The sequence below is a fragment of the Nothoprocta perdicaria genome, unplaced genomic scaffold (assembly GCF_003342845.1).
Source record: "Nothoprocta perdicaria isolate Ctin4 unplaced genomic scaffold, notPer1 scaffold_67, whole genome shotgun sequence".
Classification (NCBI taxonomy): Eukaryota; Metazoa; Chordata; class Aves; order Tinamiformes; family Tinamidae; genus Nothoprocta; species Nothoprocta perdicaria.
The window spans coordinates 269024-341112 of NW_020455943.1; the positions used below are offsets into that span (position 1 = coordinate 269024).

Consider the following 72089-nt stretch of genomic DNA (forward strand, 5'->3'; position numbering starts at 1 on the left):
TTCTCCTCATGCAGTTTACTGTTCAAACAGCTTTTCTCTCAAAACTCTGAAATGTACATACTTTGTTGCTAATGCTCTTATAAATTTACAAGATTTTTAACATTGTTTGGTGTTCCTGAACATAATTACTTGAAATGTAGACATGCTGCTTCCCAAAGAGTGCTAAGGTAATGAAAAGATTCAATATTGTATGGAAGTTCATAGGTAATAACCAGCAAAAGAAAGGCAAGCGCTAGCTAATATATATATATANAAAAAAAAAAAAAAAAAAAAAAAAAGTTGAATACTACCAATAGGATATGGCTTTCTTAAAAGTACTCACATACCTGCTATAGTTCACAATTTAATATTTTTCCTTTTGATATTGGCACTCCATAATGTATTTAACAAAGCCTCACTCTAAATATTTGCACTTTGAGATTTAGAAAAGGGCTCAAAATAGATATTCCTTTTCCTGAACTGAATGTGTGTGTATCCTGCATAAACACTGCAAAAATATTTTATGAATCAGGTCCTTAATTTTCACAATTTCAGAGGCATTTACATGCATTTCTCCAAAAGGAATAGCACCTATCTTCACTTACAAATAAAACAGAAATATTTTAACACTTTCAGAAGCTTTAACTTTGGGCTTTCAAGTGCAATGCTTTTTTTTTTTTTTTTTTTTTTTTGGTACAATAAAATTGTATATGTTTTTTTTGCCTAGAGGATGAAAAACAGCAGTGTGCATTTTAATTGATATTTAATATAAGTATATGTGTAAGACTGTGGACACAAGATCAAATATTCTGCTCAAAAATGATATGTCAATACAAGTCTCCCAGATTGGCATTTTTGACATGCCTTGTAGTTGAACCAGTTGAACCAAAAAAAAAAAAAAGTGGATTTTCACTAAGTTGATTAGAAAGACAGATGAGAATTGATATGAAGTTACCTGTCTGCAAGGACCTGAAGTTAGACCTTAAATCTCCCATCTGTAGACTGTCAAAGAACTCATAACATCGTGTCAATAAACCCAAACATCTGATTTGAAGTAATTGCCATGAAAGTGATTCAGGCCACAAAAGTCAATGGTAAATATCTTTTTAACATCAGTGGCTCCTGAATCAAGTCCCCAGAGAAAGAAAGCTTCACAGACAAATGTAGTTCTCTCAACTATACAGGAATACAAAACTGAACAAAATGATCGCCACTCTTCTTAGCAATGTAAATCTTGGTTTAAAATTCATATTAGAACAGGCAGATTTAGCTTAGTTTCAGTTAGTGAGATCTAACATAGTTTGAGTTCAAATGTGTGCATGTTGAAGTATAATGTAGTCAACTATCACTGGAGGTAAAAACCTCTGAAATATTTTAATTCATCTATTTGCTGTATTTTAGATATAGAGTCCACCAATTATTTTCCTTCCTACATAAACTTTTACATCCATATTGTAAATGTTTATACACACATAATTAGTATTTTTAATTTAATAGGCATACAAAAAGAAAAAAAAATCCAATATGCTTCCTTCAGTTGTTCTGTCTCTTTAGAAAAAATCCTTCAGCTAATTTTGTTAAATATTAGTTATAAATATAGTGTAGGGAGATTATTTCAGCAGATTTTACTAATGCATTGAACATGAACTTGACGTGTCTTCTCTAAAAAAGTTTAAGAGATGCATTTATGTCAGAAATTATTTTGAAAAAAGACTTTTTGTTACTAGAAGGCTTATCTGTCTTATTTGACTCTGGTTGTCCAGATTTTGAATGAACTCATTTACATATAATTGCTACCTATGTAACTGAAATAAATGAACGGTAAATAGTAATTTAACTTGGGAGCCTTGTCAAGGAGCAAAAATCTGTTCCCATCCAATATTGTGACTGATCACTGTTACTACAAAACCTGGCCTGTGTTTTGAAAAAAAAATAATAATGGAAGTCATAAATATTGACTTCTGAGCTATACTGCAGGTTAAATATTGGTTTCCCTTTCTGAAGGATCTTCTAGAGCTTTGTTGGACCTGCTGGAAGCATCGTCATTCTCATTATTTGTTAATGGTTCAGCTTCTTTTGGGTCCGCGTTCTTCTGTGCTTTCTGCTTCTCATCTTCTAACTTCTTTTCTCTTGCCAAAAGCCTGTAGTTAATGGCATTGCCAATGAACAACCAGATACTGGCCACAATCACGATCACTCCACAGACAAAATACATGTATTGATATTCCCCAGTAACATCCACTAACCAACCTGAAAGACCAAGAGAAGAAAAAAAAAAAAAAAAAAAGGTCAGATTTGAGAACAGAATATACATTGCATTCCACAACTTCCCCCAGGAGAAATATCTGTAAGTTTTGAAACTGAAACAGAAAAGTATTTTCAACAAGTTCTATTTATCTAAAATATGTACCAGACCTGTAACAAATCTTGTATTAATCAAACTAGCAATTGCCATTGGAATTACTGACAGCAATAAAATCTTGAAGAATAAAGTAAGTAAAGCCTAATGAACAATGATATACAGTTGTTAGTTCTTTCTTTTCATTCCTTTGTTTTTTTGTGGGTTTTTTTTTTTTTTTTTCCACTTCCTAATTTTTTTTCCTATTGTTTGGAACTGACTGGCACTCACAGACAACAGGATGCCTACAGACAAGAGGATGAAAAGGTATGTGCCTTCCCTGGCTGCTGCCACTGTGTATCAAGTGTTTGCCTTTCATTTTTACTTTCCTGTGCCTGATAAAGAAATAGAAAGGCTCATCCCTTCAGCCGTCATTTTCAACTGATGAATTTTGAACTCTGAAGTCTTTTCCTCAGAATTAAACGCACACTTCTGAAGGTAATTTTCTTATTGCAAGGAAAATAAAATATAACTGTTCTCTTACTTTATGAGCCATTCTTTATGGATTTCTGTGCTCCCAAATCAACATATCCAAGTACTTAGCTCTGAACTCAGCTACACTATCATTGAAATTCATAGGATAACTTGCACACTTCAATTTAGTGTGTGTATTTAGATGCTTTTACTGAGTCGGAGCCGTAATGCCAGATTATTTACCTGATGCACATTTACAAGCCATCAAATTATTTTACTCTTTGCTTTATTTCACAAGCCTTGTATTAGGAAGAATTCAAATGATATTACTATAACACTGAAAGTGTATAATTCACCCATTAATAAAAAGAATAAAATTTACTGGATTTTATATACAGGCAATCTGGTAAAACTGATTAAAAATGAAATTCTCCATTAACATTATTTCAGCATAACATTTAAAAGATATGAACTAGTCAAAACTGTAATTTAGCCACTTTTGTGTGTTGATCCCCTTTGTTGTCTCGATTTAACTAGAGAAGTCAATTATTCACACAGTCATAGCACAAACACACTTTTCTAAATTTCTGAATAACTAACACAGACTCTATTGCTCCATTAATATTAGATTAAATTTCTTTGGAATTAATATTAAGATCTATTTCAGAACCTGATTGAGAATGCTAGATTCAGTCGCCAGTCTAGCCCCCCACTAGGTGGCACAGAAAGAGCCTATATTAGGATAATATATTTTGGTCTGCCGTCACCAAAATGAATTCATACGCTAAAAGATCATGGAAATATGGAATATCTTGAAAACTATTAAACCATTTATTTGTAAAAACATTGTCATATTGTAATGAGTAGAATTATTTTGCTTTATCTAAATTTTTATTCAATGCTATTTTGACACAGATTCTGACCATAATGCCAAAAATTCATGGACATAAGTGAGTACTTTAATCTTGGTGTTTTCTGTGTCTCTGCTTGTTTGAATCCAGGGGAACAAGTGAATGTTGACAGGACTGGTCATTTTCTCATTATTTTTACCAAGAAACTTTATCAGTATTTTTACATTTTAGGGCTCTCCTTGCACACACAGACACATGCTTAGCTTACACTTTTCAATAAGATTTGAATATGCATTTTCTTTTGTCTCATATCCAGAAAACTTTAGCACTCTAAATCTTAACAACAGCATTACTAAATACTTATTTAAAAATAGCAGAAAATCCTTCAAGAATATTTTCATCATTTTTGACTCGAGGAGACCAAAGATTATGAATATAGTCCAAACTATTCACCCAGGCTCCCTTTAAGCTCTTCTCATACTCAGAAGAGAGAATTAGGCAACATCATCACATTTCAATCTATGTAGGATGATTTACTCTCTAAATTACCTTACACCTATTTACTGGCTAAAAACAGGCTAAACAGATGGCGGAGATGTAGCATGAAATGTGTGGCAGGGCATAGCACTCCATGGCAGAGGCTGCTGAGAGCCTCTCTCTTTTCTGGCACATTCTTGTAGCTAGACAAGCAAATCCTCTGCATTTGGACAAAATCACATTCAATTTTTGTTTTAAGTGTGTGTCTCTTTAATTGCCATTAATTTAGAAAAATTATAAGCCTTTCTAAGAGATCTTCATGAAAATGGACTTAATGGATTCAGTCTATTTAGGGGAGTAAGAGCTGTGTTGGCAAAAAGCAAAGAGAAGTGAGTACAGGCAGATTAAGATTGCAGCGTTAGTACCAAGTGTTACTAGGAAAATATCCATTTATCATTTGGACTTATTGGCGCAGGTGAGATTTGCTGTAAATCTCTCTATTACACCTGCATACAATGTGCACCTGCAGAGCTTCATGTGAATCTGTAAAGTGCGAAGATAGTCAGAGCAGTGCAGTGCTAAGGTATATGAAAAATCACAGGTAAAACGTTAAATAACATTAAGAACAATTTTTACACTAATTCAATACTAAATTGCATATTTACACTGTGATGTCATTAAAAAAAAAAAAAAGAAAAAAAAAGAAAGAAAGTAAGAAGAAAAGACAAGCATTTCTTACCTCCTAGAGGAGGACCTATGAGAACAGGACAACATTCCACTATAGTGACAAGTCCAACAGCACTGGAAAATCTGGCAGCACCAACGAGGTCCATCAATGTCTCAAAAAGTACACTGCTAACCATTCCAAATGCAAATCCAAAAAATACAGAATATATCACCAAGCCAGTGTAATTTGTTGCCAGAGGGCACAAAATATGGCAGACACCATTGTAAAAGACAGCAAAACTAAAAAAGTACTGGATCTTTGGCCGGATAAATTTGGAGTTTGCTACAAGTCCCATTGAAGGTCTAGCAAACATGTCTACAAAGGCTAAGATAGAGAGCAAAAAAGCAGCAGAATATTCATCAATTCCCTTGTGCTTGGCATAAGGAGCCAAGAATACGATTGGAGCGAAGAAACCAACAAACATAATAACATTTCCTGATAAATAAATCAGAAAACCTCTGTGTTTGAAGAGGGACAAATCTAGGTACTTATTCATAGTTTGCCAAAAAGATTTCTTGTTGTTTTTGTGCAAGGTAGAGTCGCCTTTCTCAACATCTTTTTTTGCAGGAGGGACTGTTTTTGGTCCAACAGGTCTCATCAGTGACCCTGCCACACAGCAGTTCAAGAGAAGTCCTCCCAGGATGAGAAAGCTTCCTTTCCAGCCAAACGCATTAAAGAGGAATTGATTGAGAGGCGCCAATGTACTTAGAAACACTGGACTTCCAGCCATGGCCAATCCATTAGCAATGGGACGCTTCTTATAAAAATACTTGCCAATCATGGTCAAGGCAGGCTGCAAGTTGAATGCTAAACCCAGACCTAAACAACACAAGGAACACAGTATGTCATTACTGCATGTCATGCACTAAAAAATATTCCCCACAATAGCCCAATTATTTTTCCAATGATCAGTATACAATCCAGCAATTTTTTAATGAGGATGAAAAGCAACCAGCATTAGAGAATAAAACACAATTTCACTGCTTTCTATGGGAGTTAATGCAAAGCCTGTGTCATGGTGGCGTTGTCATTTCCCTCTGCAGCATTACAATAAAAGCCAAAATTCATTGCTCTGTTTCAGCAATGACAGGAATGATGATATCAAAAAACTTGACTACACCATTTTTGTTTTTACTAAGCTGTAACACAATTCTCTCTTGGCTCATTTCACAAAAGTTATTAAATGTCACCTCAGTTACAAAGATTGCAGAGTGTATTTAAACGTAAAAATCTCCTCACTTTTTATATTGAGACCAATCGAAGAGATATTTAAATCTCAAAAGTGAAGATTAAAATGTCTAATAATTTTGGAGCATATCTAGTCCCACTTCTCAAGTTGCGGAAGTCACCATTATAGGTGGCAATGTTGTGGAAGAGGAGGACATACGTGGGAGCAAAATAATCCTCATTTCAGTATGGGATACTCCACAGTTTTTCTGCATCCTTAAACCTCCTGTCTGTAGTAAGATATCTAGGTAATACAGGATAAGTAGCTATGAATCTGCATAGAAAGAGGTCTTCTTCTCTGATGACCCCATTCTTCAGCCCTAATCTTATTTTCGGGTGTTAAAAAAAAAAAAAAAAAAAAAATGGAGCTTTAACAAATACATCCTGAACTAGGAGACTTCTATATTCACTTCTACATGGTGCTTGCATACAGGAGAAAGTATTATCTCACTTATGTATTATCTCTCATTATTTGACCTCTAATCTCACTTGCCTTCTTTTTATTCAGAGAAGATGGTTCAAAAAACAATGGTGAAGTGAAATTTAATTTACTGGCTTTATTATCACATTAGTTCATTTCCTTAGTAATTTTCAGGCCTTTGATGAACAATTTTATTTTGGATTGACTTGAATTTTAAGCAGAAAGTTATTAAATTGAAAATTGTCATAATTTTCTATGAGATTATATGCCTGCACAAGCATCCAGAAAGGTGCCACTAGGTTTAGTATTTTTACTAGAATTTTTTTTAGCCTCTGCTACCCCATTGGAAGAAGAGCATGACTGAAAGCTAAAACAATGAATGTGAAATTCTATACAAATAACTGTAATAAGTGCTGTCACCAGCCAATCAATTTTTATACCATAATTACAGTGCAGGGTCGAATGGTACATACACATAGCATTTACTGAATAAAATAATCATCTGTTCCTAAAATAGAAAAGACATAATTTAACATCATTTAAAAGATTAGATAGTTCAAGCAGCTGAAATGAACTGATCTTGCTACCCTCCTGTTTTCCAATGCATTGCACAGGGAGGGTCCTGTTCACTAAAGCTCATTGGCAAAACAGTAGTAGAAATAACATAAGCAACACTTTTTAAACAGCACCCTTACCTCCAACAACACCAATGCATAGATAAAGTTCCAGGACACTGTTGCAGAAAGAGGAAGCAATCATCCCAAATGAACACAAGATACCTCCTGCTATCATCACAGGCCGGCTGCCATACTTATTCACTAAAATGCTGCTTATGGGACCTGTTGGTAGAGAAAAAATACATTAACAGGCATTCCGCTAGATATGCACTTGTATTTAGGACTATTTAAAATCTGATAATATTCAGTCCTTGAAAAAGATTAAATGTTTCCATACTGATTTGTCTAACAAATGTACTCTGTGAACTAGCAGAGATATAAATCTGGCTGTAGGTATTTTGCCTCTTTGACTATGTTTTCATGTACATGCACATATATATGTGTACATATGTATATGCACATATCCATACACAGATTTAATCATGAGATAGATCAACAGATTAAAGACATGAGACAAGCAAGAAGAATTAGTACAGTTACCAAGAATCAATACTGTGATCAGTCAATGGAAGTGGAAGCACTGATGAATTTCAAGTATCAGGAAGAAATCAAAATTCTAGCTAACAATGTAAGAGGAACCTTCAGGTAGGCTAAATAATAACTAAATTTTTCTTAACACTGCAGCACCCCCAGGATCCTGATTTCAACCTCAGTCAAGCTAGAGTACAAATCTCTGGCGTATAAGACTCATTTTCCCTTATTTGACCTAAAAAGAAGTGTTAATGGGCAATAAGATGACTGTAAGTTTTCTGGGAAAATCTAAGATGTGGTTTAGCAAAAAGAACTATAAACTGGATATATTGCTAAATTCTGATTTTCAGTTTCAGCTGCAGTTCAGTTTACGGTATAATCATGTCCATACTAAACAAATAAGTAGCTTGCAATTTAGCATGACATGCATTATATATATATATATTTTTTAATGACCATGGCTAGAATAGATGGTGTGTTGCATATCAAGATTAAGAGGTAGTCAAAGCTCTTTAGGTGAACTTGCATGCCATCTGATTATACTATATTTGCTCCAACCCATTAAGGTCTTACTTTTGCAATAACTAAACCCATCCAATGCAAATATAAAAATACTCAGAATAAAAAGTAGTGAATTTCAAACTGAAGATAAAACAGGCACCTGATATAAAATGAAACATCAAGGACTGCATTTAATTTCACTGCAAATCATTCATTGTATTCATTATAGTTCAAGTCTCTTGCATTAAATATCTACAGGAATTAATGCCAGAATTTTCATGAAGAGAAAAAAAATCCAACCAAATTCAGTAATGTGTGTTTCATAGATGTGGTGCAATTTAGGCTGCATCGTTTAAATTGTCTTAAAGGTACTAAAGTATTAGTATAGATTTGTTGTAATTGTTAAATTATTACTTGCATATCAACAGCAAGTCTTAAATGTATCCAAAAAAAACATCGTTAGCCTACTTCCTTAGAGAAATAAGCCTATATGCTTATGACTGTGTTGCCCTCTGCCTCCCACCTTCCCTATAATTTTAGAATCCAAAGGTTTGTTCCAAATGAAATGGTTTTAAAATCAGAGATTTCAGCAATATATCTTGCAGCTTATGTTTTTATTAAGTAGCTTGGATCCCCAAACAGTGCAGAAAATTCTATGTTAAAAAAAAAATAAAATAAAGGAGACTCCCTGGCTGCTGATCACAGAGCTTGGGACTAGTAAAAGCTTCTTTCAGCTTCTGGTCCATGTAGCTGTGCAGTCTGAAGTATATAGAGGACTTAAAGGGTAGCTAACAGGGTAGCTGTCATCCTACAGGTAAAGAAGGTAAAGGCTCAGCTGGAAACACATAAACAGAAGAAACCAGGCTCTATTAGTTCTGCTGCAGTTCAAGTATAACTGTCTATTGAAACAAGGGAACTTCCTTAAAGATTTATGGCCTGGGATGTCCAACTAATTATACAAAAAGGGAGAGACTTATTAAAAGACTTTAAATCAAATATAAGACATGAAAACATTTAGCTGACAGCCTGTATTAGGAGATACCTAACACATCTTTATTCCTGTTTGGGTGGAACCACTGAGTAGAAAAACAACGATAAGGTGGAGCCTTCTTTGAAGCCACAGGAGAAGGCAATGAGATGAAAAAGACTGACAAGTTATGCTCAAAGGTCCAAACCTATCATGCCTTCAGTCTTAACAAACTTGTGTCAAAGCATAGTTTCAGGCATGACTTTTCTTAGATAAATATTTTTGAACAATCAATAGTTTGGCTCCTGTTTGAAACAAAGACATTTTTGAAATGTGTGAACTAGATAAAATATTTCCTGTGGATCAAAACACAAAAGAAAAAGGGAAAGGGAAAGGGAAAGGGAAAGGGAAAGGGAAAGGGAAAGGGAAAGGGAAAGGGAAAGGGAAAAGGAAAGGGAAAGGGAAAAGAAAAAGGCTGCCACCTAACTCAGAGCAAAAAAATAGTTAACCTTTCTAAAAAAAATCCATAACAGCAACATTTCACTTCCAAAATGCTACAATGTGATAAGATGGAAGTATTTGCAAAAGTGATCTGATCTGAATTCAAGAGTTTTTTCAGCATTTGTTAATATTTTGATCAAAAAACTTCTTGGAGTCATAAGTGTTGATTTTGAAAAAAATTCTTTTGATGAACCTTAGGAAAAAATCTAGGAAAGAGGAATCATAATAAAGGAAAATTTGTCTGAAAATCTGAAAAAGATTTATTCAGTAGAGACAGCACTTGGAATTGTGCTCTTATGTGAAGACTTATGTAATAATCCAGATATTGAAAGATCTGCTAAGTTTCTTTTCTCGTTAAGTAAAGACAGGGTGGAAAAGTCAGAAGTACATGTGTGAGACTGTATGAAAAAGATTAGGATAAAGCCAAACATTGCAGCTTCAAAAAAGAGAAGAGAGGAAAACCATTATAAAAGATTACTGTGCAATATTGCTATATTGTTGACTTATTTTAAATAAAACTAAGAATAAAAAAAAAAAAAAAAAAAAAAACCAGCATTGTACAGCACTGGCAAACATTTCAAATGATAACCAAGCTCAGTGGTAAGCTCTGTGGTAATAATCCCCCAAAGGGATACTAACTATAATGAAAATTTCCTCATTCTTGAATAGTTTCATCAAACCTTACTTCGTTCTCCTAGAAAGTAAAGAAGTCAGTAAAATTATCCAATTGTTTTGTCTGCAAACAGTTCTTTCTCAGTAACAAAGAAATTGCTCTACCAATCTAATTCTTGCAGTTAGGTCACGTCCATAAGTTACAGCTTTACAGTTCCAAACATATAACTTCACCTATATAACAATCAGTTACATAGAGGTCATATATAGACATAATGATGCAATTACAGAGTGGTTGAAGACACCAGTGGAAAGTCAAAGCTGTCTGATGAGTCCAACTCTGTATTTTCTGATGAACTAAACCTTGAATGAATCACAGAATCAAGGCTGAACGTGGAAGAGACCTATAGCACACTGCATGGGGTCGCAGCCAAGCAGGTTTTGAATATTTCCAGAGAAGGAGACTCCAAAACTTCTCTGAGCAAAAATAGACATAAACTGAAAATGAATTGAATATTCTTTCACTCTTGCTTTGAGAAACTTTTTTCAAGTTAGTGATCTTAGATGATTTACCATCGTATCTCCATTTCCCTCTCTTCCCCTCCTCCTTTCTTTCTATTAAATATATTGTGGTATTTTGATTTAAATTTCATGTATTTTGAGAATACTGTTATATAAACCATAAAACTTGATTAAGCCAATTCTATAAGGAGTTGGAACCCCTACCTAGGAACCCTTCAGAGAGCTGATGATTGTGTGAATCATTTTCCTGTGACATCCGTGTATATTCTTGGGTTTGGAGTTTCCTAAAATGATACACATCCAGACTTCAATGCATATATGAATCTACATAAATTGCAGGTAATCATAGCCTTTATAGCCATGCACAATTTTATTTTGGCTTTGGAGGGCATTATTTCTTTTGACATTATTTAAGCCATGCTCACATGCTATCATGTATCTATACTCCTTGTATTTTTTCTTATTTTTGGATAAAGCAAAATTGGGCTATTTAAGTAATGTATCACTGGCAAAATCGTGCTATGCATTAATTCAAGTTAATGCACTAAAGGCCTGCTGGACATGTGTGTCTACTCTCATGAAGCCTAAAGTAACTACATAACAGATGTTAAGTCAGAAAGTGCCCACAAGAATATTTACTCTGATTTCTCCCTTAGCACCTACAAACCTCCAGCCACAAAAACTTCTGACTCCCTAAAACAAATTTAAGACCATTACCATAATATGCTAACAGTCTTCTGGCTGTATTTTTATTGCATATCTTTCAGCTTGAGGTAATTATCAGACTCGCAGAAATAGAATGAGATTGCAGCTATAAAAGGGCCACTGAGGAAGAGTTTCAGGAGGGGCTATATAGTGCAATGCAAAGCTTGGAGACAAGCAACAGAAAATAGAAACTTAGTGTTCTTAATCACACTCCAAAGTGAAAGAAGGCCAAAGCCATTTCAAATATGTGAGCAGGCAGTGCTTCATTCATTTGGACTATTATAATGCTTTATAAAAACCCTATAATAACACCAAATGACACTTTTTTTAATGAAATAACACCAAACAACACCAATTTTAATGAAATTCTGTTTTGATGACTATGCAAAACACTTATTTTCATTTATGTACTCTGGAAAATATAACGATAAGGCTGCTCTGACTAGATTTTGGCAAAATATATTTCTTAAAAATGAAATTTATTTTATTTTAAAAGAACAAAGGTAGCAATAATCTATGTTCTCCTCTCACAAGTTTAATTTTATGATCAACATTTAAATCTTCCTTCTGCTAAGTCTTTCTCCATTGTTGTTGCAAATGAAAAGTAATAAAAAGACTACATAACTGAATAATAAGTAGGCTTATTTTGAAGAATTAATCACTTTTTTCCACTTAAAAAAGGCTTCATGTACTAATATTGTCTAAATGGAATTTGAAGTACATTCTTGCTAAATGTTCTTGTTAAAGAAAGGTATGGGTTGCTATTTTTGTGGAAACAGATGCAGAGCTCAAACTAAGTACTACAAATACAGTGTATTTAATATATTTAATATTCTTTCTCATGTAGTTCCATTCTCAGAGACAAAAACACACTTGTGTATACATATATATATATATTTATCTATTTTTTCCGCCCTAAGAAAATGTAAACTTTAAAAAAAAAAAAAAAAAAGAAACCTGCTCTGACTCTAGAGACAATGCAACAACTCTAATGTCTCCGAAAGCTTAAGGGATGCAAACCAGATAACAATATTTCCATTTCATAATACCTAGAGGTATTAGTACTGGCAGATCAGTTTTAAGGCCACAGAACAGAATAAAGGAAGATTTATGTGGCATAAAATCCATATCTTGCTCAGCTCTCAGGTAAAATAACGTTTATCCGTCCAAATGTATTAGATACACTCCACTAATTTACACGAGGAAGAGAATCTGGGACACTAGAATTCTTGTTCGCTTCTTTCTTTTCCATCTTTTATTTTTTTTATATGAACACTGAAGAAAATATTTCTCTTAGTTCTTGTCTAAACAGGGAGTGTTTTGTATAACAGATGAAAAATGTCCTGTGACTTAAATGTATAACAACTAGTCAGAATGACTATAACAGTACGGATTGTTTTGTAGAAGCATCAAGCTGCAACAAGATGTCTTTCATTTCTATAATGAGGTCATCTTTGAGTCCTTTTTACATTTATATTCGCTGAAGGAGCTACAGTTTCTTTAAGAAGTACCTAAATTAACACACATATTTAATGTATTCTTAAAAATAGGAAAAAGGATGAAAATAAATGCAGTAATAGTATTTGAAGTTGCATTTATGCATGCTATGCTAATGAAGTTCTAGATTGCATCCTGCAAATCAAGTGATTTAAGAACAAGTACAGTTTTGCAATTTTGGCCATCTGCTCAGCAGTCAGTGCAGCTATCCATCCTGACTTGCTTTATTTTTATTTCTGTTTCTTACCAGACTGTAAAATCCAGAGGAACTCTAAGCACTAAAATTACAAGAAATGACTTTCTAATAATGATATTCTTTTTTCTTTTCCAAAATGCAAAATTAGACAAGCAAATCAAAATGTAAATCAAAAATGATTTACATTTTTGTCAGAGGCCTCATAAATTTGCTGAAGTAGATCCGTATTTTTTCACTTTTAAATTACCCATTCTACAACAGATGATTTATACCTCAAGTACCTCAAACTATTATTAGAATGTCATTTCTGGCACACAGATAAAAAGAAAATCAAAATGATTCTGATAATGTTTAAATCAATTCATAAAAATATCCTGTTTTTCTTAAGCAGGACTAAGTAAAAACATTGAGTATTCTCTGACTGTTTTACCTCTCATTCAGAAACCTTTAGATAAATAGCATTAATAGCTTTGTATGTACATTTAAAGCAGGCAGCTAGGGACAGAAAATAAATAAATGATAAAGAAGTAAGTATGAATTGGTAAATATTAAAATGTCATACATCTATTTTTGCATTATATTTTTCATAACATTTGTAGGCATGTCCGCATCTCTGACACATTCTCTGTGTTTGTATAACAGCAACTAAAATGATATGGTTCAACAGTGAGTGTAAAGAATTCTCTATTTTCTCTGTATATTTGGCAGTATTCCCTCTCAGCCCTCCTTTTCATATAACATTTACAACTGTGTGCAATGATTTCATAAAATCAAATAGTACAGTAACCTTGACAGAAATCAAGGAGAAAAAAAATTAATATTTCTGCAATAAATACTACCCCAAGGAGATAGCTAACACACTATGTGTGTGTGTGACAGCCCACCAAAGACTGGGTGCTGGAAGATTGCCTCCACACACTGGTCACAGCCCCAAAGTTTCTTCTTCGAGAAGGTTACAGTTTATAATTTTAAACTGATGCCAGCAGATAGCCGAGTCACTACAATAAATGCCACTCTGCAAGGATGAGCATAGCAATGCGTTTTTTTTTTTTTTCCTGAAACACTAGAAATAAATAAAATTAAAGGATAAGTAATGTTGACTCTGGCTCTAAATGTATTGTTTTTATGTAGATGTTACAGATGTTCAATATGGACTTTTTCTGTATTGACACACCAAAGACATGAAGCAAGGGCAATATCAAGGGCAATATGTACTTTATCTCACAGCTTTTTTTTTTTTTTTTTTGCTATTCTGTAAATACATATGGAGTTATGTATGGACTCCATAATTTAGAAAACCTCAGGTTGGCAATTTCCTGTGTATATACTCATTTTTAAAAGCATAAAAATAGCCCAGTTTTCAATCCAGGTGTATTCATGCTGATTGTTATTTGCAATGTTATTTGTACATGTCGATGCTGGATATGACTTAAGTATTGCATGCTCCACTATGGAAGCTTTTTTTCATGAAAAGCTAAAACAAGTTAGTCACAAAGCTGAAAATTTTAAGCTGATTTATAACCTTTCTTTACAAGCTAGCAATGCAGAACTTCATAGTATTTAAGAATACTTAATGTTAATTCTGTAGCTCAGCAGTTCTCTGAGTGAGGTTCCACTTATGATCAACAAGGTTATTGATTTAAAAAAAAAAAAAAAAAAAAAAGAAGAAGAAAATAGAAAAAGATTTCTGCATCAAAATTCGTGGTTCAACTCTGGTATTGCCACATTTAATGTGAGTGCAGTCAGATGATGCAACACAACACAGCAATCACAGCCTTTTTTGAATCTCACGTTTGTATTCTAGTAATTTCAATATCCTTCAGTAAAGCAAGGTTCATGAATAGCTATTTGTAAAACCTAACTTTTACACTTAGAAAGGAAAGAAAGAAAGAAAGAAAGAAAGAAAGAAAGAAAGAAAGAAAGAAAGAAAGAAAGAAAGAAAGAAAGAAAGAAAAGAAAGAAAGAAAGGAGGACAAGAGAGAACAAGTTAATGATGAGGTGGAGCACCTATAAAAGAGATGTGTATAAATAGACACAATGTAACATCAGGACATATTTTTCACAAAGTGGCCTACATGCTTCTGTAATGGAGAGAGACAGAAATAGAATCAGCACATGATATGTGAATCACAAATGCTCTTCTTGGAAAACTGTTGTTCTCTTCTGAGAAAACTGGTGTAATAAGCTTGTAATTTAAGCAATAAATGTATTAGTATCATTGGAAAATACAGTGGCAAATAGAAGTATTTTGAAGAATTAATGTTCTGCAGAAGAAAATACATTTTTTGAGCTGATTATTTATCAGTAACTAATATATCTCCTTTAGAGTTTATGAGCTTGTGTGAATATCAATTTAACAGAGCATTTTCCAAAGCCCTAAACATACTGGAGATTTCACCTAAATATTGCTATTGGCGACATGCGCAATGAACCTCTATCACAAAAGATTACTTCTCCTTTAAGTGAAAAATCAAAAAAGATATACTCTGGTTTCATCCCTATGCAGCCTAAAATACAGGAAGGTTATATTAAAAACTAAACTTCATTCATTAAATTTATATGCTTTAAGGATACCACCAGGTCATTCAGGAGCCTAACTCTATGTATGGAAATGTCTAAATAAAAACATTTAGCATTTTATTGCAGACAGAGGTCTCATCCAGAAATATTATTCATTCTAGTGGATGCTCCCAGATGAAAAATTTAATTCAGAGTGGTAATATCTGTGTCTGGGCATTTTTACTGAAACAAGAATCCTATTTCTGAAAAGGTTAAGATTAATCCTAATTAATGGGAATGAACCAAAATTAATACTAACTTGAAACTATAGGGTAATTTATAGATCTCAAGAATTTGTCATAGTTATTTTATCTCCAAAACAATCTTGCTAAGAACCTGCTAGTCCCTTATGTAGATACTGCACATTTATGCATTAGAAAGATAAATATGGTCAAGATAATTTTTTTTTAAATGCATTCACTATAATATAAATGAACAAGTCTAAATATTTATGATAACATTTATAATCTTTTTTTCCTCATATGGTTATGCAATTTCTCATAATATAAATGGATTTTTTTATTTCGTGATATAACATTCTTACTTATATATATCTTTATACACACATATATAAATTTGTAAATATCTGTACTCACTAGTGAATTCAAAACCTTAAAAGGTTGTAACTAAAAGCCAATATACGGAAGAGCTGGGGTTTGGTACCCAGGGCCTTACCACAACAGATATAGCTATAAAATTCATCTTTACATTTTGCTAACTATGAGAACCAAATTACCAAACAATTTTTGTACATTCTACTGTTAAAAAGGAAGAACAATTTTCATTATTGTTGTAGTTCATGACACTGAAAGGAAAAGGAGACATTATAAAATAGCACTGTCACAGCTATAATCATAGCAACTTGAAAGGAAGAGATAGGCTGTTGATCTGGAACTGATCACTGGAAAAGCAAAGAAAGCCATCCACTGTTCATATTCATGCTTCATAGCATTTTGTCCAAACCAAGTTTTTAGCTAGTAAAAAAAATTCTCTCTTTTTTTTTTTTTTTCCTTCCTTTTTGGGCAACAACCAAACAATCATGTTTTGCATGAATATATACGTGTACATGTAAACACAATATTCACAAATGTTCATTCCTCATTACCTCCTATTTATTATTCCCTACTATCATTCATGACTTTTATACAGTTTCTCAAAAATCTTTGGTTACCTGGAACCAGAACAACACTTTGTCATTTAGTGGCGAAGCAGACAGCACAGAGAACAAAAAGTCAAATCAAACATTTTGTGAATATATTGCACAGATTGGTAGATCATTTAAGATATATTGTCTGTAACTTGGATCAATTCACTAATAATTTCAAAAAGAAATCCTTCATCTAATGCATTTATTGTGAAAAATTCAATTAAATCTAGTTAAGGTTAATACTGGCATTCAGATTTCTCTGTCTTGTACAAATTACCCATCATATTCATGTTCTCAAAATGAGTATCTTCTTACTGACCTTGCAGACAATCTTACATGTGCATCTTTTCTTCCAAAGTATTATTCTATCTGATTTAACTTGGAAATGATTTCTTATATATTGCTGCAAATAATAATATATAATTTCAGAGAAAGCACGAGAGATATGTAATTTTATGTCCATTGTTTATTTATTCGTTAATATTGAGCAGATATTCTACGTTATTATTTTTGTTTTCCTCTTCTTACTCTCTTAGTAGTCATCTTCTAGTCTTAATTTCATATGGTTTAATTAAACTTCACACAGAAAACACTCAGTCTACCTATGACATTTCCATGGACCATTTACTGTGAATTATGGACTTTAAGTGGATCATTACATCTCATCTGCATATTCAGAATATATGAAACTAGAAGCATAAATGTGGATGTATTTATAACTTTAACGTGTCCTGAAAAGTCATCATATTTAGATCATTGCTCATAACATTGGTGGATTATTTCCAAATGAAGTCTACCACTTCTTGCAGGTAACTATCCATACAAGAAATACATCATCCTCTAAAAGACTGGGTGTGCTATTGAGATTTAAAAGAAGAATGAGACTTTAAATGCTTTGTCAACAGGATTCAATACCTAAGCAAAGCATATGTACCCCTTAGAGAGTCATACTCTTGGACTGTAAATGCCAGCTTAGCAGTGAGTCACAGGTGTGCTTCATTATTATCAGCAAAATGCATAAAACTTCCAATACGGTGATACAACAACTACATTTAAATAGCATATCTGGCAACTGCAATTGTTAGTTGGGAGACCATGCAGTTGCTGAAAGTAAGAAGCAATGTTTTGATGGCTTCACTTTTGTATCTATTATGACTTTAGCTGGCTAACCGAAAATCAAATGAATCCTTTAACAAGATGGTTTTTATTATGTTTCTGAAGAAAACATTGTTAAAATAATAATAAAAGTCCAGAACAAACCATTTTAATGCTGTCATATTTACAAGCAGAGAGTATTTGAGGGAAGGAGAAGGATGAAAGGAAAAGAAAATGTGAAAAGAAGCAGAAGGGGAAAGAGAAAAGGGAAATATAGATATTTTTATTATACAAATGTAGGCAATAATAGTATATCAATGGGATAAGGACAGGAGTGTTTTTTTGTTTTTTTTTTTTTGTTTTTTTTTTTTTTACCAGGATTTAGTAAAAGGAGAAAAAGTGCAAATCTGAGGAGAAAGAGGAGGAGGAGGAAAGAGACAAGTAAATTCACCAATACAGGTAAACTAAGCTTTCTGCTCAAAATAAGAATCCTTATCTGTTTTGTTTCTTTATTTTTGTTTTCTATTTTCAAAGAACTTTAAAAGTGAGATATACGGTTATTGAGAAAATTTCTCTTAATTACAGAATGTCATGTAAAGTTGATATTAAATATTTCTTCTGAATCAAAAAGACTTAAAGAAAATGTTAAGTAGTTAGAAACATGAAGAAATAAATCAAAAATAGAATAATATGAAGACAGAAGTTATCATAAGATCAACCTCTGAATCAGCACTAGTAACAGCATTTATGTGGTGTATTTTTCTCAGTTGTGACTGAATCAGTAGCCTTGATTATATCCATGAGGAAGAAGAAGGATTGGAAACAGCTTACTGAACAGTGTCAAAAGTCTCCAGATTTTTTTTGAAGTGTTCTATAGCTTTCAAAATAGAACTTTTTTTTTTTTGCATTTTTTTAAGCTTTAAAGCTTTTTTTAAATGCTTTTAAATTTTTATTTTTTAAGATAATTTTTATCAAAGTTCAGTTTTCTGATCAAAAGGGCTATTAATTAATTAATAATTTTAAAATAGTTTTTATTCTCTTCATAGTCCTGTGAAAAACAGTCCTGTTTTACTTGCTTCTTCTTAACCTATCAAGGTTATTCATACATTTGTAACAAAATACACATATATGAGAGTAACATTCTTTCCAATAGAGAGAGAAAACACTTACAGGATAAATATTTATTACCCATATCGTAAGTGAGTAGAGGTCAGCTTATCTTTGCATTTTCTCATGCCCACCTTTTTCATCACTGGAGTCTTCTCACTTTCCATGGATCATAATTATCAAAAACATTAGAACTTTAGTATGCTTTCCCCTATAGAAAGAACATTTCATAAAATATGAGCAAGTAAGGAAGAGTTGTAAGAAAGGGATAGAGAAAGCCTGTGAATTAACCAGGGGAAAAAAAAAATAAATATTACTGTGCAGCTGGGCAAAGTTTTTTATGGCATGGACTAGAAAAGAAAATGTTCTCTCCATAGACTCTCGCCTGGAAGCAGCAGAGGATTCATCCCCACAGGCTATGACTTCAGAATATGGGGAGGAAAATAAATATAGAATAAATGTGTACATCAGGTTTGCTCAAACAAATAGTAAAATATTTGAACTCTGCTGAAATAAAAAAGCAACATTTAACGGCTTAGTGACTTAATACCAGCTTATTGCACTTGCAGTCATTATTTTTGTGATTATTGAAACAGGCATATTTTCTTTCCTGACATTAGGAAATAAAACAAGCAACCACTGACAGAAACCTTATTCTCCATGAACTAATGTAAAGCAGCTTACTTTTAATGGTTGCAATGCATCATAAATTCAAAATAAATTAGTCGCCATTAAAATACAGGCTTCTTATGATTTGTAATACAGATGCTGCCTAGACATCATGCACTCCTAGAGTCACCTTTCATCTCAGAAGTTATGTTGATATTCTTCAGTCAGAACATATTAAAATAATCTGGTGAAATATATTTGTCTCTGTGAGGATTTAACAGATGTGTTTGTGATGAGAATATTACTTAGGTATACTAGTAAAGGAATTATTTTCTTCCTATAGGAGAAACTATGTTTCTCTGGTAAAATTTAATACATCTGCCTGAGAAGCAGTTGGTTAGAAGACTGACTGATCTAGGCAATAAGTATAGCTGAACAGTTTGCCAAGTAATTTTTTTATAACAAATTGAGAAATGATCAAAAAATATATGATACAAATGTATTCTTTTGTATTAATCCCACATCTCACTTCAGCTCATCTCTCTCTGAGCACAGTGAAAAGCTTTGCATTCAGTTTATTGCTTATGTTTGAGAAAGTAAATTTAAAAAAACATCTAAGAATGACAATGATTCCTCTAGGTTTGGACACTCTTTACACAATTATAAATTACAGTACACTATGAAAGACATGAGAATCTCTCCCATATATATTAATAGTGTGATGGTCTATTTGATTTTTAAGGAATAACACATAAAATTGGAACCAGCATTATGTGAAACATTCCTTAACATCCACTTAATTCCCAATCTGATTATATTTTCCATAATTTTATAGAAAAGTCAGAATGTGTTAATCAAAATGATCTTTGAGTCCATCACTCCCTTACATCCATCACTGAATGCCTTGTCTTCATTCTCTTTTCATGTGAGAATCGGACAATTTCAGGACAGTACCAGTGAAGGATTTTTTTGTTTGTTTCCTTGCTTGCTTGCTTGCTTGTTTGTTTGCTGCTCCAACAATACTTTAGAAGAAGCCATATAGTCAGAGTCCCTTATTCTAGTCAACTCAATTTGCAGTACAGATTTCTGTGGAATACAATAGATTAATTTTCCACCTGTATCAAATTTAAGTAAGGAGAAAGATCCATAATTACAGTCAGATTGTACTATACCTTTACATATTTATTTTAATATTTTGCATTCTAAGGTCTCTGAAACAAAGATTAGAAATAAGCTTGATTTCAGTAACTGATAAATTGATTAACTAGTGTTAAGAGTCAGGAGACATATTTACGTACCATGTTAAGAACCAAGTTACCAACACCTTTTTTAGTGGGAGACTTTTTATTTAAGTAAATACTCCTTAAGTACTCCTCTCAGTTTTTTATGTATCACTCATAAAATGTGATCCTTTTTAAAAGAAGGTAGAAATTTCCTTTCTCCCCCCTTAAAACAATAATAAAAAAATCAAAGTGCTACATAACACTATGCTAAACAGAAAAGCAAGTGAGAGACATGCACAAACCTACTTAGATAAGATTTTTTTTTTTTTAAATAAACACCTTTTATTGGAAAAATATCCTTTCTAGAAACAAGTGAAAATGAAGTATGAAGCTTACAGATATATATCATAACAAAAAGTATAATCAAATGATTAAATAAAGTGAATAGCTTCAGTTCTGCTCAAATACATCCTCACAGTTAATGCTCACTTCATTTATTCTTTTTTTTTTTATGCGGAGAAGATATGAATCATTAACAGATAATATAAAACTATGTCATTTTAAGTTTGATACAGAAATAAAAACAGTGTTTTCAAGAGTATGTCTGGAAGTACTTCAAGTCATTGAATGTATATTGTCATGAGACCTCAATATTAAAAATGTAAAATATACATGATATATAAATATATATATGTATAAATGTATAAATATTTATATAAACAAATATATTTATATGTATACATGTATAAATTTATGGTTATACATTGACTTTAAATGAGAAATTCACTTTAGCTTTGAACTTGATGGAATCACTTATGTATTTAAAATGAAATATATATTTCAGGATTAGAACCACAGTCTCCAATCTTCAAAGTGAGTTGCAGGCAGTTATTTTACATGTCTGAGATAAGAGCATAACATTGCCAATGAAAAGTGTCATTCATCATCATGTATATGAATAGAACAGTTATAAATTTTCCTATATTTTTTCCAGTGCCAGTAGCCAAACAACAACCCTGGAGTACATGGCTATAAATTCATATAAGCCCTAAGATTCACTGTATGTTGCACATGGCCTGAACTTCTTTATCAATAAAGCATTTATGTACCTGTTTTATTTCATTTCTTTTACTGCATTTTGCTGGGCAGATGTCCAGGAAAAAGAAAGAAAGCATAAGTAATGTCATGCTGCTTCTCACACACTTTAAACTTTTATGTTGCTTAATGAAATGTTTCTTGATAACAGTTATAGAGTCTTTGTTTCTTATGGACTGAATAGTTCTTGTAAAGAGAATCTCTAGGTAGCAGAAATGAAAACTCCAGCATTTTGCTGACTTGCTGCTCTGGAAAACAGAAATAGATTCTCAGTAGGTCAATACTGAGTCACCTAATTTGAGATATGCAGCACTTGGTAACATTGCAAGAGGAAAGGATTAATTCTGCCTATTGGGTGTAAGCCAAGCTCAACTGCTTCAGAACAGATTGAAGCTTTTCCGAATAAAATTTGACTCCCAAGGATACAAGATCACTTTGTCCTCCAGGGAAGGCCAAGCAGAACACCTGCCTTCCTCCACAGTGAGAGCCCTACTCTGATGGCCATTGCATGGAGTCCTTTGGAAATCCGGCCACTAAGCCATTCCTAAGAATACACTATTTTCTATTAGCTAGAAAGTAGAAAGATGATGGAATGAGGATAGATCTGCAGTGCTGCAAGTTGCAGATGCAAGTCAGCAGCCTTATAAATGAGGTCTGCACCGTGGCAGAACGGGTACTGTCAGGCAGCACTGATGCAGAAATGTTTGGAGATTCTTTTACAAAGAGCCTGAGATATTCAACTTTTGAATCATTCATAGAGCAGAAAAAAAAAATAACAAATTCATAGATTTCTATCAGTTCTTAATCAGCTACAAAAGAATTTAAACTCTGTTAATTATTAGACAAAACAGCTATTTTCCCACTTATGTTTTCTTCTTATCTAGTAATGGAATTAGGAAGAATTATAGATATGAGAAAATTTATTGCAAGATTAGGAAAACCTTATAAACTAATAGACAGTTTTAAGATTACCAGGAAGTTCTAATGATATCAAAACTTGCAAAATCAAATTGATGTTGCTGAAATGTGATGGAATTACAACCTGTGCAACATAAAAGATCTGGGAAGACTGGAAAAGAAAATCAGACCTTTACCAGTATGTCCTCAAATCAGAGGAATTTAGAGGTTTCATATGTCTCTATGTGTCCAACTTCCTGCTTATTTCAAAAGAAATTTATGCACCTAAACAGGAATAAAATGCAGCACAACTCTGGGAGTTTCCTTTAGTCTTCCAGCACCTTTAAAGACAGAATTTTTCTTTTTATCTTTTTTCAACCTCTGATTTCAAGGGAGAAACATATACTTCGTTCGCATAGGGCAACGTGGGGTAATATCACTTAAGACGTGTAAAAAACATACCTAACTATTCTTCTAGGTTCCTTTAGCAGTTCAAAGACGGAGAAGCCTTTCTAAAACATGATTTATCCAATGCATTTGGATATTGAACTTAGGAAGGGATGAATATGAAATGCTTATTTTTCTTGAGTATCAACAGAAGATGGCTAGACAACTATTTCGGATGTAGGTGCCTATGCTGCAGAAAACTGAACAGATGGATCCCATCCGTATGGTCTTTATGTACTACGTTAAAAACTTGCAAGGTTAGTATAACTTCATTCAAAATCTTGAAAGAGATAAAACAATCATAAGTGTTTCAAAGCAGTACACATAGGTAAACAGGGTGCATAAAGTGTAGAAGTTCTCAGTGGAAAAGTGTTGCAAGTGTTTGAACTAGTCAGAAAATCATTTTATTTCACAATATAGTCTCCTAGTTTAATCATGTTCTTTGATTTAGTTGTGTAGCTATAGCAGACACTTATCTGAACAAGTCATGAGAAACTGCAGTAAAAATGCTTAACTGTTTCTTGACACAGAATCAGAGAATCAAAGAATCACTCAATATTTGAGTTTGAAAGACCCTCTAGGGATGATCTAGTCAAACCTCTCTGCTCAAGCAGGGACACCTAGAACATGTGGCACAGAGTTGTAGCCAGGCATTTGAAAAGAAAAACTGCCAAATTTTGTGGAAAACAAAGGCAACTTTTTTCTATTCAACTAAATTTTCCAAGGTCAGAGATAATTATTAAGTTAAATTTTCAAACATAGATACGCCTACTAAAGCTGCATTTGTACTTGATTTTTTTTTTTTTTGATCAAATCAGTGATCAAAATCTTAACAGAATATGAACGTTAGACAGATTAAAAGGTTGTGATTGATCAAAAAGGTCTTCGTATGGAATATGGGTCTATAAATACCATATGTGCTGCAAAAATCTTGAAAACAAGTTAGATGCTCTTAAAAGAGCATCTAAAGTAATCACAACAATTTAAAATAATCTCATTCTTTGAATTCAGTAGTTCAACTGGCATCAGCACAAACCTGCCTCTAAATCCATGGTCCAAATTGCTATGTAAACATATCTATGTATCTTTATGAAAACACCTTAAAAATTTCAGCTATTGCCATTTGATTCCAGTCTGGGAATATCTTATAGCTATCTTAGTTCAACTCTGTTTCCCATGAATATAGCCTTCAAGATAAACAAGGAAATATTTCTTAGAGATTCCAAAACAATAGATCAGTAAAATCCTATAATAAGTTCTTTGAAAATTCCTAGGTTTATTATTTCATTTAAAGTGCTGGTATGATTACAATGGTATACACAGCATGAGTAGATAGACTTTTCCTTCCCCAGAGTACTTCTCTGGTATGTGCTTAAGTATCTCATGATTCCCAGTTGTCCTGAACCATTGTTTCCATTACCTTTGAATTCTGCAGCACATACCACAAACACAACCATTGTACTATCCAGGGATATGAAAAACTATATGGGAACTAATCCAACTTTATTAATACACACAAAATAATCATTCTTTCATCCAAGTTTTCCAAGCTAAATGAACATGTCAAAGGCCTGAGTTTGTCCCTTGATATGTATCTTAAGCAAACCCAAAGCAGAGTCCTTTAGAAATGCATTTTATGATGCATTCTTATTACTTATTGTCTTTGACCCATTACTTGAAACTGAGGGAAAAAAAGAATCCTATTTGAGAATGAAAAAATTGCTGATATCGACTACTTACAGAAATATCTAACTATAAAAGCAAATTAAGATGACTACAATTACTCAGGTTCAAAGAGAAAAAAGGTGCTTAACTTAAAAAGGTGATATATATGTGTATATTATAACGAAAAGTGAACAGTTCATAACTTCATTATGCTCATTATGATATACATAAAACCATTATTAAAGCCCATAGGTTAGTATCCTGTTAGAATGCTGAAAGAGTGTGGTAGGAGCATGGAGGGAATTCTTTGCTAGTTAAGTATTTTTCTCATAATTGTAAAATGAACATACAATAAAAAACAAGAACTTATTTCTCTCAATGGCAACATGTCTTTAGGTTTGAGAATGATTTTGCAAGGGTGACATTATACCTCAGTAAAAAATTACATTTCATGTTGTAAAACCTTGAAAAAACTGGATCTCAAAAAGACTTTTAATGCTTAACAATTAGATTTTATCTGCTTAGCCAAACATGAAAAGTTGCAAAGTTGCAGAAGGCATAAAAAAAAAGGTCCTAGCTACACAAAAAGACTACTGGTAAACAAACTACAAAAATCTATAAAAACATCTGAAATTAAGTTGTTGTATTTACAACTTTTTTTTTCCCCATGTCTATTTTAAGAAGTGTGTGTATTACCCTTCAGAGATTTTATAAGGCTTCCTTAACATTCAGATCTTTCAAAAACTGAACTATTGTAAATTTATAATATTTTTGTTACTCTTGATATTTCCTTTTTATACTTATCTCCACTTGTTAGTAAGACTCAAAATGCTCTGTTCTCATGTCACCTCATTATGACTTCTTTTTCTTTATCTGCAAGTTTCAAATTAACTGACACAGATATTTCACATATATTTTAAGCTAAATGTGAAGTATTCCCTCATGCCCATGAGGCATTTGGAAAGTTGATAAGTTCTGCTTTCAAGGACACTCTAAATGAGGTTATTAAAATTCAACGTTTTGCATATTCCAATGGCAAAAAAACCCACATTTGTTCCTGACAACAAAGGACATAGGTCAGTTCAAGAAGGCTTCTCAATCTTCTTATCCATGTCCACTCAATTCCTTGTGCCAACATTTGCAGAATCAAAAAAAGCAGTAAGTTAGTGAGCAAGAAGAAAGCATAGATCCCATCCGAAAGTAAAAAACCATAGCCATCTGTTGTTTGTGTTACATGGATTTTGCCTGTCATTTCCACTGTGCATGCCATTTCATCTTCACAGCAATATCACTGAAACACCCACGGAGATAAAATCACAAATATTTTGAACATACCATATGATATGTTATTTCCCAAATTAATATTTCACAAAGTCATAAAGATAACTTGTTTGTAGATTACTTTTGAGTTGCCACCTGAGAAAATCAATATATGCTGCTATATGAAAATAGTTAACCTGAAACTTGAATAACTTAAGAAACACAGAAAAAGAAGCTACTCAGTAAGGTAAATTCTAAATATGAGTATTTTGAAAAGCAGCCACTATTTGCACTTACATCTTTCATAAAAAAGTCTCTCAATATCTTTTTTATATGATTTATCCAGAATTTCTCTGTTGAGATCCTGACCAGCAAGACTGTCCCACATCTCACAGCTGGATAATGAATTTAAGAGCTCTCAGGCTATTAAACTCTGTAACCTGATGTTACACTCAGAACGTTATTTTCAAAACAAAACAAAAAAAATGAAGCTGCCTTTGGAAAATGATAGAAAAGAGTTAAACACAAGTAAGAAAAACAAGTGTTTCTTTTCCCTAAGGAAATCTGCAATACAAGGTCATCTGTGTCTGCAATGAACAGACCTGTCACACAGCTTTCATGGCTGCCATGAAGGACCCTATCAAGCTTACACTGAAAGCAATGAAAATGTTTTTATTAGAAATAGATTGAGCTTGGATAAGATTCTTTCTAATCACTCTTAGCTGGTTAATGCTGTACAAAGTGAAAAGTAAAGTTTTGGAAAAGAGATGAATGAACTGAAAAAACTTGGCGTCAAGTACATTGGTTCCTTTTCTTAATTTTTCTAAATTTCTTTAATTCTTTGGGTTACCCATGCTGCTACCTCATACATGTGGCTCTATAAATTCATATATACATATACACAGGTGTATATAAACTCATAAAGATGTCCTGTCCATTTAAAACAGCTATTTCCACCTTAACTCAAATTTTCTCTTCCAGAAACGAGATTGGGGTTTCAGGCACAGTCTCTTGCATGCAGAAGTCCGTCCAAAAATTACCACCCTTAATTTTTAAAAAATGAAATTTTCAGTCTCTGCTCAGGAGAGGTAGAGGACTGAGTTGCCATGGAGATCGAACTCCTGCTCTTCTCCAGAGGGTTATTCCTTCAAGCACTGGCTGAACAGGAGAGGCTGTCCAGCACCTATAACCTTGATCACATCACAGGATTTTGCTTTATGGGACGGCTTTCAAGTAAATTCTAACAAACACATAGGAGACCAGAGTGGGGTGCTTAAGAAAGCAAAAGGCATCATCACCAAAAAGAAAAATCCAAACAATTCTTCCTTCCTCCACTCCCCCCCCAAAAAAAACTGTGAAACAGTACAAAAGTGCATATTACACCAGATTGAGAGGGGAAAATAAAACAGTTTCATATTGATTTGATTTATCAGATTTGTCACCTCTACTTAGTGCTTTTCTAACAGGGAGTGTGCTGTGCTTGACCTATTTGCTGGAATTAACCAGGACTCCAGGAGACCATATGGATTGCCAGATGGTCTGCTATAATTTAATGCCATTTATTCTAAGTATGAAGTAAGTGATAAACATAATTAACATTCTTTTAGCTCCTTACTGGATGTCTTTTATTAGTTCTCTTTTCCTCTCCCTTTTTTTTTTCTTTTCTCAGGCCTCAAAAGGTAAGTTAATACCTTGTTACTGAAACACAGATGCCAGCTAATTACTGCAAGAGGCTGCAGTCTGCAAAGCAAAGAGCGCCTGCCCAGATTCTAACTTATTCACTGACCCCACTGTGATGATTAATAGATTGAACGCTAAAATCTAGTGAGGATGACATCTCTTAGATGTTCTCAGGTTACTTTAATTAGTAGTATGATGAGCAGAGTATTCATCACAGACATATGTACCTCACTTCATTGCGAACAATGCACCTTATACTCACGTTCTTAAAGTGCATTTCACAGTGCAGCACATCAAATACTAAGAAATCAAACCACCTTCAGACAGCAAAACAATGGAGTGATTTCCTTCAGAAATGTTCTTCCTGATTGCTATTTCATATTCTGCCAGTGATTGTCTAAAAGGCCTATTTTTTAGGAAGTGGTTCTAGAGAAGCTATGGCTTCAAAGAATGTTTGTATAAGGCAGAGTTGTTCATTCTCAGCATTTTAAAGCCATGATTCTACAATGAGATATTCAAACAAATCTGCCTACTGTTCCTGTGCTGACAGTCAATGGGATAGGTGTTAGTATATTGCGAATGAGTAGTAAACCATTTTATAATTTTCATGTCAATATAAAGACTAAGTTAGCAAGCTAGTATTCATAATAGTGAAAGCAGTATTAGACAGAATGTGGAAGTATTGATTGCTCTGTAATTTACATTAACTATGGGCACATTGAAACCAGTATATAAAAATGACCACAGCTGAACATCCCGTTGTTCCGTTAATAAAACTTGGGTGAAATTCGATGTGATGACAAAAATGGCATGAATTGTATGTTATTTGAAGACGAAAATTAGATAGAGCAACTGTTTCACAAATTAAATCTTCTTTTAGAAAATCAAGCTTTGGCTGAAAAAAAAAAAAAAGCAGTTAAAAAAAGAGTCAATGTCAAAGGTCAAAGAACGAAGAAACAAAATGACATTTTTGAACATCTGTGCTCCTTCCCTGTTCCAAATAGCTACAGTACTTGTTCTGGGGAGTCCATATGTACCCACGTTTGCTCTATCATACAAGCCCAGGCACTGCATATGCATCCTGAAGAGGTAGCTCCTGAACAGAGGATGTGAATGAGACCTGCGTTCTGTGAGCCTGGCCATCATGGAGACTGCTTTCAGAGGCCTTGTGAAGAAGCTGTCCAGATGTGCCTGGCAGGGTGCTAGTCAAGCACGTCTGAGCACATGAAGTACCACATATTCCAAAGGGACACACATTTCCAGGCTCATTGCTCAATAGCAATTTGGTGTCCAAAGGTGAAATAACATATAGTACAAATGCACCTTCTCTTTCACTCCACTCTTGAATGCATCATTCCAGGTTACCTTTTCACTCAGTCATTTTTCTCATGGCTATTGCTGCTTCTATAAAATCCTTTATGATTCTCTACTAGCATATGAATAAAAATAGGATCAAAATATCTGAATAGTAAACTCTTTCTGAAATTGGCACAGCTTCTCATATCCTCTTTATAGGGTCTCTGTTTATGCCAGAATAAATTATTTTATCAGATGATATAATCACAAAGAATTTCCATTAGCTTGCTTCCAGTATCACTGGTAACAAAATTGTATAACAAGATTTTAAAACTTATCTCTGTATAAATAATAATGGTAAGTACTGTGCCTAAGCAGCAATTTAGAGGGAGCAGGCACTTTCAGGCAGTCGGAATCCCCTTATGCACCTACATCTTTTCACTTATGACTAAAGGAGTGAGCATCATTCATGTGTTAAAATTTAGCTAAGTTGAATTCAGTAACAGGTTTCTATGCTAAAAGTTTTGTGTTTCATTTAATAGATTAAGTTTATTGGACCTGTCAATACTGTATTATTATACAGATATCCCTTCTGAAAAATATTTGTGGTGCTCTGTAATGATTAAAGATACTGCACCTGGATGTGCTACTGCCACAGTGTTTTCAGAATTTGCATATGTGTCTCTGTCTATATACATCATTATCAACTGTCTGAGATGTTGCAAGTGGGTATAATTTTCAAAGAAAGATCATTAAAAAACAATGCCATATTTACTGTCTGAAATACCCTTCTATCCAGACATTTGGGGTTCCTGAAAAAAAAATGGTTTGCCTAAGTATCAGTTAGCTCCTACTAACACTTTACAAAATACCCCCAAAGAATTAAGAAATAAAGCAGAATTTATCAATTAGTCCTTGAAGCTGAGAAACACAGAACCTGCTGCAGTAGGTTTAGTGCACTTAATACTTTAAACCAGTTTTCTGCTTTAAAATTCTTTTCCATCTGTCTTCCTCACAAGAATAAAATTGTCTGAAAATATTTTCTCGCTGTTCATTTCAGCCCAAAGAAGAGGACTATATTCTACAATCAGTTGTCATAGAGATGGCATACATGAAATACGGCTCTCAATTTAAGCAGTAAGTAACCATTGGATTTTATTTTAGCACAAATAAGGACAAGATATGAAACAGAGGATTATCTGTGGCAGAGTGCAGGACACTAACTGTCATAACACTAATTTTCTGTATGTAAACATGATCATGAGATCTACTGAGAGTCTTCACTGAGGCATTGGAAACTGAGCAATGTGGCCATAGTCCTAGGAGAAGTTACTTATACATTGCTTTGTTGTAAAATGGGATTCTTAGGAGATGTAAATTGAGGTCAAAGTTGCTAAACAGAATCAGGAGGAATAAATAAAAATACCTAAAGTGAAAATGAATAAGAAGAGAATAGCAAAACACTTCTAAAAGGGAAAGTAAACACTAATGATGATACAGTAACAAAATGTGTAGTTGGGTAAATTCATCAGGCAATAATAAAATGATTAAGTAATAGTAAAGTTTAAAAGACTTTAAAGTTTAAAAAGTTTAAAAGACTTTAGTTAAACTTTAGACTAAAGTTTAAAGACTTTAAGTGCATTAAGACCATTCAAAAAAGCTATATTTTTTGCCAATTTCTCAAATGTCTTACCTCCTGCATACATGACAGCCAACATTATCGATGATATCCAAGCTATCTCACTATATGATGTGTGGAAGATTTCCTGTATTTCTTTGAAGAATACTGTGATGGCTTTGGGGAATGCATAGGAAAATCCAATGGAAATAAAAGCCCCAAAAACCACAACCCATCCCCAACCTCCATCTGGAGGTGGGTACTGTGGCGCTGTTACTGCTGGTGGCATTTTCAGTCTAGGTCTCCTTTCCAAAGTGTCTGAAAAAAAAAAAAGAGAGGAAATAGTGTTTCAGATAGTTTTCCTTTTTCCTTTTTCTTATATGAAACTTTTGTATTCAGTCATCAGCCTCATGGATTATAAAAGAATCATCAGAGCACCAAAACAACTACAGAGTGTGAATGTCTGCCACAAAACTAAATCTGGCCACAAAATGTTTATGTGGCAAGAATCCTTCAAATGTCCTATTGTCTATAACTATTCCATATCATTGATCTTGGTCACTGAAATTGTATTTTGCAATTAATCACTTATTGGAAACTGACACATTTGTGTGTATAAATTTTTGTAGCTCTATTGTCTTCAATGTGGATTTAGCAAAACAATGAAAAAAAGTCCCTGTTTACTAATTTACTAATCCTAAATGTTATTTTACTTGCTACATTTAGAAGTACCACAGCAAAATCAGCAGCAAAGAGTTTCTGACAGTGTTTTATCATGTGCTATTAGTACGCAGTTGTTGATCATTGTTGAAAGCTCTTCCTCTTTTCATGATAAAAAAAAATAGAAGAAAGTTTTAAATTGAGATTTAAAATGACCTGTTTCCCTATGTTATAAAAATATTACAATTCTGTACTGTACACATGTTTTTTAAATTTCAGTCTGCATATTAATTTGTGTTGATATTACTTGTAAGAACAAGGTGGAGACTGATAGTACTATTTTAATCTATCTACACACATTAAATTATGTCAGGAAGTCATTCACTGATTACCTTATAAACTTTCAACAGCTTTCTTCTAATTTGTAATTCACTATAGCAGGGCCTCCTAAGTGATATCCTACACACCTGCTGAGAGGTGCAAGCAAGAATTTCAAGGAGCTCAAGAAACAATAAGAAATTCACATAAAAATTCCTGAAATTAGTTTTAGACTTTTATTATCATTCTGGCATCTAAAACCTTAAGCTTACAACATTCTGCATTACCTTTTTAGAAAAGCTCTAGTAGAGAGAATCTACTTTGTAATTCTGGGATTTTTCCACTATAAGATCCTCTTATTCTGCAAATGCAAAGCTGGTGTCCACTGGTATTTTCCTCTGTGCATTGCAGCCTACATAGGTAGTAGGAACTGTTAATTCTCCCCTCCTTTCTGTTTGTTTCCTGGGATTTTTCGGGACCTCTTTGCACTGGTCACCTGCTATGCCCATATCCCAATTTGTGGACCTTAACAGTAAGCGTTGAGTAGGTGGGTTTCCATTATGCCTACGCTTACCAGAGAGTCTCCATGTGATTTTTTTTCCATGCCACTTATGGCACATTCCAATATGTCAGCATGAACTGCATTAGTGGTGGAAGTGATAGGATTGCCTTAACAAAAAACTAAAATATTAACAGCATCAGTTTATATTAATCCCTCATGAACATGCCTAGAGTACTCTGAGGGTAAATGGCATGTAGCACTGCATATAATTTATACCACAAAACTAGCAAAGTGCTCATTTCAAGATTAACTGTCACTTGGCCTACTCTGTGATAGAAACCCACTGATTCTCCACTTTACTGAATCTAATAGTAAAATCTGCCATTCTTATAATGGCAGACCTCTATGTGGGATTTAAGTAAACCACAAAGACAACTGACTTCTATACTAGGTTAAAAAATCCTAGAAAATTTGGCTTCTGTATGATATTATACAGACCTGCTGTTGGCAGGAATAGGTATCTGTTCCTGGCCTGTATCCAGGTATTCCTGATACAGGCCAGAGTTGCTGGCCTGTATCCTGTTCCTGCTAATATTGCTCTCAGCTTAATATTAGTCCACTCGTGTACGTCAGTAAGAGAAAATCTGAGCCTGTCACTGGAGGAAGATGAACAAAAAGAGATAATTATGGTTGCTGAGATTTAACTTTGATAAAGGATTTTTAAATCTTGTTTGATCTTTGCTAAAGAAGGTCACATTTGAGAGAAAGGAACCTCTGAAAATGTGCTGTACCTTATAACACACATACCAGGTATCGATTACTTTTACAAACACAGCTCTACAAATTGGTGTGAAAAGTGGAACACTTATTCTATGAGTTAACCAAGTCATAGTGAACAAAACAGCTTTCTGCTGACCGAGAAAAAAACTAACTTTGCTCAATTAAGTCATCTTTTGATTATTTCCCAGAAATATGTTAACTATTATTTTTCCATACTTCAAAGATTTAAGCAGAAAGCTTTTCACAGTCATATGATTTTTATCCATACCATAAATTTAATTAATGTCACACAATATCAAAGTATTGTTTTCTATAAAAAAAAGGCCACTATCTACTTATTGAGAAAGTACCCAATTTCCAAAACATAATATGTAACCATTTTGAAAAAACACTACTACCACATTAGTCAGAAGATTATTCTTGAAGGACTAAAACATCAGCTCTGTGGGAAGATTGCTGCAGTGAAAGACTGTGTGTTAGCTTACACTAGAAATTACCCTGTCACAAAGCAGTGGTCTGGATCATCGTATCTCACACCTCCTGTTGATCCTACAAAGTACAGTTAATAATAGCTTCCAGGATAGTCCTTTATGATCTGGGTGGCCAATTTTAGGTCCAGTTAATAAAAGGTGAAAAGGGGAAAAATAATAAATACATGTTTGTATAGAGAGAAACAAAATATTCATTATGTCAGAAATGCCAAGTCCAACATCTTAAATATCCCACATCTGCTCAAGATCTAAAAGTAACTTTCTGCTGTTACATCTTCATCTAATCTCCCTGAAACTGAACTCCTCCCAAAACACAACATCTAGCACAGTAATATCCCTAGCTATAACCTGAGCCTAATGTGTAGGATTTGAATAGCAGAGGGGGCGTACAGGCAAGGGCAAAAACTACTAGCAGCCATAATAAAATAGCACTTTGAATGAGAGGATAAAAATGCTGACAGGAGAAGAGATGGGAGAAAGAGGAATGAAGCACTGACAAGCAAAATGCCTTTCAGAGCTCTAAGAATATATTATGACCTGTGAAGAAAGAGATATAGCAAAAAGATATAAAAATAAGCATTTGTGGGATTTCCACTTTCGTTTTCTTTTTCTTTTTTTTTTTTTTTTCAGTTGAAGGGCACAATGCCCCAGCAAGGAAAAAAAAAAAAAAAAAAAAAAAAGCATTTGCGTAAATAAAGGTCACTACCAGTGTGCTTAAAGTCATGTACTCATGTGAGCTCCATCATGTGCTTAGAGCCAGCAAGGGAGTACTACTCATTCCTATGCTTTTATAGGCAAGCAATGGGTGAAGAATGCAGCTTGCCATCCACACGGAGAAGAAAGTGGGGAATAGTGATTGAAGCTTTTCCAAAGTGAACCCATCAGTCTCAGTTCTCTCTGTCAACTACAGGGAGATGGCTCAGCTTTTCCATACCCTGCATCAGTCTGTGCACAGGGATTCTTTCTCCTGAACTCCTTTTAGTTCTCCTGTATAAATCTCATTTATGTGAGCAGGGAGCACAAATACAGCTTGCTGTAACACAATCTACATGTATCCACTAATAAACAGTAGGAGAGAAATATGGTCAGAGGACAAAATATGCAGTATTTTTATTATATAGAATTAAACAGTGGAATGAAAGAAAGGAAAAGAATAAAAGAAGGAAAGAGAGAGAGATAAGAAAACAGAGGGAATGAGATAAGGAAAGAAAAAGAAGAAAAAAAGAGATAGAAAAAGGAAAGGAAAAAAGTGCAGGAAAAAAAAGAGAGATTGAAATAACAAAGTCAAACTAAAATCAAAAGCTATAGACAAATAATATATCTTGATAACACGCACTGGAGACTTCAGTCAGTCATCATCAACCTGTTCATATTGCTCATGTACCAATGTTCCATTAATATTCTGCAGTTGCCTGCTGCAAAAATCAGCTACAAATACAACAGCTTGTCAAAAAATACTCTGAAAAGAGGTTATTTTTTTCTTATGTAGAGACACTCTGATTTTACCAGAAGGTCTTATCTATTTATTTTCTGCAAACATTAGAGTGAACATTTCCTTCCCTACTTGCATTTTATCTGACTTGTCCTCAATAAGACCTATGAACCCTTGACTCAGCAGTCTCCAGTCTACAGCGTAAAAGAGCTGGTATGTGAAAAATCTGTCTACAGTTGCTTTAGAATAGTAGAGATATTTGGCATGCATGAAGTGTATTTTCCAGATCCACATAGTAAGTCAAGGAAAACAAAGATCTTGGCAAATTTGACCAAATTTTGTATTTTGTACTTTGTACAGGGGTAAGATGATTCAGAATTATCATCCACTTTCAGATATGGAAAATAAATGACTAAGTCTTGTAGCAAATAAGTGGCAGAGCTGCGACGTAGACTAGCATCTAAGTGAACTGTGAATTAGGACTGAGATTTTTAAATACATGAAGGATTTAGGAGCTCATTAACTAACAAATGCAGATGAATTGTATTGCCTAATACAGGAGTTAGAAGCACAGGTGGGGTAGAATTTTTTGCTTTATAGGTCTGAATAGTTCTGCTGCTCTACCTTAACCTAATGAATATTAATCACATTGCTGTATTTGAAATCAATGACTGTAATAACATTAGCAAAACAATGAGCTATATAAGAATAAAACTTCTCAAATACAGAAGAGCCTCCTTTAAAAGCTGCAAAAAAAAATTTTTTTTTTTTTTATAAGCATCTTGTTAACAAGTTCGAGGCAGGATATCATTATAGTGGATACCACCAAGTAGTGATAGCGTCTGTACTTTTACAAACTATTCTTATTACCCCCTAAGCAGTAGTCAGTATTTAAAAAGAAAATATCTAGTTAGTTCTGAGACAGCTGTGGCTGGGGATTTTGTTGTGAGGAAAGAGAGGATACAGAAAGACTCTGGTTGAAGGGATCAAGAGAGTTTGCTCCCTCCTCTGATCTCTAGCTACTCCGTTGTGAGGAAAAGTAGCTCCTAATGAGCACTGCTGTCCAACCTTAAGGAACCAGCTAATTTTGCTGAAAAAGGATGATAGCAACATTTTATCTGAATGTCTGTATTCTGAGACTGAGGTGTCTGCAATAAGTGAAAGTCGGGCGTATAAAAAAATCTCAAAAATCTGATTTTATTTCCTCTTTGCCACTAGGGTCTGACCTGCAGGATAAACAGACTGTCTCCAAGAACACAACTACCAAAATGTGGCCAGGATATCTAGCATTTCAGAAAGCCACTGGTCTTCGTAATGGTTCTGGTACTTGTTCTAGATTGATAAGACAGTGCCTGGGAATTATTTTGCAGCCTTGTATGCGACAATAAAATTTCTTATATGATATATGATATATATGATATATGTATATATACAGATATATAATATATGTAGTATATTCATTTATATTTATGGGACTTATATTATAATTTACTATTTTTCATAAAAGTTTAAGCAAATCTAAAAAATAACACAAATAAAAACAAAAATGTCCATTAGTTTTACTTAATTTAAAAAACTATTTCACTTCAGTCCACCACAGCAAAACATTAAATAGTACTGAAATATTCTGCCACAGGAATTTTAAATATAAAGTTCTATTGTATTCAGAAAAGACAAAGTCTTTCTAAAATTCACATCTCTGAAAAAAAACAGTAATTCAAACCATCAATAATTTATACTTAAGAATCAATAGCATAATATACTTCTTTTTCCACAGAAGCAGTAACAAGACAAGAATGTGCCTGAAACCAGTGTGGGAAATTAATATCTCCTCAGGCATCCAAACAGGCATATCAATATCATTCTTCCAAATGCCTTGAAGGTTAGCAGAAGCAGGTTCTGCAGAGGGAGGCAGAAGTAAGGGAAAAGTATATGTTGTAAAATAAAAATAAATGAACAATGAGTCCAACTCCTTTGGACTGAGGCTGTAATTGGCTGGTGCTTAGTCACAGCATCATCTGTGTAGATAATTGTGCGTAAAATAAAAACTGTTTGCTAACTTACTTAAACAAAGGCAGTTGCAGTTGTGAGTTCCTGGTATTTGTGAAAATAGCAAAAGGTGCAGTTCACCTTTGCCAAGAAGACTAGTGTAAAGGTTTATTTCAAATTATTACTTTTTCTTGCTTAAGGACTCAGTATAGGATTACCAAGACCATAGTGAGTCCTGCATTATAAGACATTGATTATAAAGAGCAAAAATTTGCTCTGTGTAATCAAAATTCCATTCACACTAACGTATTTCATCAGTTTGTAAACAGAGGCTGAAGATTATTACCATTAAATATGTTACTAAAGTCATAGTTAAACAGAACTACAACTTCCTTTTGAAAATATGGTATTGAATCGACCGTTGTGATGCCATTAAACTTACATTTTGGGTATTAGACTCTATGTTAACCTCACTTGCTGGTCTACTATCCATCTATATCAGTGACTACTGAGTCAGTGGTCAGATGACTAATACAGTAATTTATCAGAACTAATATTGATGCGTCATTTATAATTCCTAGAAATTTTGTGTGTTTGTTTGTTTGTTTGACATGTTATGGTGATTCACTCTCCTGGGAAACTATGATTGAGACTTTTGAAAACTGTTTTGTATTCTCATGGTTTGAACTTCCATTCATCCTGTCTTCTGATTTTATGTCTCATGACTTTAAGAGAAACTTAAATGCTCAGCTTACTGTGGATAACTAAAGGCCTAGATAATTATATTTAAGTGAAATGAATTTCAACCAAGGTGATTACAACTCTGTTTTAATTACTTCAAGAAAGTATTATATTGTACAAGTAGTCAATAGTATCTAGTCCAGAGAATTTGGTACCCCACATAAATTGGAATGCATCTAAATGCATGTTGTTAGCTTAATTGAAAATGTCAGTGATCTAGTCTGAAGAATTAGCCAGTTTTAATAATAAGTTGATCAAGGTTGATTAAAATTCCCTGCACTTGAAAAAGAAAAAAACCCTGAAACTAATCAACTTGTCAAAAAAAAAAAAAAAAAAAAAAAAACTCAAACTAGTTTTAATAAACTCAGCTAACCTTATTCTTTATAGTCCAAAGTGTTGACTGCCTGCACTGCAAGAATACTGATACATTTTATTTTTAACCACTGCCATCATACTTCTAGGAGTATTCCATCAACTTTAATTATTATAGTTTCCAGCTTTATTACCTCTTTTTTAAACTTAGTATTGCAACCATTTACTGACTAATTTTGCACTATTGCCAGTATAGAATCATAGAATCACAGAATGCCCAAGGTTGGAAGGGACCTCAGAGGTCATCTAATCCAACCCCCCTGCTCACGCAGGGTCACCTAGAGCACATGGCACAGGGCTGCATCCAAGCGGGTTTTAAAGATCTCCAAAGAATGAGACTTCACAACCTTCTCAGTATTGTGTTTCCTAGACATTTACATTGGATGAATGTTAACAAGAAAGAATATCCAGAATAGCTGAAATTACTTCAAATAATCTGGAGTTATATGCTTGATATATATTTTTAAGAATTCTAATGTTTTGAGTGAAGGAAATTATGTTTTCACATATTTGTAGTATTTTATAAATGGAAAAACTAAGGCTTCTAGTCAGTGTTAATGGAGTGCTCTGCACAGCTGCTGCATGCTGCTTGAAAAAAAAAATAACATAATCTTTCCAGAGCAGCAGAATTTCCATTATCATCAATAAGAGATATTCATTTTAATATCACTCTCTCAATACTGAACTCCAGAAAAAAACTAGTCTATTCCTTCTACAATTAGCTAGTTTTCACAAAACAGAAATTTCATGTTTCAAGATCAAAATTCCTGTCTTTTTACATAAAAGTGTAATTTGAAAGTGACAATATTTAATCTATTTATTGCTGCAGATAAAATTCATACCCATCTACCAGTTTACTGTTTGTTTTATGAAGATGCATTAGGTTTCAAATCAAAGTCTGTTAATATAAATTTCCGTAAACGTTACTGAAGTTACTGTGTCCTCATAGCCGTGCTCTGAGATTAGAATCAAATTACTGGCTGTCTTCTCTGCTGCAGCACTTAAGACTCAGGAAGCTTTCTGCGTATGTCCAACCAGTGGCCTAAAACCTGGCATGGAAGTATCAATCTCACACATATTGAAAAAATATTTTTCCTCTGTGCTAGTGCAGTGTATGACTCTCATGGGTGGAAATAGTTACTAATGTTTAAGTCTCGATGACAGCTACTTAGATTATGTAATAGGAAGTAAACTGATCTAGATTCTGTTCCTAGGAACATATGACTGGAATCAAATAACAAGCCAAGTTTGGAAAATAATTCCAGACTACAAGATCTTATCCAGAGTTGAAACTTCAAATATTCCTGCCAGTTTGGAAACTATTATTGGTTTAGGAAATATTTTCTACATTATTAATAAAATGAGAAAATTTGTTAATGCTTCTGATGATACAGGAACTTTTAAAAGTGTAAGCAGGGAAATCTAATGAATTATATGCTTAAAGTGTCAGCAAAACTACTTTCAGTTGAGCACTATTAAAACAAAATCACAACTAGGCAAAACCAAAAAGAACAGAGCCATCAAAACCCACAGTGAGAAGCATGCCTCTTAGAAGAAATTATCTGGAAACTATTATAACTTGGAAAAGCCAGGAAAGTCAGAAGCTTTTTCATTAATGTAAATTTTAAATGTTTTCTGAATACTGAGAGAATGAGCCATTTGTACAAAAATAAAATAAAAAGATACAGATAATACAAAATTTTAAAAAAATTAAACACAGCAGTGCTCATAAAGGTTTGATGTGAGTTCTTTTTCTGCCCATGTGAGCCACTGACTCCAAGCACAATAAAGCCAAAAGAAAAAATAATCTAGAGATCACTGAAAAATTACTAAAATATATTAGTCCGGCAAAAAGAATGAAAATAAGTATTTCAGCCATTTACCTTAACAGAATTTTGCGGAAATGAAAACTTTGTATACATTTATAAAGAACTGATGTGAAAGATCAATCAGTGAGGCCTCATAAAACTAAGTACAAGAACTCCAAAAATGTCAGCACATTTTCTTCCAGTCATAGTTTACCTGATAGTTTTCTCAAGCTGGAGATATTAACTGCCATTTTATTAATTTTACAATAAGCCACTGCAATAACTCTAAAAAAGCCAGATTCTACAGCAAGGTAAGGCTGCTTGCTGCAAGTGCCTTTGGTTTACAGGAAGGCACCAAGAATGCCCCTTCATCTCCTGAAGACTAAGCTTGCAAACATACAAGACCACATGCTAACACAGTGCTCATTCTTGTGGCCGTGCTGGGGCCGTCCTTCAGGATATACTTCTTGTCCTTTTCTTCATATAGAAGCCATATTTTCAAAGCATCCTTAGGACTCTGCAGGGGTAGGTAACCTCAAAGCCACCTAGCAATACTAAAGTAGACACATCCAGATCACTCAAGTTTTAGTCTTATTTTCGTGCTGCTATTTATCCTAACAAAAGATTACAAAATAAATTTGATTTTTTATTTGATAGCGCATGACTGGAAACAGAGAGCTGAACAGATGGGGAGGAAGGTATTTGTTCGGCACAGTGTAGCTGTGATCTTGATGACTAGCATGGCTAGCGGGAGCATAAGAGTCACGTTAGCTCAGCATCCCACCTAGGCAACTTAATTCTATACAGATATCAATGCACTTTGGTATGTAAAATAAAAACATGTATGATGTTTACTTGTCCAGTGTGGAAGATGATGATAAAAAATTTATTTGAAGTATGTACCAAAACTAATATAATTTAGGCAATGACAAGGATTTAGCATAAATAAATACAGGGAAGGAAGAAGTTAGGATTCTATTTGATTTTCATGGGAAGGAAAGGGATGTTTAATTGCAAGCTTACTATGTACTTTGTCCAAGTGTTAATAAGCTGATCTACTGATATATATACAAAGAAACTTTAAAGACCAAGACAATTTAATCAAATTCTAATGTGTACACCACCACCTATTGTGAAAAATTGGACATGGATAGATCAAAAACATCTCTTCTCTATTACAGAGTACATTTTTTACTATTGTAGTACATACCTCCCAAAGAGCATACAACACTGTTGTACCTCTTCTAAAGATGCAGTGTCTGCAGCTAAAATTTATTTGAATAGTTTTCAACAAACTCTAGAATTCATCAAGTTTAATATTAAATCATATTGTTTACACCTGATCAGTGTGTATAAATACCTCAAGGGAGGCAGTGAGGAGGAGGGGACTGGCCTCTTTTCAGTGGCAGCCAGCGATAGGACTAGAGGAAACGGCCACAAGCTGAGGCACCAAAAGTTCCACAGGAACTTAAGAAAACACTTCTTGACAGTGAGGGTGACAGAGCCCTGGAACAGGCTGCAGAGGGAGGTTGTGGAGTCTCCTTCTTTGGAGATCTTCAAAACCCACTTGGATGCAGCCCTGTGCCCCATGCTCTAGATGACCCTGCGTGAGCAGGGGGGTTGGACTAGATGACCTCTGAGGTCCCTTCCAACCTTACGCATTCTATGATTCTATAGCTATATCATTTTCAGCATTTTACTCTACAATTTACTAAGTCTTGATTAAATGCCCAGAATATATATGTCCTCATATAGCATAGTGTAGGGGCCCACTCCAAGGACGGCCGTACAGTGTTTATTAGCAAGAAGGATGCCTTGTTAGTAGATAACCATTTCAAGGCCAACAGTGCACTTGTTCCATCAGCGGATCAAAAACCAAGGCAGCTGTCCAGCTGCTGCATCACCATGAAGCTGATTGGACAGTAACTGTGGTGCACTTGCTTTTAGGCAGAAAAGGTATTATATCCGGGACCTTATAGTTAAACTTGCAAAGGATTGGATGCCAGCCCCGGAGACGGTGGCAAGATAGGGACAAGAAGAGAACATGTCAAATCCTCATTGGACTAATGACAGATGGGAGGCGTGGGATTACTGCATAAAAGTATGCTGGAGTCTGCAATAAACGGGCAAGATGGTAAACTCATATTGAGTCAGTTCTTGTAACTGGCTTCAATCTCCTACAGCATAGGGTCACCAAAGATTGTCAGATGCTTGTAGAACCAAACAGATGTTAGGACATCTCCAGAAACTCAAGGATGACAGAGAAGAATTCTGAAATCCTTTCCCTCTCATACTGGCATAAGGAACTGTTGAAGGCCCTAGAAATCAAATATTTATTTTTCCATATTTGAATATCTCATCACAGATTTTCCATTAAATCCAATACTACATGTTTATTTTATATAACATCCTATTACTCTAGCTTATAAGTGGCATGTTTTTTGCAACTTTTTTTTTCTCCAGAATGTAAGTCTTTCAATTAAAATTATCCTTATTAGTCTGCTAAGGTGGGCAACTCAAGGAATAACATTGCATCATTACTCAAAAGCAATAACATAAACCCAAAATAAAATGCACATTTGTTGACATGTGGTTGACTTTAACTGCAGAATTTGAATCTCAAGTACAAAAATGTTCATTTGGTCTTCCTTGACAAGAACAAATGCAGAGATTCATGAATATTAGTTTTTATATTTCAATATCACTACAAGAAAAACTTTATGATTTAGATTGCTCTATTAAAGCAAGTCTGTCTCATCATTTTGGGGCTGTAGATCAAAAACTTAAAATCCTCAAACTTCCTCTATAATAGCTGCAAGGTAAGTAGCTGTACAGTTTATATAAATGTGTAGCAAATGAGAGATGAAATATAAAGATTTCTCTAGTTTTTGCATGCTTCCAGTTAGCAAACGGGCACTGTAAAAATATTCACACAAGAAACCAGGTGAATCATATTTACCTGGAAGCTTAATAAATCAAGAGCAAACCATATTGAATGAAGGGCACTGGGCACATCAATCTATGCAATGACTCTATTGTCACTTTCAGGATAGAAGTTTAATCAGTTCAAAAGCAAAAAGCCATGAGTCATGTTTTTCCTGGTGACAAATGGATACATATATACACTGGCAAGTTTGTTTGCTTTATTGCTTTCTAATTTCTTCTGAAGGTCACCATATACATAAAAAACAGTTTAGAAGATTTTTTACATCTAAAATTGTTCAGAATGTATAAAAATATATACAGTGCACTCCACATATCTAAGCTTTTTGTCTTGATAACAAGACAAAGAGGCAGCAGTAAAGTTTTATGATTCTCAAGGTTTTTCCTTGAGAATGCAATACAATGCTGGGATTCACAGCCTAAGAGCATTATAGTCCACTGAAAAATATTCTTTCTGTGTTGAAGGCAATAACACTTTTCTTTATACACAAAGCTGCCAACTTTGGGAAATGAACTTTTTTCAGACAACTGTTAAGGACACATGGTTGACTTATTTGTGCTGAAGTCTTAAACTATAATCCTACAAAAATATGCTCAGACTTCTGACTTCACATACAGTCCAACTGAATTCAATGAGACTTAGTTCAAGAGGCTGGATTACAAATCCGTATTTCTAATTGTCATTTAACTAATGCCTTCCTCAGTCAACAGCAGCAGATGAAACAACAATAACCATCTGGAATGACTGGATTTTAGTAAGCATCTTTTCCTTACAGATTCTTTTCCTAACACAATTTCAGCATCTCCTTTCATTCTCAAAACATTGCCAGATTCCTCACTGGAGATTATACTTGTTTTGATCTGTTTGATTGAAGAACATCATTTTTGTTCCATTAAACTTTTAAACTTTCATTAAAAGTTTTCATTAAATTTTGTATTTTGTTTACTAAGTATCAGATTTGCTTGCCTTTGTTCATTCTTTTCATTCTTTTCTTCCTTTTTCTCTTTTCTTGTAAGTTATGTAGGGTGAGGTTTATATTTTCAATGAAAAACATTTTTATGCTAAGAGACAAAAGTAAAATGAATTCTGTCCTAGCTAACCCTAAATTTGAATGGCCTGGACACATAGAAATAATAAATTGCCTCAAAAACTATGTCTCTAAAATGCTCCATATGTTTAGTGCAATATTTATATGACTAAAGAATTTATATGATACCAAAACAAGCCTAAGTTGCTTTTTTATACATATGCATCTCAGAATATTCTTATGTATTTATGCAATAGTATTGAAGAAATGTAATTTGAATGCACAGAGTTTTTAACATGCTCATTGTGGGTAAATGTGTGATTGGTCTATAGAACAGAGCTGAATGTGGAAAATGGAGCACTGATAAGATTTGATTTTTTTGACCTTACTTTACCAACATGATAGGGAAGTGAGATAGGACAGAGTGACTGAATGTACCTGTTCAGGTTTCTTGAGCAAATACCAGAGTGCTAAAGGATGAAGCACATAGTGTTGTTTTCATCCCCAAAGCTTAAGTGAAGCTATGATTCATCTTCTTTACAAAATAAAATGTAATGTTGAGGAGGAGCATATGAGACACTGTCTGGCTCTGCAGATTTATGAGTTAGTCATTGTCTCTAGCTTCTTTATGTTATGTATCAGACCCGAAGCTGCCTTAGAAGTTTAGCTGAATTCTATGAATTCCTGAATATATTTACAGTGCTAAAAACATATACATGATAAAATATTATTATTGTTATCTATCTATGCTGTTTATTTCTAATGTTGTTAACACAAATAAGTTTATTTTCCATTAATCTAAAGAAAATCTTGACCTTTTATAGCAATATTCTGTAATAAGAATATTGTAGAATATGTAATTTCAGATATCTAGCAATTATTTAAATGAAAACAATATTTAAATGAAAACAACATTGTAATGCAAAGATGATGAACAAATTCTCTTACATAAAGAAACAAATATTTCCTGATGTGTCATTGTATTTCAATCATAATTCTGGAAGAGATGCTGGTCCTCTACATTGCAGTCTGTCAATTCAAGAAAATAGTAGATAAATGATAGAATGGAATGCCAGAAATTCTTTCAAAACTGTGAACTGACTTAGAAATGATGTTAGCATGAGCTAACTATAAGGTTGTACTTGTGTCTTCTCCATAGTTACAGAGGATAAGTTACAGTGAATATATACTGTATATGCACACATTTCTATAATGATGTAGCTGCACCTTACTTTCAGAAAATACATTCTTTTTGTCCATTAACACAGCCAAGCACTCACTGATTTGCTCTGATATATCATACCTATCTGCTCTGATGTGGAACAATATAATATTACCCTAGCATATGCCGCCATGTAACTGCAAAACCGTTGCCAATTGTCAATAATGCACAGCAGAGATGGCTCTAGGGCACATACGCATAAAATATACTAGTATATGCTATATACTCCAGATGGAGTTTTTACTCTTACTTTTACTCTTACAAAGAAAGATATATTTAACAATAACAATAGCAATAACAACTAGTTGTAATTTTAGAGATTTTCTTCTGGATAATAATGCTATATAAGTGAGTGTGAAAAATATGAACCCTTTCTGAAATACGATAGGATGTTTATATTACAGGTAGTAAAGTTTCTCAGGACAAGAAACAAAGCACAGAGATGTACTGTATTGAGACTTCTATTAGCTTTCTCCCTAGAACTTTCTTCTCTTCTATTCAAATACGAGTTGATTGGTATAGGTCAAGATGACAGAAATATGTTACCTTTTCTTTGGAAATATCTTTTTTAAAAAAAAAAATCTACTGAATTTATTTTTTCATCTTAATAATGTTTTTTCAAGATCTGAATTTATCATATGAGTGTATATTAATGATATATCTGGCTGTTTTTAACTACTCACAGAACATAGAAGCATAGTCTATTGGTAAAAGCAATGACATACGTTTCATAAGAATGTGCATAAATCCGTCTTTATTTCAATTAAATGTTTAGATTTAAAAGATTTGCAAACTGTGTGTTTGCATCTAACATATGCCTATCTAACATGGCAGAATGTGAATCACAACAGGCAAAACCTAAAGCAACAGTACATGTCCTCCTCCAAAGCAGCACCCTCTCCAGCCCAAACTAAATTTCTCTCACACTTGTTCTTCCATTGGTGAAAGAATATGAAATTATTTCTTCCAAAATAGAATAATTTTATCAAAATGGAATGGTAATGTACTCCTGAACCATCTCATCACTGAAGTACTCTCTTGAATTGAATAAAAAGCTTTGGCTAAAAAGTTCTTGGATAGAAAACAAACTTGAATATTAGATGATGTTCTCAGCACTAAGATAGTGGTTAAAAAAGTCACTATGTATGGCCTGTGTCACCTAGCACGGCCAATCATGTTGCACCATACTGATTAGGTACACTGTAAAAATGCAGAACACCTGCAGAACACCTTTCCTGTTTAAGTTAAAGAATCTTAAGGGGAGCAAGACTCAAGTTATCTAGCACAATCAAGGCACAGACATCTCTGAGCAGGCTAAATAGCAAAATTTTAGAATCTTGAAAGAATTTGGAAAAAAATTAGTGGCCTTCTAAGTCAGGCAGCAGCTATTCAAGGTTTTGACCATTGAAGTTTGGCATTTGGAAGCTTATATTCCTTTCTACACGATGCTTATATTCCTTTCTACATCACACTTTATGAGATTAAGGGGTGATAAGAACTGGCCAAATATATTTTCCTTCATCTAGAAACAGTGGAAAGAATCTATCATGGAAAGCTGACCATCTGCAAGACAAATAGCAGCCAAGGCCATTCCATAGGGACATGAAAAGCTCTAAGTGTAACTGTTCATATACAATAAATTCTGCTAGCTTTACTTTATCCATTAAAAGAATTCAATGATGAGTGAGGCTCTTGTAGACCATATTGTCTATTGTCTGCTTCTATTCTCTTACAGACTTCAGTGGGAGAGACCTAGTTACACTTGTCAATGACAAGGTCTTTAGCACTGTATTATTTTTGCCCTTGAAAACTGCCTTTTGCACAAACCAATGTTAAAATCTATTTAATCTATCTACATTTTCAAGTGTTTATCGCTGTGGTGCTGTACCTGAGTGGTGTAAAGATTAAAAAAACAACTGACAGACTGCTTGCAGGTAGGCAGTAAAATTTATGTGCTTTATGAAGTCTAGTAGCCGTAATTATGTGATAGCAACTCTCCTTACACTTCATCCCAGTTAATTCTCTAACCAAGACAGAGATTTATCTTTTTCTTTATTACTATGAAGACCACAGATTCCTTCTTCAGGAGGCCAAGTGGGAATCCAATGTCCAAACTTTGCTACTGAAAAGTATTATCTGTTGATTTTGTAAATTCAAAAGCATTATGTAGCAGAAACTTCCTTCTTTTACTTCTTGCAGATGAAAGAAGTGATCTGAAAAATACCTGATATTCACCCCCTCTCCCCAACATAAGAAGAAATTAAATTTAGAGGAAAAATTAAAGCTAGTTACAACTTTGGTGTTATACATTACTTAGCTGAAATCATAGACATACACAAATTCCATACATTGTGCTCTAGTCCAAGTATTGCCTATTTGTGCTCTGCAGCAAAGACAAGTATTTATTAAAAGACAATAAGTAACAAAAATTGTCTTAAAAGATTAAAGATTAAAGAAAAAGATTATTGTCTTAATAGGCAGTAAAAGTAACAAATACTTTTAACAAGTATTTTTTAAAAGATACAGCAAGAGGAGGGCAATCAAACTATTTTCCTTGTCGGAGTAGAATTTACTATGAAGAAAAAGCTACCACAGCAATGCAAGAAAGCATACTAAAGTTTCAGAATACCATGCATGATATTTCTTGAAACCTCAATTGCAATTGTCATCTATTCTGCTTTCTCTACACATCACACTCATCTTCTTTATTGTCCTTTGTTTTTCTAATATTTTAATATCTATGCTCACACCAAATGATATACCAGGGGGCCTTTATTGAGATCGCTAACAAAATATTTGGCATCACAGCAGAAAAGGTCACCTTCTAGCCTCGTGACTAGAGGTTTTGGTTCACCCTCATTGACCCTGCCTGTACATATACTCTGTGTTAAGCCATGCATGAATATGAGGAGGACTGCCATGCAAGAAAATGTAGGCAGAGTCATGTTAATCATACACACCTGTTATAAAATAAGCAATCACTTCTCCCTTTTCAGTGGGATATGCTTTACTTTATAGCCATTTAGTTTCCTCTCTTCTTCTGTTTAATTTTTTTAGTCAATTCACAAAAAGAATCTACATTTTCACACACAAAAAATAGATATGTCTCTTTTGCATAGTACAGCACAATCAGAGATATCTTCTGTAAACCTTTGTCTTCCTCCCAAATTTTGAGTTTTACACATAGGAAAGAAATAACAGTCTTATATTTCGAATATAATTGTGACAATCTTTCCACGGGTCTCTTTAATATAGGTTCCAATACCTAAATGAAAATGATTTTTGAGGGGAGTTGTGTTTCCTCCATCAAGTCTCTGAAACAAAAGTTGATGCCAAAGAATTTGAAGAAACTGATTAATGTAGTTCAATAAATAAATGATAGGAACAAGTGTTACTAAAATCCTAGCAATTAGTTTTCCAGGCTCATTCTGTGTTTCAGGTATGGCATACTTGTGCATGCAAATAAAAAAGAAAGCTTTTATAGAAAAAAAAGAAGAATATTCTCAAAAGTTAAGTTTTAAATAAGAGAAGACTTTTAAATATGACCCAGGATTTTATGCATCTCAGTTCCTGAATAATCAACTCACATTACAACAAAAAGGTCTTGCTTTCAGAAACTCCAGAAAGCTTACCCTGTGTAAAGTAACACAGTATAATAATTAGGAAATGGAAATCTGGTTCTGTTTAAGGAAGACATCAAGCAAGTTTTCCATGGAGAAACCTATACTATCAAAATTCAATGTATTTTGAAAGCAGAACTATGATACAGATATTTGCATATGAATAGTTCCCAGCATCATCTGATCCCAAACATGTCAGCTGTAGGATTTATGGTGACCTGATTATTTATTGCTTGATTATCCAGACTGTAGATTAATGCTGCATACACCTGGCATATTTTTGCCTGAGATTTTCTGGGCAGAAATACCAGCATTGTTTTATGAAACAATGGACCTAAACAACTGAACTGCAAAAGACCTCTATACATTCACGAAAAAAAAAAAAAAAAAAAAAAAAATTGCTAATAGTCGTAAAACTAAGACTCAAAAAGTTTTCCAGATTAGAAGCAAGGACTGTGTAATATTTACATGTTTTACAAGATGAGTTTGTTTCCTTTTGGTAATCCCATTTGTCCTCACTCATCCTTACTTCCTCAGTCACATATATGTTTGCATGATGTTATGTATTTAGTAAGAAGCATGTTAGCACCAGATAAGTTTACATTTTTTTTCAAAGCAGCAAAATAATTTTATTTAGAAATTATCTATTAAAACAGAGTTTATTAGGCAGTACTGGAGTACACTTTCCAGAAACATTTCAAATTTCAATGGCTCATCTTTTCAAAAAATTTTAAAAGAAAGTTCTATCTATATCAGCAGTAAATGGAAATAACTGAGACTGATTGGCTGATGACCTAGACAAAAAACAGACATTATTTTGTATCCTTAAAAGTTTATCCTGTCAAACCTTACAGGTCTGAGGACCAAACAGCACTTACCTAAGTTTTATTCCATTCCCCTCAGAAATAATTTTAATGCTTTACAAAACTTTTTCTGTCTACTACAAAACCCTGTTACTGCTTGAAATGAGTGACTATCAGTCTGTAAAAATTGACAAGTAAGTACATTTTCTATAAACTGGGTAGCTGGATGAACCACTTTCAGAGAGCTGAATCCAAATAAGTGAACTAAGTCATTCCATACTATGTCAAAACTAAAGCACAATATTCCTACTTGCATGGTGTGCCTCTGACAAATACAACTTGAAGTATCCAACAACAGACATGCTGTTATTATGGCAACTGTACAGTGTAATAAAAGAAACCTTGTGAAAGTCACAGATGACAAAAATTGAAAGAAAAAACATAGTGCTTATTTACTTTCCAGAAGCTGTGCCTACTTTAAGTCTTTCAAGTCTTCCATGACTATTTCTGATTCTGTAAGTTCTCCAGCAAAAAATCACTTTTTATTATTATTACAGTTGTAAACATAGGATGGTAGATGCTGAAATGAGAATTTCATAAAGCAGACTTCAGACTAGAATAATGCATTGATCTTTGATTATTATATCTTGATAGCATCATGTGACTATTATACCATGATATCATCAGTCCATTATCTTTATTGACTCCTTCCATATCTATAGGACATAGAAAAGAAACAACGTTGGTCCTCTCTTCACAAAGATGTTAAGATGTGGAAACAGAAAAAGGTGGATGTGTCTTTGAGATTTCCCAGTTGTTTAAAAAAGTAAGGCACTTACACATTCTTCATATGAAGAATGCGAACTCGCAGAAAGAAGGAGATATAAGGGAAAAAAATAAAGCATAGGATTTTAAAAGAGTAAATTTATTGGAAAAAGTAGGAAAAAAAGTGCTGATACGTTATAATAGGTAAATTCTGGAGCAATATGAAAACAGTTCATTTCTATGATTATAATATTATTAGATTTTTCCCAGTATCCCCTCCCAGAAGTGCTGTTTATGGAAATATGAAGATTTTATGGAAATATATAATTTCTAGTGATTGAAAAGCCCTTTCTACTCTGATTTAGTTCAATCACTTGTCTATGTTACTCAAGTTGTTCAAGAGTAAAGATCAACAAGTGGCTAACTTGATGTAGCTAGACACTCTTGATTCATGTGATAGGTTCAGAAGAATCTTCTTTCCAGCTCATTCCATATTGATGGAACTGACTTTCTCCCAGTCTGCAGTGATCTCTTCTGATGATCATGAACTTTCAAAGATGATTGAAAGCAGTTTTGCAATGACTTTCTCCCTCAACACTCATAGATGTGTGCCATCGGGGTCTATGGACCTGTGTATGTCCAGTTTGGTTAAGAGATCCCTAACTCATTTCTCTTCTACTAAGAGAAAATCTTAAATGTTAATTTTGGTCTAGTTGTATATGTCATATTGATTGATAAAAATGAGTTTCATGGTAATTTGAAAAGAGAGTTCATGACTATTGCAGAATTCTTAATCTATGGAGATATATTTATGATTATGTCATTCTTTATGTTGAGGTTAAATGAGTCATTTTAAATGAAGACCAAGGCCATATCATTTACTTTATACATTGCAATGATATTAAAACTCAGCTCACACTCTCTTAAAAGTCTATCTTAAAATAAAATGAACTAAAATAAAAAATAAATTCAAAAATAAATTCAAGCCAATTATGATACATAAATAAATATTCCAGGCACTTAATGGTTCTTTCATTATAACATTCATTTTAGTGCATTACATCAATGGCCTAATTATGACTACTGAGTAAGAACACTTGTAGTGCCATATTTAGTTATAATGTGTTTTTTTTTTTTTTTTTAAAAAAAAAAGGTTCCTAATTTGTTACTAAATTATTTTCCTTCTCCTTCCTTCATTTTTTATTTTACTCTTTAATATAAATGAGTATGGATGAAAATTCCTGAAACTTCCTCTTGAAACTATGCTTAGTCTTCTGATTTGTAGAAGTTATAATTATGCCCTCATGCAAACACATCTTAAAAGGACCTATTCTTAAAACAGATGGCAGGTATAAACTATCTGGGAGAAGAGAGGTGCCTTTCCTTCTCACAATTTAGACATTTTTGCATTATCCTAACCTCAAGTAATTATGCCCAAGAGCTATGAGTTCCCTTTCTTGTAAATCCATCTTAAAAGTCCTAACTCAGGAACACCAACAAGAAGCTTTATTTTTGGCTGCCTCTCATGGAGTCTTCTGCAGTCTGTATGGTCAGCTGTCATTTACAATACATACTGCTTCATCACAGCTATGTCCTCAGTCCTTTTGATTTTCTACTGCATATCTTAAGGTCTCACATAATTTCATGTCTGCCACCATTTCCTTTACACTGGATAATACAAAATGACAAAAGCACAAATGACTCAGAGAGTTTCAAACAGACCAGTTGCTATATGCAAGCCTTTCTAACACCTCTTCTTGACTCACCAACAATGCATATTGTTTACACTCCATACCATCCATCCTGCTATCAGCTGCAGTTATGACGATCTCAGGTTGAAGATACATTAATCTATCCTTTTTGCAGAGTTACCTGTGTAGGCAACCTGCATACCAAGGCTGCACCACCATTTCTCTGTGTCTGCCCTCCCAAAGACATGCAGGTTGCAAAACAAACAAAAACAAGCCAAAAACCTTCAACTATGTTACCTATTATACATTTCCTTTTCTTGTTCTAAAATTTATGACTCTTTTTTTTTTTTAACAAGAATATGAGGTTTTCTTTCAACTAGGTCAACTATTTGAATCGGCTTTAAAAACTCTGAAAGCAATGGGATGAAATGGAAAAACAGTTTATAAAGCCACAACAGACACCTATCCAGGATACAGGGTAAAGAGGAAAATATGGAACAGCTCTTCCCAATCAATCTAAAGATGATGTGATTAATGACACATTGTTGGCGTCCTATGGCTGTTAATCTATGAAATTTGAATGATATAGAGAAGTATACACGTAACAACTATGCACTATGAGTAGGCTTTCGATGAAAGGATCAAGCAAATAAAAAGACTTTTTTTTTCATAAAATCACTTTTCCATTTCACACAGTGGGACTCACTGCCACAGGAGATAAGTGGAAGTCAAACAACTTTGTTGGTATTATGAGATCATAGTAGACGCTCTTAAGAGTTTATGCATACCCAGTTCATAGTTTTTGGAAGCAGGCTGCTGAGTTCACTGTAACTTTCATATTTCATGTTCTTGTATGGGTATCAAAATAGTATCAGACAAATTTTAGTTTCACTAAACTAGCTTCAACTTATTTCAAGAAAGCAGTTGTATTTCTACAGACTTTTATATCCTACCTCTATAGACCGAAGATTGAAGGATTCTTGATGGAATAACATATTGGTTATTAGAGTTTTAGTAACAATTTCTCTTGTGTACATTTTTAAATGTTTTAAAGGTTGTAAAGGTTTTAAAGTTTATATTATATACCTACTTATTACTGGTTATTTTTGCTCATTTGAAAAGATCTGGGGGGAAAAATAAAGACATAGAAATGAACAATATTTTTTTCTGTAATTCAGAAGAACGTCCGCTATATTTGGAATCTTTCCTGTCAAAATATCTATTTTTTTTTTCTTCAATGATGCATGCTTTTAAGAAATCCACAAAGGGTGAAGTGCATCCTATTCTACTTTCCTAAGATACACTGTGAACCTTTCCTAAAACCTAGGGAAAAAATGAGCAAAGCACTCAAACTCACACCATAGAATTACACAAAGATCTAAACTCTTTGTCTACAGTGTGTTATTAATAATAGTTGCACTTTCCAGGCAAATTAAATAGCTCTTTGCAGCTTTAAATAGCTAATTTTAGCAATCCATAATAAGTCCGATCTTGAATTCACAGAATTAGTTTGGAGAGAATCAACGACCTTACAAAGAAGTCATAAATTTTACAAAATTAATATTAACATGTGGATAACATGTTTAACATGTGTGCTACTTATGGGTAAATATCTTCTGCATATGTGCCAGTCAGTGCTGGAAGAAGTGATGCAGTGATGTAGATGTAATCTTACCACAGGTCAGAAAGTGTAACCAAAGGGGACAGATAGAAATGTCAATTATGACGGTTGTAACCTACGTGAAATAGAAGCAGTAGGTGGAAAAAAAGGAATATGCAGAAAGAGAAATGTAGTGAGAGAAGTTTTTAAATAAGAAGCAGTTCAGGAATGTTATGACTTAATTTGCCTGACATAGGATTCACTGACTAGAAATTAGAGAAGATCAAGGACTTGCCCCTACGGAAAGGATAATAGTCCACAAAAGAAAGAAATAAAGGTCCCTAGATAGGATACAAATCTTTGCTCAGTTAGGGCAGTGTCCTTCCCAAATAATGTTTTATTTCAGCTCCCTGATGCCTTAAGAAGGATGAGGCTGTCCAGGGAAGGGAGAGATGGAGAGGTTACCACTGTCAGAGGTTTATGTATTTCCTGGACATGCTTCAAAATTAAGTCTTTTTAAAAAGGAGAGATTAGTTATTATTATTCCCAATGAAGGAATTGTTTTTTAGAGCCTAAGTGATAAGTACTTTCTTAGCCTAAGGTATAAATTTAATGTAGTATATTTTTTCACTACTAAGAATTGTAAAACAGCAATTACTAGGAAAATGTTTGTTTTTGAAGACAGTATTTCCTCTAACTAAGATCAAAAACAAAATTATTGTCTCACCTAGCAAGGAATATAGTCTTCCCTCTACAAAAATAACCCCATAAAACTCTTCAATAATTCTGTGGCAGAAGACACAATAACAGTTCAACAGGACAGTGTCTTAATGATAAGTATATGTAAAGCATTTCTTCTCGATCAGAACTAGTAAACTCAACACATCAATGGACCAAATTCTAGACAGGAAAAAAAAAATCACTGTGAGGAAGTGCGGGTTTCCCTTTTACTTCCTGTTTGCAGATCAGTTGCATGACGGCTAGAGGGCATAGCTGCTGCTGTCATACTGGTCTTGTGTAGAGGAGGAGGATATAGGAGATAGCTGGATCCAGACTACCAGACAGGGATGTGCTGTTCATCCTCTGATGCCGATGCAGTTTCTGCTGGAGCACATGCTGTCCACAAGAAATCAATGCAGTACTGCTCTCCCAAAGGCAGCCTGTCTTTAAACCAGAGTCTAGTCCTAGAGTTACAAGTACTTCTTAAATAACCTATACATATCCCTTAAGTAGCTCAGTTGTTTATAGCTCACATCACTTGTGATGTGGAACTGGGTTGTGATTGTCAAACTGACTTCCTGGGTGGAAGGACACCATAACGTTTTCTGGTTTGTTGAACAGAATTTGATACACCTGTTGATAGCTTCCTTACACCTGTTGATAGCTTCCTCAGATTTCTCGTCCTTGAAGGAGGAGAACCTTAAAGTTCCTTGCTTTCCTAGTCACATGATAAATGCAAAGGTCATCAGTCCCAGTTACGACTGGCAAGATTGCTCCCTCTCATTCTTATTTAACTTTGGCTTTGACTGACAATTGACTATAAAATAGTCAAGCTGCTTTAAGATTAAATTGTGCTTTTTTTCTTGCAATTTACAGTGAACAGCATTTATTTGTCATTCATTTTCAAACTCTGTACAGATACCTGGAGTTACGTACGTTATTTTGATACTTCAAGTAATATAGTCTGAAAATCAAAAAATAAAGCTCACTTGAAAATTTTTAGAAATAAATATATCACTTTATTTAGACCTTCCAAATGGAAGGAGATTAACTAATTAAACATTTATGCAATTCTTGTTATCAAGGAGGCTAAATACAATTGTAGGGTATCATCCACACTCTCTCTGATTCCATGGGTGATTGTGTGTCAGTTAAAAGTCTTGTCAACTTGTCTTATATTCTTATAATATAGATACTGTCTATTATTAAGTTATCTTTACTGTGTCATACATATAATATCAGAGTATACTCATCCTTTATAGCAATGGATTTGCATCAGAGTTTAAATTAGAAGATACTGAAATAAAGAAAAAAATGAATGTGTACTGGAACATACAAAATGCAAGAAACAAGTTAAAAGGGACTGCAAAACAAGATTGGGCAGAGAAATATTGGTCATATTATTGTCTATGGTACTAACACTTTGGACAAAAAAGTGTTATAATTCACAGTGTGTAGACATCCATAGCTTATAGGTTGTTATAGATGATTATAAATGTTACGCAAAAAATACATACACAATCCCATACAGATCTGTAAGTGCTCAGTAGGATTTTTCTTGTTTTGTTACAAGGTTTTTCTCTTTTAAAATGGCTAGTACCTAATGGAAAAATGAGCTATATTAACTGATGTATATAAAAAAAATCCTAATACTCATTTTAAAACTATTTTTCGTTTTGTTATTTTGTAAACTGAAGTACCAGCTTTGCAGAAATACAGATATAATATGACCCTTTGATTCAGTGAAATGCGTACCGATTTCAAAGGGAATCTGTCTGTTTTAACGCTTCTACCCCATTATCGATAAATATTTTAGGATTCAAAGTAAAAGAAGGACTCTTGTGAATGCTTACACAGCTTTTTACTACTTGTGCATATATTTACTAGACCCTAGAGCATTATCAAGTTTCACTCCGACAAGCCGCTGAAGGGAGTCTTGCTGAAAAAAAGAAAACAGCTTTGCATATTATGCTCTACAAAAAACATCAGGATACTTGTATGAATAGAATTAATATTGGGACTATACTGGGGCTATTTGCAGCTCTGAGTCTTTAAACAGAATCTAGCGAGCCAGAACTGAATTTACTGCAGTGCCTCTTACCCTCAAAAAACCTTAGCAAATAAATCAGATAAGATTCTTTCCAGAAAAAATGAATTGATGTTGCTGTATAAATGCTGATTTTTTTATGCCTTCTTATTTTCTTTGTAAAGTCAAAGTTCACTCTTTAACTTTTCATAAACTTTGTAGATTTAAACTTGAGGTTAAAGCAATATTATCAGCTCATGCCTCACATTGCTATCATTTTTTTTAGCCTATTATTATTATTATAGGTTAGTACTCTCACCTACTCTTGCCTGTTTTAAACATAAAATGGACTATATAACATCCACTTTTACAGCAAATCATTCTCAAGAGTTTATACAAGAGTTTAACATGCAAGTGGACAAATATAAGTACACATAGTTTATGATTTTCAGAATTTAAGTAATTGACATATATAAGATATATAGCCTTTGTGTCATTGTACGCTATATGCACTGATATATTTCGGATTAAAGATTTACTGCTGCTTAACTCATAGTCCTAATTTCTTGCAGTATAATAAAAATACAGAATTTTAAGTGGAAACCTGACAGAGACAGCTGAATTTCAGCATGAAATACAATTCCAGTGTTTACAGTGTCTGTTTGTCTGCTTCTGAGTACAAATATGTATTTTCTTTTTCCATTTGATTATGTTCCTCAAATAATTCTCTCCTTTGCTTCTGTATGTGATCCACAGGAATAAAAAGGAAAAAAAAAAAAAAAAAAAGAAATCAGAAAAGTCTGCTGTCATAGCGAGAACTGTCGCTGAAATATGATCATGATTCATTATCATCATATACTAATGGAAACACCTCTGTTTATGGAAACACCATAAAACACTGTTTAAATATCACATTGTGATTATTTTATAATCTCTGTAGCTACCTTGCCCACAACTCTTCTCACATATTCCTCTCCTGCTTTCTTCTGTTATTTGTCAGTGTTCAGGAACATTGCTCCCTTCTGTTTTGACTTCTGGGAGAAGGGACGGGCTGATTTGTTGGTTTTGGTATGTTTGGTTGGTTGGTTTGTCTTTTATTTCCCATTTCTTTCTACCTTCTACTTGTTTAAGGGGATACGGAGGTATGGTAGTAAATCAATTTTGTGTGACAATCTGAAAAACAGCTTTTCAGGAAATAAGTTAAAACAAAAGGAATTCCAATCATATGGAAATTTCACTAAGGTTGTATGCAGCATGGTGAAAAATTGCTTGTCCAAACAGACAAGCAAAATCTTTTTTATGGAGATTTTGCAAGAATTTGGGGACCTCTCTACCATAATCCTGTAGTATTACCATTCTGTAGTCTCTTTATTTTGCACATAGTAAGTGACTAATTTTATTGTTCAAAAGCTACAATACACCAGTTCTACTTAAGGATAGGAATATACAAAAAAAACCCAAAATAGTTCCAGCTACTAATGTGAATATATATATTTATATGTATATTTATATGTGAATATATATATATTCTATTGATTAATCTTCAAGCTTACTTCATAAATAATTTATGAGTAACTTTTTTCCACCTAGATTTAAGGAGGAGCATGTAACAAACAAATACAAGCAAATACAAATCAAAAACATATATAAAAAGAGGTATAAAAACACTCATATGAAATAAAAGTGGAAACTGTTGCTACTGACCAGGCTCAGTAATCTCAGTTTTGTATTTTATAAGTCCATAACCTTAGTAGGTGTAAGTCATGAGAACTCTACTGACATTAGAAGAGTTGTGAAGATGACAGGTAAAAGTTCTGGTCTTTCAGATGTCAACCTAATCTCGAGAAGTCAATTTGGCTGAGTTTTGAGCTCAATAAACAAAGAATTAGAGACTGACACTTTAAAACATGAAAACAAGGATGACACAAAGACAACACCAAAAATCCACACGTCATTTCCATGAAATAAACTCAGCTCTAAATAATACATTAACAGTCACTTTAAAATTACCAATGCATTCATCATTAGCTAATCTATTTGGGTTGGCTGGAGGGGTTTTGTTTATTTCTTTCTTTCTTGTTACACATGAAAAAAACAGAGTTGGAGATTAGTTTTGTACCTACTTCAGTCAAAGTAATCTAATAATTTGGAAGTGCCTACAGCTAATATGAGTCATAGGACATTGAGTTTTGAGGTCAAAAAAAGACCAAAAAAATCAACTGGTGTCTGTGAAATACACACCCGAATTGCTTGCTTTTAAGAAGCCCTTCAGCCTTTATTTTAAAAATCTCAGGCCAAATAAGCTTTAATCTATTACTCGGTTTCACACACAGGAACTTCTAATTTTTGCCCTCCCCAAATCTTTATGAAAATAAGATGTTTATCTTAAACTTGTAAGTAGATTTGGTATTGCATTTATAAATTATATCCTATGTATTAAATTCTATGCATTTATAAATTATATCCCGCTGTACATGGGATTAATTCCCTCTCTCAGGCTATAGTCTTCCTTCCCACACACTGCTACAGAAATCATCTACCTCGCCTGTTGGCTCGGTGATGTCCAACTCATTTTCAAATCTTCTTTGCGACCTCATTCATCTTTACATACTAGTTGAGAGCTTCTTGAACTTCTTCATGGCTGTGTTTCTGCCAAACACTCTGCCTGCGCTCTTTATCATTCTAACTCAAGCCAAGTCACACGGATACATAATCACTTTCTCATATACTTCACTCCAACAAGGATTTACGTTTCACATCCATCAATTCTGAAATCTGACCTGAGCTACACTGATGCTTCCCTCTTTTTAAAGTTCCTTTTCAGAAGATTCATCTTTGAACTCAGAATATTTCCTCAGAATATTAGCAAAATACATTAAGAAAAAATATGAACAAAGCCTGTAATACCTGAGAAGACTGGAGAGTGTCACTGCTCAGTCATATTAATACCTGCTATAACTCTTTAGAAGTAGATAGGGGGTCAGAATATTTCTTCTGCTAAGTGCTTCATATGCTTTTGTCAATATATGCCATAAAGTCATTAAAAAGCTGATAGCAAATATTGTGCAATGTGTGTTAGTGCATTGACTTGTCTTACATTTAATTAGGCGATTAGTTCTGCACGGATTACCACAGTAATCTGAAACTACCTATTACCACTAAGTAAAGCTAAAAGAAAACAAAAAAAAATGGCACATTACCTGGCAGACAGCAGCTGTCCGAGACAATAATGTGACCTTGATAGATGCAGAGTCTTTGTTCAGTTTGAACATTTAAAGACTCTTTGGAGACCCGATTGGCTGAAGAATACACATGATGTTTGTATGTTTTATTTTGTGTGACCAATTGCCAAATCAACAAGCATCTCAAATTACTATGGCACAGGAGGTTAGGATGATTCTCAACGTTTAGTACATGAGCCCATAGAATGGCATTCTTATTTTATGAACATTACACTGCCTGCTTAGGATTTCTTTCACGGTTTCATGTCTAACAAACAGGACATTTCCTACTAGCCTCTGTATAAGGTACACATTGAAAAGCATACTTTTATTGTGTAGCCTCTAAAATGAATCTGAGCACATCTGAACATAGATTATGCCTCCTGTTACAAGAGTTCAGGATATACAGAGATGCTGGGTATTAACCTGTCTTTTAAAACATATAGAAAGTTAAAATCACTGACGTGATTTTGTTCAACTAATAAATATAATAAAAATATTGTAAAGATCATTAGGCAGAAGTATAAAAACAAAATGCAGATATTCAGTACAGCTAACATGTTGCAGAAGTCTAATGTCTTTTTCTCATTTAAACAAAATTGTCCAGCAATTAGCTATAAATATGCAATTAACTTCTACATTTTTAGACTGCTCCATTTGCAGGCATAGTAACATTCCATTTTAGGTTTTATAGAGTAATTAGAAACTTCTTTGTATTAGTAAGCAATGCTGGCTGCTACATTAATTAAAAAGCTGTATTTTGCTGGACATAATGTAGAATTTGCTTCAGAGAAACAGAATTTATTTTATGTTATGTCCTTAATTTTACAAAAAAACTTCCCATTTTTATATAGGGCAAAATCCATTCATCTGCAATACTGACAACAGAATAAATGAATACATAAAACACAAATTGTATCTTAGAACAAATCATAACTTCACTCATTAATTCTGAGCAAAATTCATTTACAAGTTCATATCAAAACCAGTTTTCTTTATAATTGCAAAAATGACCTTAACTGCCTTCCTAGAGGAACAAATAAACAAATAAAAGCGTGTGTGTTAGAATTGTTATTTTTCACCAGTCTCACTTGCCATACTTGTGTTGGCTCAGTATACGATAAGGATGAATAAATACTGCAAGGGATGAAATTGCATGTCCAAATGAAATGGAGAAAAAAAAAAGAAAAAAAAAGAATGCTCAGATTAAAAAAAAAAAGTTATGCTTGTCCTAATTATTCAAAATATTCACTGTGCAACTGATATTAAAGCATCAAATCTCTTACAAGTACTTTGGTTGGGAATTGTAAGCAGTCTTTAGGGCAAAGCTTTTAAGAAAACTGCCATTATTATCCCTGCCCAACATTTTGAGCATTTACAGGGGAAGATGGAATTCTTACATGGAAGAATTTATCTGAAAATGGTGATGTTAATGATGATCAGAATTTCTAGGACTTGTGGCTATCTCGCAAAAAAAGTGAGATGAGTTTTAGAACTACTATGAACACACCCAAAAAGAGTGGTTTAAATAAAAAAAGACTAGTCTAATCACGTGAAAATATTATCTCCACACTGTCTAAAATTTTAATTTGAATCTGAAGCCATCCCTTAAATAAGGCTGAAATATAGGAGAGATAAAATGCAGCAGTTATAGGTAAACCTCTGACGCAAAACTGCTGCAAGGACTCTTTGAAAGTGTCTTCATGTCAATATCGAGGACAAGGGCAGGAAGGGCACATGTTTGCTGACACACGCACTTAAGAAGAGAAGGAAGCAGAGGTTGCTCTAGCCGCAAGCACGTGGGAAGAACAATAGTGTGTTTCCTATTATTGGAAGGAAAGAGGAAGCGCACTATTGTTCGTGCTGGACACCCTCTGTTAAGTTGCGACACTGAGAGCGAGGCTCCGCGTCTCACCCGTACCAGCAGACACGGCCCCCCGCTGCGGCCACCAGCGGCCACCAGCACCAGGCCCTTCCTGACGCAGGATTCCCAGCTCAGCAGGGCAACACCCCCTCCTCCACGATCCCTGCATCTCTAAAGAGCGGGAGAAGGGGGAAAGGATATGAGAACGAGCATCCTCCCACTCCTGCTGAACTGACTGTGGGGTCAACAGCTGCCAGAACGGCTGAGCTCCAACTCGGCACCGCAGCTGCAGATCACGGGCAGCTTCTGTCCATCCGTTTGGAGAGTGAGCAGAAGGGCTTAAATCTCTGCCCATGCCATGGCATATCTTCTAAATTCAAGGGACTGAGTGAAGTGGGAGGTCAGGGCTAGTGTTAAAGTGCTCCTGAGTGACATGGCTAATTGGTGCAAGGCGCACTAGTGGCAATCAGCTGCCTTGCAGCTCGCTGCCAGCTTGAGCTTGATGTGACAAAGTTAAAACTTCATACTGTCATGCATCCTTGCCTGTAAAAATATACAGATACCAGTAGAGATATTACTCAACTCACCATACCAGACTAATGCAGGAGATTAAAAAAAAAAAAAAATTGAGAGCTCCTCCGAGACAGATGCCAAGATGAAGTTGCTTTCCTGCACCTTGCTGCCCATGGAGACATGTCCGCTCCTTTTAACCCTTCATTTCTAGAAGAGAGTCAGACACTGGAAAGAGGCTGAGATTTTATTTTGAGATCATGAGTTTAAACTGTAAAAACAGAAGCAGGTTCACAAGAATCATTTGGTTTAGATGCTCATCTGAACTTTGTCAGGTTATTTTCTCAGTAGTAGTTCTAGAAACACATTTTTTTTTTTTTTTTGCAGACATTTAAAACAATCTATTTTTTGGAAAGCCAATTATATCTATTAAAGATAAACCTATTAAAGCTCAATTTTTCCTTCAATCACAATCCAATGATGTTAATTTTCTTTAAAGAACACTTTCTGCTAACAGAGCAAAGAGTACTTAAAGCTATACATATAAGAATATAAAGTGGTTTGTTCTAAGAACTTTTTAGTCACATAGTGCTTCATCTTGGCATGATTTCTTATTTTGGTTTAATCTTCTGCAAGATCTCAGATACTGCACAAGAGTCTTCATTTCTCCAGCTTTTCCTTAGTATATACTTGTGACTGTTCACATTTTAAAATAGATAAATCTTTGCAATAGAGGCCTGGAAGATGTTGTTTGGCTTACATATGCTTTGTGACTCTTTAATTTAAGGATGGAATTTATCATGGCCATCTTTATAAATCTACAGTGCTAATACAAGTGATTAGTATATCTAGTTTCCATTTATATTCAAAGGATAGAAATTGGTATAGTCTTTGGACTCCTGGGCCCTTAACTTACATTAGGTATTTATGTTACAATGAAATGATTCATAGTATAAAAGTGTCTATATCTCTTTGTTAGTTATAAAATGAGTCTAGACAGCTAGCTCAATTCAAGATATCTATGCTGCTTAACTCTGCATTTGATCAGATGAGTCCAGGCCTTAAATGTCCATAATATAGTTTCTTCATATTGCTGGGGATTTGGAAGTGGCAACTACTTAATGAAACAGAAAAATGAAAAATAAATGTTTTGGACTCTAAAAATATTCTTGTGACCTTCTTTGAAATAGATCCATGATTACACAGTATAGTGTTGAAATCTGAAATTTTGCAATCCCTCCTGAGAAAAATAAGTTCAGTTTGGCTGAGTAATGAATCTCAGAAAGCATGGGCTGCTATAGTCATATTTTGTGCAAGTTTTTATTTTGCTGTGTTTGTAAGATGTGTAACTCAGGAATGCTGCATTATGCACATTTTTGTGGCTATCACGGCTGCATAGAAGAAAATATATGGAAGGTGCAGATAAACATTGTCATGCTTTATGTACATACTATAGTCAAATAATACTATCTTTTCGGATAGCCAGGTTTTATATAGCAAAACCAAACAACTAGTCATGTGGTTAGTCAAACAATAGTGACAATGTCAAATTTCATATATGGAATTTAAATTCACAATTTGTCCAATCAACACACATTGCATAAATCATCCAAATAAATGCCAATTAAAAATAAAACAAAGGGTAATGCCTTACAGAAGAATGTAGAGAGCAGCTTACCTTTTGGAAAAATCAGATACTTGCCCAGAGCTGCAGAATTGGAGAGGCCACATTTTAGAGACAGTTTATGACTTCACTCATTAAAAACCTATTAAGGTATTGCTATAATGTATAATAGTTTCCTATTTGTGTGGGTTTTTTTTTTTTTTTTTGTGAAAGTGTTTTGTAACAGCTGAATATGTGGCAAAGGCTACAAAAATGTCTTGTATAAAATATGATTTTCTGTGAAAGTTGGAGTAGAAGCAACAAAATATATTTTACTCAAGAAAACAAAATTGCTGTCCCTGCAGATACAGATGTGGAATTTTCATCAGGATCAGTTCACAGCTGACCAGAAAAAAACAGTAATTGTTTGCCAGAGAAATTGGTCAGGCTTTTTGAATAAATTCAATAATTTCCTAGCAGAACTGTTGGAGGGGGAAAAAAATCAATATTAATTTAAAACTATTCTTTGTGCATTATTTAAAAAGCATTATCATTATCATTCAGGCCTGAAGTTCTGTTGACCTAGATAACTGCAGATACGTAACAGCTTGAGTAAGAAATGCCACGGGGTGTGCCAAGACTTAATAAAAAACAAGTTTGAGTGTGTTAGGTATGAAGAAAATGCAAGTCTGAAAGTTATGCTGTATGTCACATTGCTCAGAACTGTGTGAATATGAATCGTTCCCTTTGGGCTGGGGCTTTCTTGATGGTTCCATAAGTTCACACTTGCATTGGTTTCCATCTAGCAATAGGTACCAAGGGGTGAAGGGAGAAGAGGAACCACAAAGGGACTGCAACAGGACCAGGCAGAATTGCTGCACCAGGACTATGAGAAACACATTAATTTTCTCACCTTCCAAAATGAGCAGGTAACATGGGTGGGTTACTGCAGCACATCAAGGACAGTGTGCATCTCTGTATAGGCTGCAAATGCTCAGGCTAAAGGGAAATATCTGATACAACCAAACTCTGCTTCACAAATAATTTCAAGGAATAATTGCTACATAAATTTTGTCCACTCTTGTTCCCTAATTTACCTACTTCAAATGCTGACAGTCTTACTTCCTTATTATAATATTTCCAGTATCTCAAAAGCACGCTAGCATACAAGGGCCAAGGTAAGTAAAGACTATGACTACAACTATTTTAAGGCTTGTTCACCACAGGACTGATGTTTCATGTTTCTCTTAGCGCACTGATTTCCTTTCAGACTGTCTTGTTATATCACATTTACATTTATCTATAAAAATAAAAAAAATGCCTAACTATACACACAGTAGAAGAATGCAGTAACTTTAAAATTAGTGGTTGTAACGCTACTGGACTGTATTAACAGCTGTGTTTGATTATTACATAAAGTCTAAATAAAGTGATATAAATAAACCAAGCACTATGCTTCTTACTTTTTATAAACACTAGTGCATACACTACAATCAGTAATATATGTCTGCAATTTTTCTGTTAAATTTACCGCAGTTTAGATTCTTACATTGATTCTCTTTCATAAATTATTCTCTTGTGGGCAAGTGTGCTTTTTAGAACAAAAAAAAACTTTTTTATAGTCTAGTCAGATAATGCATTTTAGTGACATTCCATGAAACTGAATGTGTACATGGGACCTACTGAGTATTAGAAAAGACTGTTCTTCAGAGAGGAGAGGATGCTGTGAAGACACTATTATAAATAGATAATATATCTTATAGAAGATGAGGAAGATGAGATTGAATGAACTGACTTTTCCTAGTATGTTATTTTTTAAAGGTATCAGTATTGTGAAAGTCATCTGTGATCCTTAGCTTTCAGTTAACAAAGTTTTGTTGCTGCCTAATAGTTATCCATTAAGCAAAAATATTGTCTCCAGATGGTAAGAAAATAGAAGACAATTTCCAGCCCAGAATTTTATAATAACACATACTTAGACATCTGCATGTGTATATTTGTTATAGGAAGGATCAATCCTCCAGCCCAGCTTGGACTATGATTAGAGGAAGTATTTAAGATAAGGGAAAAAACATAGATGTACATTACAGAGGGAGCATGAAAATTGTAGTTGGGTACATATTATTTTAACATATAAGTAAAATGTCAAGAATATTCTGCAATTGATGAAGTAATTTGGTTTAAAGACAAGAAGTAGATATAGCTTTTAGTGATTAAAGGCGGAGTATAATTTCTCTCTACTTTGTCTTGAGGGGCAGCTGGGCTGGCAGAAGCTTTCACCCTAAGGGATCAATTCTTGGCTGTACTTTTTAACAGAGTAAAGCAGATTCACTTTTTTGGGGGCAGAAATCAACGCAAGTCCTGCCAGCAGAGACTCCTCAGGAGACAGACAAATTTTACACAACTCCCAGATGGCCTGAATACAACCACAACAGCACCTTTCCTTTACAGCTGTTTTCTCTTCTGCTCTCTGAACTAATCACCTCCTTTCAAGCCACCCTTACTGAATTTGAGTCAAATCTTATTCTTTTAGCCAAACAGGTAAAACATTCAGATCAATGTGCAGATTTGCTATAGTGCTATGCTAAACATTTTGTGCTCATGTATGTTTTTAAAAACAGTTCCTTACAGTTCCCTTTTCCAGCAGAAAGAAGGAAGACCATTTCTCTACTCAGCAGGGCCTAAATAAACATTTCTACAAAATGAAGAAATAATCATAGGGATTCCCTTCTGACAGGGTCAGAGAAACTGATGAAAATGACCCTGGGAAATGAGTTCAACCAAATACAAAATGTTCCTTGCTCGGTGGGGTTTAGCTAAATAATTCACACTCTGCTTTTTAGGAACACAAATACAAACCATTCCCTTCTCAATGGGGTAACAGAAACAGCCACACAAGATTAATGAACCTGGTAGGGACTGACCAAAGAGCACAAATTCTTCCTTAAAGCAACAAGAATAATTATAAAGCCAAAAACCTTAGTCACTCGACACTGGAAAATTCTGGTTGGGTGGATAAAAACCTCCTTTCCTAATCAAAACTCCCTTGATTCTTTAAGGAGCTTAATTTACTATTACATTTGCTATTACTAACTGAGTAAGGATTCATGCATTCATTTCTGACAGTTCATGGGATAGGTCTCAGTAATGACAGTGAAATATCTCCTCCAACAATTTGATCATTTATGTGCCCATGTGTTTTAAAGTGCTCTAGACAAATAGCTTCACCATTACAGCTGATCTTGCTGAAAATATATCCACACGTATGTTCGGTAGTCTAAGTGGATCAATTAACCTTTAATTAATCATTCTGTAATTCTGTGAATGTAGGTGGTTAAGACCATAATTCAGTATTAGCATCCTCTGAAGCTTGATACCAATATACCAGCAGTTCTTTTTCCAGCACTTTCCTGTTTTTCCCCTCCATCTCCCAGCATGCATTTGCTCTGTATTTCTTCCTCATTTTTGTATCAACTGTTCTATGTTTGTATATCTACATATAATTATTTCTGTTGGAAAAAGATCTCCTCAATTATATATGTTCAGTTTTCATGCTGAAAAGCAAGAAGATGCTCCAGTGAGAGAACACTAGAACACAAGATTCTTAGCTTACAAGACAACCATATCTGCTATTTAAAATACTTGTAAAATAAGCTATTCAGCACACAGTTATAACCTCTGATTTCATCCTGTAATTACGTTAGTTAGAGGAAAGGACTGGTTTGAAAGTAGGATTTAAGCTTCAGTTATTAAGAGATAGTAACCTATTTATGCAGGATGCAATATGGAATTAAAGATCCTAATTTAGGAGGATAAATTAGGTTTGGCAAGACGCTTGTGCTACCTAGGAGAAAAAAAAAATGCACTTATATGCCTGAAATAGGGCAGATAAATTAAAAAAAAAAAAAAAAAAAAAAAAGTTATACCTATCTTATTAAAGTTAAAAACATATTATGGGTCTTTGATAAAAATATCATCTAGTATTCTGTGAGAATCTTATTCTAGTAGGCTAGCAATTTTAGTATAAAGGCTAGCAATTTTAGTATAATAATTTAGAAATAAGTTGGTACTTGACAACTAGCTTTGCTAATTTTTCAGGAATTAGGCACAAGGGAAAGAAAAAATAATCATGGCCTCAGCAGCTGAAACACAGCAGTGAGGGAGAACAATATAAGTTACATTGCTAATCAAGATATACAGCAATTCAGCAATACTAAAATATATACAGATGTGGAGGTTGATTACCCAGTTATGCAAGACTGGCTTGTTACATTAACAGCTTTCTATGCTATCACATTCAGAAGAATCTATTTTAACCATGGGAAGGTCAGGCTTTCGGATCCCACCATATGCAATATGACTGTTGCAATAATGCAGTAGGGCTTTTTTTTCAGGTTGCATGAAGCAATCAACTTTCCCACTAGGCATAATGTTGTAAATCATGATTATTTAACCCCAAAATAAATAAAATTGGAGAATCCTTCCACTGCACCCACAGTCTTTTATGCAACTGGGAGTTTCTGGACACAGACGTGCACATAGCACAGTTTCATTTCACATGAGAGAGCTCATTTTTCATTACACATGTGGGAGGGAGTCACCTGTGAATGTACAGATCAACTGAACACACACAGCACACTGGCATGTGGCTTCAGGGCACCCTCCAAACACTAAGAAAGGAGCAATGCCATTTTCAGCCACGAAAGTACCCAGACAACTCCTTTTTGGAGCAACCACTTGTTTCCCAGTGAAACAATTGGCCATTACTACTCAAGAAAATATAAAGATGGATCTAGTCTTTTTTAATTGTGTAGTTTTGCAGTTGTATGGCTTTCAACATCACGTATATTATTTGCAAATGTACTTCTGGAATTCAATATATTCTCAAACTGCAGGCTACATGATGATTCTAAAACTCAATATTTGTATTTTATTTTCAAGATTGTAATGTTAATGCTTGACACTTGTACTATCACTGTATTATTTTTATGATATTTGATATGCCTTTCTTTATTAACATTTTTTTGACAATTAACATCCTGTTTGACAGATATATCAGTATAAAGACAGCATAGCCAAGAACGCATGTCCATTTAGATACAGCCACACATCAACAGTAAAACCTTACTACCGCCCCCAATTACTTCTGTTGTAATAGCAAAAGTCAACATTCTATTCAATTCTACCCTATTTCTGGGAGGGAAAAAAAAAGGAGAAAAAGGAAACTGAAGACAACTAAAAACTACTCTTGACTGAAAATACAATGTATTACTCCACTTCTGCTAGTTACAAGATATCTGAATATATGAAATTTCTAAAAACAGTATATTCTCAAGATAATATTTCTTGCCTTTCTACTCTGTTTACATGTCTCACATTTGTCATTCTTTTAAGGGTACATTTTTTTACTTTAATCATAACACTTGAAATCTAGAATTTAAAAAAAAAGAAAAAGAGAGGTAAATCTGTGAAAATATTTAATGAAAAATAAGTGAAAAATAAGTGAAGAAAAATTAATATTAGTTAGGTGTCATTTATACAATATATGAAGTACCTTAGAAGAGAACATGTCTCTGAAACTACCTTAGAAGGGAGCATGCCTCTGATAAAATATGAAAATATGTTTTTGGAAAGAGAAAATCGTTTTGATAATCATTACAGACTTATTTTTTTGTTTAAAGTTTAATAAGAGAAGTCAAAGCTACTCATCCGAACGGCTAATATCTGAGTCTTGTGAAGCAATCAAAAGGGCCTCTTCAGGCAGTACTGTGTGTAAATCAAGATTAACTGCCTTTTTAACCCAGTGCAACTGCACTAAAGAGATCAAGTTCCAAACTGTAGTCACAAACACAGAGGAAATGCCAATTAAAAAGTCCTGTCATATTCTCTGGGTATATCTTTGAATATTTTTTAAGAGTAACCACCACAATGTTCTTAGTTAGGTGTCCATTTTAAATGCCCTTCCTGGATTTTTCAAACTGATGTGACTTTGGCCCTTATTAGCTTTGCTTAAAAGCCTCTTTCATTATACTAATATAACTAAAACTGAAACAAATTCTGTATGACACTCATAATGCTATATTGTTGTTATGTATGAAAAAGTAAATAAGCTACACTGATATAAGGCACCTTTGTATCCAGCAAATTGCCTGGTATCTGGCGAACTACATCCAACTACATCAAAACATCTCTCTTTGGATAACTACATCAGAAAGTCAAGAGAACAAAAACTCTTATGCCTCTAGCCAACATCTTTATATCTAAACCAGAAAAGAGGATCTCCTTTTTCCTCATACTTCACAAACACAATGTATACCTCATGCTTTGTAAATATAGGCTATTATGGCATATTTTCCCTTATCTTTTTCCCTTAAATATATAACCCAGATCTCTCAAAATACACAAGCTTTTGTCACTCCTTGCTGAAGTCTGGTTTTGTGACTCCTAATCATGGACTGTTGAGCCCCTGATTAACCTTTTATAGTGCTGGTAAGGAGAGAAAAGGGCTGCCTAATAGAGAACAGGGAGTTAGGACTCCTTGTTACGTGTGATACAGTGAGCTGCTGCTGATGATTCTCTGAGGAATCTTATACATTCCTCAGGGCAGGCCCTTATTTTAACACTGTGTACACAGATTATAATAAAGATGTACCTCTTAAAATGTATTTGGTAATGTCATGGTAGGCTCACTGCTTTCTTCGACTTTCAGTGCCAATTTTCTTTCACAATTTCTTCTCTCTTCTCCACCTGCTCCCAGATACAACCCCCTTGTTTAGCTAGATTGAGTCTGCCCTAGGTCCATTTTTATGCCTCCTATACTACATGGCATGTCTAGCTGATTCCCATTTCTAATTTCAACCAAAGTCACTGTTGTGAAGTCAGGGTCCACTGTTCAGGTTCAGACCCACATCCAGCCTCTCCATGGAATGCAAAAGCTGTAATTGCTTGAAAAGACTTGTTCGGGGCAGAGCTTACTCAGCAAGGACACACTCTTGAAGGAACAGAACAAGAAAATTCCAGATGCTGAGAAATCAGGCACCTACATTCCCATGAGAAACTTATCTGCATTATCGTTAGGTTTTTTCTTATTATTATTACTTTTTTTCATTTTGCCCTGAAGGTCATATTAAAAATATAACTATAGGAACCCAATTTAGTAACTGCAACTCCTCTGGCATCTTAATTCCAGAGCACAGTAAACTATTGAGATGATCTACATATTAAGGTTTCCAATTTCTTGTTTCCAGTCTTGTTATCACTGAGACCATATAATGGAAGGGCGTGAGGCATTTGATATGCCTGAAGCAGCATTAAGAGTCTGTGAGCTGGTGTGGGAACACTGGGACCAGAACTTAAAAAAATGTAGGAGATGTGAAAAGCTATGAAATATAGAAGATGTCCTGGGCTGGTCTTTGCAGAGCATGTGCTTTCTGAATATTTCCTCAGCGCCTGGATCATCAGCTACAGTCAAATCCTCCACTGGAAAACTTGAAAGAGCTAAAAATAAAGCAACTACCAAGGCCTTGTGTCAAGACAACTGAAAAGTGCTCTGTTTAGGGTACAAGTGCTCAGGTCCAAGTGCAAAGGCAGCACAGCTTAAACAACCTTGCACAGCTCAGGGTGACCACAGTCGACCAAGGTCCATGCTTTTTGCAATCTCACATGTTCTCTTTCCTGGCAGCCATATGGATAAATGAAAAGAATGCCAAACACACCTCTTCTGGGATATTCCACTTTCTGGAACAAGCTTGAGCTTGCTGTAATGTGTCAATAACTAGCTTAGAGTACAGGCTTCCTATATATACAGTTATTAGGCAATTTCTTGGCCTGTTAACCAATTAGCCAATTTATTACAATTTCTACTGCTAATTTAGATCACTGATCTCTCATTGTCAGGAACCAAAACGTATCCAATAGTCAGGATATTATGTTAAAAAAATGCACTCAGGCTTAAGTTTGTTCTCTATAACAATACATAATATTGCACATTAATACCAATTCCAGATCATAAGATCTTAACTTAGTACAATCCAGGGGAAAAAAACACATAAAGAGAAGTGTTAAACTAAGGCACTGTTCTTTTCCATTAAGTTTTCCACCTTCATTTTGGAGGACTGTTGTTTTATTTGATTGCTCTAAATTGTTAAGATCTTTCTGGAAACGCTCATTCTCTTTTCCCCAGCAAATGCTCTTAAATGCACACCTCCAACAACATGTTTCTGAAAGTGTCATGAAACAGGAAAGCACCCTTTCTTGAAAATAAAAAGTATTATTAACAGCAGGCAACTCACTGCTTGGCCCTAAATATAACAAATAAAGGAAGTATTTAAAGTCCACATAGAAACCAAAACCACAAAAAAAAAAAAAAAAAAAAAAAAAGTAAACACAAAAAAAAAAAAAAAAAAAAAAAAATGACACTGACACTCTCCTCAAATATTTAAAATTAACGATCTTGAGCTTACAATAAAAGCAAACAAAGACACTTATTTGTCAATCACTGTAGGCCTAGTAGGCTAAAAATTATTCTTTAATAAAAGCT

The 72089-nt window shown here is 34.1% G+C and overlaps 1 protein-coding gene across 1 annotated transcript; it reads right to left on the bottom strand.

Annotated features, from left to right (window-relative positions):
• Positions 1 to 1135: 1135 nt before the first annotated feature.
• Positions 1136 to 59581, bottom strand: SLC16A7 (solute carrier family 16 member 7). Its single transcript, XM_026050293.1, has 5 exons — positions 59553 to 59581; positions 30917 to 31159; positions 7190 to 7333; positions 4859 to 5665; positions 1136 to 2229 (listed from the first exon to the last, which is right to left on the bottom strand). The coding sequence occupies exons 2-5, from the start codon at positions 31128 to 31130 to the stop codon at positions 1958 to 1960; spliced, it is 1437 nt and encodes a 478-aa protein (XP_025906078.1). The 5' UTR covers positions 31131 to 31159; positions 59553 to 59581; the 3' UTR covers positions 1136 to 1957.
• Positions 59582 to 72089: the final 12508 nt, after the last annotated feature.

Coding starts and splice junctions, on each gene's coding strand:
- SLC16A7 (XM_026050293.1), bottom strand. CDS start 31,130: ATGCCACCAGCAGTAACAGCGCCACAGTACCCACCTCCAGATGGAGGT. Junction 5,666..7,189: donor ATGCATTGGTGTTGTTGGAG/GTAAGGGTGCTG, acceptor TGTGTTGTTTAG/GTCTGGGTTTAGCATTCAAC. Junction 2,230..4,858: donor CATAGGTCCTCCTCTAGGAG/GTAAGAAATGCT, acceptor TTGGTCTTTCAG/GTTGGTTAGTGGATGTTACT.